Genomic DNA, 72,089 nt, shown 5'->3' on the forward strand with positions numbered 1-72,089 from the left:
AATCAACAGAAGGCGGAAGCAAGCAACCAGAAAATTTTGATGACATTTACATGAAATTACTTTATTTTGTAAAAAGCAAATTGGGTACATAAAGTTTAATTAGAAACTTTACAGCCAGGATCTTCATGGCAACAATTTCTGAAGAATGTACAGTATGAGGTTGTTACCAATAAATGTTGACCTGACCTTCACTATATTATCACCAAAACAGTGCCTTTGGATTATTAGGTGGCCTTTGTTTATGGAACATATTTTGAAATCTTGCAAGAACTTGTTTTTCCAGTCTTTTAAGAACTTCCTCAGAGGCTATTTCTTAAGAAGTTGTTTGAGGATTTTCTCAAATAAAAATCCTTATATTTTGGAAAGAGGTTTCATGGTTTTTTACCAATGAAAACTTTTTTATTCATCTCACAGAACACTCAAAAAGTCTTTAAAAATTGTCATAAATTATGTCTTTAAAAATTTACAACTAGTCAAACACAATTTCTTTATACCTGATTAATATTAAACTAAAACACTTGCTGGGAAAAAGTTTCCCCAAGAATTTTCCATACAACTTACATGATGTGATAGAAGGTTAATGTTCGACAAATAGCTTCATTAGTATCAAAAAAAGGCTTGACATAAGATTTATACTAGGGAAGTGTTGATAGAAATGTTTGCCTATTAAATCAATACCGAGATCTAAGAGATAAAACTATAGCCCTCTCTCTAAGAAATCTTTCAGGTTGAAAAGCAAGATGCTTGACCTGCCTGGCCTAGCCTTCATTACTTCTTCTTAGAAAAGAAGAATCAGAAACTGACCACAGGAGTCCATATTCTGAAACCAGCAAGCAGGATCCAAATTCAGAAATGTGTTTTTGGATCACTCCTGTAACACTAATTGACTTTAAAGCAGTCACTCGAGGCAAAAGGTGAAGACAGACTGTAACTGTAAGAAAAACTCACAGATTAAAACTACAAAAACTTAAAGCATAACTCACACTTAATTCATCAACTTCACTGCTAACCTTTAAACTCTATAAATCAATCAAAGTAAAAGACCTTAGGTAACCACATCAATACATCAAAACATTAATAGGTAATTCATCAAAATTTTCCTAATTACTATAAAAAGAAAAGACAAAATTTGAAAACCTACCTGGCGATTGAGGGTAGTAGGATCATGACGAGCCCAGAAAACATCAAGCAATGATTCATAGCTACATTCATTAGGATCATACTGAACTCTAACAACCTCAGAATGATTACTAGTACCAGAACACACATCTTCATATCTGGGATTATGCACGAAACCCTGTGAATACCCAGCTTCAGTCTTTGTAACCCCAGCCACTCTTTGATACGCCAGTTCAACGCCCCAAAAGCAACCTGCCCCAAATTGAGCAAACTGTTGTCCCGGGTCGGGTACTTCATGATCGGGTCCTTGAGGAATTTCAGAAGAAGATGAATCTATGGAAGATTCAGTTCTCGCACCGAAACCAAATTTATTGAGCCAACTATTCATCCTTGGAGAATTCATTTTTTGAGAAATTGGGAGAATTTTGATGAAGGGATGGAGAAGAGAAGGGTTGGTTATGGTGGTGATCTTAAGAATAAGCATTTCTCTGTTTCCTGTTCAAATGGGACATTCGACTGTGATTGTGACAAATATGAGAAAATTTTAATTGCCTTTATCTAAAAAAAAAACAATTTTTAATTTTGAAAATGTTGTAGAGTAATTGAATTTTAACAAAATAAATATAGATTTTAAATTCTAATTTTGTATAGTCAAGCGTCTAGGCAGGGTGTATTTGGTAGGAAGGACTCAAAATATATTTTAAATAATAAAAAGAAAATATGAAGTTGTTAAAATTAGCGGAAAGGAAAAGGGTCTGATATACCCCTCAACTTTGTCATTTGGAGCTGATATACCCCTTGTTATGAAAGTAGCTCATTTATACCCCTACTTGTAAACAAATGACTCACATATACCCTTTTCCTCTAACGTAAATGAAAAAAAAATTAATCTAAATTTTTAATATTTTTTTCTAAGAAATATAATCCCATATAAGTAAATTTAATCCTCGTCAAACATATCTTTCTGATTTTTTTTTGTTTCAATGACTAATTTATAATTATTATTTTGATAATTAAATTTATTTATGTTTCACTAATATTCTTGTAAAACTTATTGTAGATGACCAAATTTTTTCTTCGAATACGAAATTAAATATACATTGAACTTTGATAGAAGAATCGCATATACCCCTAAATAATTTTTTAAAAAAAATTAGAAGTAATAAATATAAATTTAAAACTAATTTTTTAACTTTTGTTAAATGAATGGTATATGTGAGCCATTTTGTAACGGCGGGGGATATATGTGCGCCATTTGTATAACGGTAAGGACATATATGAGCCACTTTTATAACGAAGTATATATCAGTTCCAAATAATAAAGTTGAGTGGTATATCAGACCCTTTTCCCTTAGCAGAATGATTTTCCTAATAAAAGATTATTTTATTTCTTTTTATGTTGAATCATAGAGAAAATTTTAATCTGATACCTACTTGAGCACATTCCACCCTCTTACCTCATTTTCTAGTTTATATTTGAGTATTTTTATAATATAATATTTGTATTTTTATAATAAAATATTTTTTCTTACTTATCAAATACTGAAACATAAATAAAGATTGAGAGAAAAAAGATTACTCCAAGAGGTGAGTGCGGGTCTGCGGGTAGATTTTCACTATGATGTAGCATATCGGTTGGTTCAGTTCAATTTTAAAGTTTATCAATTTAACTTATTGGTTATCGATTTATAGACATATTAAATTATTATATAATCATTTAGATATCGACTTATCGGTTATTAATGTATTGTATCGTTATTGGTTCAATTGACGATTTAACTGTTAAGATTTGACACAAAAAAATTATAAATCACTTAGAATCGAGGTGATAAACCAAATGAACCATGATAATGAGTTCAGATTGCATTTTGCTAAAAAAAACACGTTTACATTGTATTTTAATCAAGAGTTGAGACTGCCAGAAATAAAAATATGAAACTGAATTTTAAGTCAAGAATTTAACATACAAAATGAAGTATGTGTATATAATTTACTATTGAGTTATCATTTAAAGTGTTGAAAAAAAATATCTAATCATTAAGAACCAATACCCATAAAAAAAATTAAAAATCGCTAAATCAATAATAAGTAGTAATAAACCAATAAATTTTTTTGATTATTTCTATCACACAATATTCTAATACAAAATAAAGTTATAATAGTATAAAAATCATTATTCCTTGAGGCATTTATGTCCTAATCAACGGCCATACAGATAGAAGTCTTCTGATAGCAACTAAAACCACGAGTAAGAGTTGGTGAAGTTTCACCAACAAAATTTTAATTACAAGACGTGATCTTTTTATTTTATTTTATTTCAAATGCATGACTTCTTTTATGTGATTGAAAACGCCACTCTTCTGCACATAAATTGTTTTTTATTAGAGAAGTAATTAAGAACTTACACAATACATGTCATGGAGTACACGAAAAGAAACTATTAACAAATACTCTAGCGTGGAACTATAAGCTCAATAATTCAACCGTGTAGTTCTAAATTGGACTGAATCCTTTGTCAGGCTATGCTTCTCTTAAAGATATGGAGTAAGATATCGATTTCTCAACAAGATCAATTTTTTTAATTGTATAATAAAGTTTCTAAAAAAACATTAATGAGTGTCTAAACGAATAATTGTAGCCCTTAGTGCTAATGATACATATTTTATTGGGTAGAGATATTCTTATCAAGAGAAATATTCTATGATCCAAACATCACTAATATTTGGTAGGGAATAATAATAAAAGGTGAAGTTGAATTGAGCGCAAGTTGACTCAAAGACCACCTCATTAAAATGAAAATTGAAAGCATCTGGTGTCATCCTTGTCATTTTAGTATTTTACTTAGACTATTTGAAAATGTTAATAGATGTGTATTAGATTTATCAAAAATAGTACATTTTTAGAAAATTCGACACGAATATAATATCAAAAATGAAGAATTCACGCAACTAAGCACATTGTAATTACAAACAACAGACTAGGCAGAAAAATGTGTTGGTTAAAAGGCAAACTGAAGAGTCTAAAACTTAAATAAGCAATATAAAAGTAATCAAAATAAGCCACTATTTTAATAAGTAACTAAAATAAGCTTAGCGAAAGAAAAAGTTTCACTTTATTCAATTTTCTAAACGATTTTCGTTAGTGTCATAACGTGTATTTTTAATATATAACGAAATTTTTTCTTACACTTTATAAAGTGTAAGAACTTTATCTTCCACTTGGTAAAAAATTACTTTACCTTTTCACATTCTCCTTTTCCCTTTCACTTTCATGGCTTCCAAAGGGTTTTTTCACTTTAAAGATTAACATTTGATGGTCCCAATCTGACAACTGAGCGGCCCCACACTAAACAAATTAAAATTTCGGAGTAGCATAACGCGACAACATAACAATCCGACCCTACAAATTATATTAATAGATATTTCTTTACATCTAACATTTTTTTTACTTCGAGTTCATTTCATTTTCTCATCTTGTATCATTTTGCCTAGTGCTTCGGATTGCTCAGTTGTGTCTGTTGTGTAAGTAATTGTGTTTTTGTCCCATCCGTTTTCTGAAATGTTATAAAGTTCTATTTTGATCACTTTCAATTACTTAAAAGGAAATGCACTTATATATTTTTCTTTTTCTCATTCAGTTCTACTCTTTTTAGTACATATATAATCAATCTGTTAGAAAAAAAGTAGAAAAAGAAGTCTTTCATTCTATGCATTCAATTACTATATTGAGTTAGGAAAAAAATCTTTAATTCGAAAGAAACAAAAGAAATTACACTATTGGATTGGTACTGCAAAAATAATATTTGATTGAATTAGACCTTTCCATCTCATGTTTTTTAATGCTAGTTGAACACTCAAATTCACTTGTTCTTGCCGGCATTTTTTACTTTACCACGTGCAATGTGTCCAAACTACCATTTAGATCCCATCAAAGTACAAAAAATAAATAACAGTAAAGTATTATTTTTACGTACATAAAATGTGTCTAGATTCTTAAAAAATTGACAACAAATTTTCTAATATCGAATCAGTCTAATAGGATGATTAACGCCATATATATAGGCTTGTTTGTCTAAGGATTATTGATATATTGTGGTTTCACGGTATTATTAATACTTTTTCCTTAAGTTTAGTATGTCCAAAAGCCTTTTTGTGCTAATTTTTATATAAGTTTCTCTTTATTTGCAGGAAATCTGTCTAAAAGATGAATGCGAAGGTTTTTGAGCAAGAACTATAGAAAAGTACCACCTATGGAGCTTGTGACGGTTCGTCATGCTCGTGACGTTCCGTAGGTGGCATCGTAATGCAGCTGCTGAAGGAACATGGGGAAGTCTGACCAAGTGTGGGGTTATGGAGTACATGACTGACCGTCGTAGACATGACGGTCCGTCCTGTTGGTTCGTCATGAAGATCAGAGAAGTAGTCCAATACCCAAATTCCAAGAGTTCAAGTGTTTTGGAACGGAGACCCTCGATAGACCGTTGTGCCTGTGACAATCCGTCATACCTGCCGTCGAGGGTAATGAAGAGAGCAGTAGAAGAAATTGCACAAGTATGGGACGACGGAGTCCATGACGGTCCGTCGTGACCACGACGATCCATTGAGAGGTCCGTCGATCCAGCCTCTTAATTAAAAGTTTCATATATTAATTCGATACTTGATAGATACCTTTTCAAAATTGAAATTGCAAGAATGGTTATAATTATTGAGCATTGCCGGTCACTTTCATTGATAGTTTCATTAAAATCAAAATCATATCGGCTGGTAAAAATATTTTGATAATGAGTCATGTTAGGAAAATCAGTAGATTGAGTTATTGGAAATTCATCAACGCTATTACGATTTTCTAATTGGGGATTGACATCGACTGATAAATGAGAACGTTGTTGGCTAATCTTAGACTCCTTCCTAACATAGATTTCAAGTATTGTTAACTTAATTTGATCTATGTAGTCATTTGGAACCCTCAAAAAGTCGATCAACGATTCGTCCTTGTAGATAATCCACTCTCCAAAATTAACTTGTCCTTGTGATAAAAATGAAGTAGGGTATTTGTCAACTATAATCAAATTATAATCAGTACTGTTTATACCCATTCTTTTATAAATTGATGAAATGAATTTATGATATCGAACATTAATTGGATATTTAGCATTGTGTTTGGGAGGACAATTATAATAAACAGTATTTCAGTCATGTATAATTTCGCCATCCCAATAAATTGAAACTTTAACTTTATGCGTAGAAGACATTTTTTTTGAGATTGAATGAACAAATATAGAAGATTTTATGTTGTAGGTGATATCAATTATTTTAAGGACAAATTACAGAAATACACACCTTTTATTTTACTTATTTCCATTATTCCCTATTACTTTTAAATATCTCCAAAATTTCTTATTTTTTAAATGTATTTGAGCTGCAAATTAATGTATCTGAGATAGTATTTAATGTATCTGGGCTACATATTATGTATTCGTACTAGTTTTTAATGTGTCCGAGCTACATATTAATGTATCCCAGACAATATTTAAAGTATCTGAGCTACATATTAATGTAACCGAGCTATATATTAATATATCCAAACTTTAATTATTGGATATGATTTTTTTAATTTTTGAGGAATTGATGTAATTAGAAACTTATTATGGATAAATTATAATTTTATATTAAAATTATTGTAACGACCTGTTTAATCGTTTTGAGCAGCAGACTTCAATTTTGGAGAAACTGGCAGAAACGACGGACCCCACGACGGACCGTCATGGCACGACGGACCGTCGCAGGGTCTCGTTTCAAAACACTTAGAAAAACTGAAAATTGGGTACTGAAATCGACTCTCTAAACTTTGTAACGGAATGGCAAGACGGACCGTCACAGGTGTGACGGACCGTCACAGATTCTTCAGAGAAATTGAGTCTCTGAACTCTGTGACGGGCAGCAGGACGGACCGTCGCAGGCGCGACGGGCCGTCACAGACTGCGCAATCCCAGTCTGGGTCGGATTTGTTGATACGTTTTAAGGGACGTTTTTGACTATTCTTGCCTTAATTATAAAGTTAGTGGGTTAATGTTAATAAGTCTAATTACTTGGGGGTTAAAAGAGGTAACCTTAAGTTAATTAGTGGGGCATTATTGCCATCTTTATTCTTAATTATATACTAGTTAGGGTAAAAGAAAGAGGGTTGGAATAAGAAAAAGAAAAGAACAGAAAGAGAGAGAAGGGAATCGATAGAGAGAGAGACGATCGAGAAGGGGAAACACAAAGCTTTGGAGAAAATTTGCTTGCTTGATCACTAATCTTCAGTGGAGGTAGGTTATGGTTTTCATGCTATTCGTAGTAAACTCTTAATAGCGAATGATATGTGTTAGTAGTATTATGAACCTTCTATATGCTTAATTGTATGCTTGCATGAATGATGTGATTATGTAATTGTGAATAAATAAGCATGATGAAGCTATTGAATCCCAAATCTTGAAAAGAAACCCTAATCTACTTTGTTAATGATGATGTCTTGGTATAAAAGAAGGCTTGATGAATGAAAGTAGTGAGATTAGGGGATCGGGTGCCACGTTCCGGTACCAGGATAGTATATGAGGATCGGAGTGTCACGTTCTGACACCAGGATAGAATATGGATCGGGTGCCACGTTCCGGTACCAGGATAGTATATGAGGATCGGAGTGTCACGTTCCGACACCAGGATAGAATATGGATCGGGTGCCACGTTCTGGTACCAGGATAGTATATGAGGATCGGAGTGTCACGTTCCAACACCAGGATAGAATATGGATCGGGTGCCACGTTTTGGTACCAGGATAGTATATGAGGATCGGAGTGTCACGTTCCGACACCAGGATAGAATATGGATCGGGTGCCACGTTCCGGTACCAGGATAGAATATAAGGATCGGAGTGTCACGTTCCGACACCAGGATAGAATATGGATCGGGTGCCACGTTCCGGTACCAGGATAGTATATGAGGATCAGAGTGTCAAGTTCCGACACCAGGATAGAATATGGATCGGGTGCCACGTTCCGGTACCAGGATAGTATATGAGGATCGGGTGTCACGTTCCGGCACCAGGATAGAATATGGATCGGGTGCCACGTTCCGGTACCAGGATAGTATATGAGGATCGGAGTGTCACGTACCGACACAAGGGGAATAAAGATAAAGAATCTTGAAAGATGTTAATATATTCAATCTAATGAACCTAATTCCCAAATGAGTATGATGAGGAGGCGTGAGTCCTCATTGATGAGCTTGGTGTTGTAACCAAGGGTTATGGTAAATGTAAATGCTGCATGCTAAGGATATTAGTTGATTTTATGATATTATCTGATATATACTGTTTTCTATTTTGAGTTGGTCGATGATACCTACTCAGTACTTGTGTTTGTACTGGCCCCCTACTTTTATGTTTTCTTCTTTGTTATTTGTGGAGTGCAGCAAACGTGCCATCGTCTTCAACTCAACCGCAACTCTAGCCAGTCTTCATCACTCCGGATTTCAGGGTGACCTAATGCTTCTAGCTTGGACTGGATCTTCCTCTTCATGTCTTGATGCCTTGAAGTTCCGGCATGGACTAGCTTTTATGTATTTTTAGCTTCTTAGAAACTCTTAGATTTAGTAATTTGAAGTAGATGTTCTTGTGATGATGACTTCCAGATTTTAGGGATAATAATAGTTATTGATTTTATTAACGAGTTTAAGTCTTCCGCATTACTTTCTGTTGATATTATATTGAAATGTTAAGGTTTAGATTGGTTGGTTCGCTCACATATGAGGGTAAGTGTGGGTGCCAGTCGCGGCCCGGATTTGGGTCGTGACAATTATGGGATTTATATATTTTTTTAAATTTTTTTTTACATGATTTCAAGCCCAAAAGTGGCCCAAAATCGAAAATTCAAAATAAATAAGAAACCTGGGAAGTAAACAAAAAACAAAGAACTGAAAATTGGTGACGAATATGAGTTCAAAAAAAGTACGCCATTTAAATTGAAAATTCATGTTTGACATCAGATATTTTTAGTTGGAGTATAATTTTGTGATATTTTAAATATCAAACTAAACTATTTGTATCTAATGTTAAATTTATGAATCAAATCAAACAATTAAAATTCAGATTTTCGACTTCGATTTTTTATTTGTTCTGCTAAAATAATCATATGAACATATAATTAACTTGTACTCCAAATATTTTTTTAGTCGTATCAAAATATAACTATCTAAATTGTTTCTTAAGAAAATAACACAGGATATAAGGTGAGTGATGAAACTAAAATATTCGACAAAAATGATAATTAATTTGCATAAAATAAACATTGCAAATTAATATGTCACACAATAAAAAAAAGATAGTTTATAAGTACAAAATCATGCTAAAATAAGTCAAAATAAGTGTTAGTTACGAGACAAACATTAAAGATAAATTAAAATTAGATTATGTATTTTAAATTTCCAAACCAATGTAAAATTAAAAACAAATATTCAACATTATTGTCATTTTTAGTGTTGAATTAATTTTTCTGTTAGCGTTAATATTAACTTGATTCTTATTTGAGCTTTTCTAGAGCTACTAATAGTTATGAACTATAACATTTATTGAACCATTTAAAATTATGTATTCTTCATTTATAACGAGATCAAATCAAAGTAACTGCTACAAAATAAAACTTTCGATTCAGAGTGGATCTTGATTGTTTGTCTTCGGAAGATAAATGGATCTTAGATTTGATTATGTTATGGCACAACATAAAAGGTTCAAAGGGAGTATTGTAGAGAGTTTTTGTTTGCTGGTGTTCTTCTAAGGCTTTATTTGGTTACTGTATCATGGATGTGGTAGTACCAATATTACTTTGATATAATCCTTGAAATATGTGTATTCAATAAGTAGTAATCTTAATTAAGATCGAGTTGTATTTTTAGTAATGAGGTATCCACCATGAAATTTTGGTTACATGATTTTTAACAACAAGGTGACATTAATTATACGACAGATACTCTACAATCATGATTTATCCTCAATTCATGTTTTCAACTACATTTCTTATTTACATACACATAATTAAACGTATATGCTTATCATGTATTCGAGATACATGTTTTTGGATATAACTATGAATTTAGATGCACATAATTAGATGTATATGCTTACTATGTATTCGAGATACATGTTTTTGGATATAATTATGATACATGATACATCAAATCAATACTAGATACATATAAAAGATACATGAATTTAATATTAGACATGTATTAATAGATACATAAAATTAATACTAGATATATATAACAAATACATAAAATTAATATTAGATATATATAAATAGATATATAAAATTAATGCTAGATACGTATAACAAATACATGAAATTGATATTCATGTATCTAAGTGTTTAGTTTGTTAGATACATCATATATTGACAGTACATACATCAAATTAATGAAATTATTATTCTAAGAGTAATAATTTGAAATTAACCAAATTACATTACCAAGATATACATGTTTTTATCTTGTATTAATAATATTAATGAATTTACTATTTCAAAGAATAATAAAATGAAATTAATTATCTACGTATTTTGAAAATTCTCAGTTACTCCTCTAATTAAGGAAATAAGTTACAACCTATTAATTCAAATAAATAAATTTTTGTATCTCAATTTTAAAATTTGACAAATACATTTATCTCATTAAATATGAGTGATGTATCATGAGCAGGAAATATGGTAGATGATGTCGGGTTAGTTTGGTCTAATCTTGATTTTTCTTAGTTAATTTATCGAACCAACCCTAATATAATTTTTTTTTAAATCAATAACAAAATCAAGTCAAATCGATCTATTAGTCGATTTTTTTTTTACAATTTGACTCGAACTATAGTTTGATTCGATTTTCAACACGCCTAATTAGGTGTAGCAAATTTTTCCATTTATGCAAATTTGCTAAAACTCCAATCATGTAAATTGTTTGTTATTTGAATTTCAATACTGAACTCTACTTTTAAGAAAGTCTCAAATTTAAAACATAAGTTTCATATTCAATCATACATAACTAAAGAACATGTAAAAACTGTCTAAATTTCTAATCAATCGTTCATACTTGTAAACATACTAGAAAAAAAATATATGGCACATGCCTTTTCCATAGTACAAGCTATTAAAATTCACCTTTGCATTTCATCAACACTAGTTTTCTCACGCAAATTTTTGATAACTTGGTTATATGCATTTCAATTTCTCTTATTTTCTCCCAATTATCAACAAGCTTGATCTTCAATTTATTTTTCTGACATAGCTCCATCAGTTTCGTAACTGGTTGAATTCCAAGTGTTTCCGGTGTTCTTAGAGGCTGCAACATATCTTTTACCGTCTGTAAACAAAATATACATTTGTATTGCATCAATAGAAAACCCTCAAAGGATACCATAAGCTATAATATATATATATATATATATATATATATATATATATATATATATATATATATATATATATATATATATATATATATATATCGTATGAATTCTAGATTGAATAATATAATTACCTGCCAAATTGTATCATAGAGAAATTACAGTCGATATGAATTGCGCCAATTAAGGCTTCAACTATATCTGCAAGAACTTTAGGGGGATTAATGCAACCTAATGAATGCAATGGGTACTCCAATGTAGAACTTCCGAATTCTTCCACCTAAGAAAAACAACAAACATATGAATTTTTTAAGATATTCCGTTTGTTCGATTTAATTTTTCGGTGCTCAATTTAATTTGGTAAAAATTGAAAATTAATTTGATTCAATATTATTTTTTGATTTGCACTTACTATATAAAAAAAACTTAGATAGATAAGATATAAGAAGAAATAAAAGGGGGAAGAAAAGGGGGAGGGGTGGGGAGGGGTGTTGGGATGGGAGAGGTGGGGGGGGGGGGGTTAAAGAATGAAATGAGAAATTTTTTTTAAAGTGATACAACTGAAATTAGAAATTTGTATTACAAATTCTATTGTCTATGAATTCTTTTAGATATTTATGAGGAAAAAAGAGAGAGAAAAGAAATAGTAAAAAAAAATTAATCAAATGATAAATGTTTATCTTGACCTAAGAGAGTTGATTGGAGAAGAGGAGATTGGGTAGTGGGGAGAATGCAAAAGGTAAAAATTAACTTATTTTTTAATTTAAAAATAAGAAATCAAATAATTGAAAACTTAATAATATTAAATTGAATAGATTGAAAAATACAAAAAACATAGAAAAATCAATGTGGTCTGTTATTTTGATTTTAATCGAATAATGTTGGCGAAGATAGCATAAAAAAAGATTCCTTTTTAAAAAAATTCAAAAAAAAATAATTCAAAAACACTTTTTGTTAGTGTTATTAGAGTAATGGCATGGGGGGGGTGGGGGGAGGTGTAGGGGTGATATAAAAATGAAAAATAAATAAATTTAAACTATTTATTAAAAACAATTTTATTTTTAAAAAAATATGACGAGAAAATCCTGGGTGGGGGGCGGCTACGGGTGGACTATGAATGGGGTGACATAAAAATGAAATTGTTTAAATTTAAAATATTTTCAAAAATAATTTTTTTTTTTTAAAAAGAAAAATTACGGGATGGCCTGGGTGGGGGTGGAGGGATTGCGTAAAAAAAAAATTTCAAACTTGAAATATTTCCAAGAAATTATTTTTTAAAAAAATTGACGATGATGGTACTATAGGGGGTGGCCTGGGTGGGGCTGGTCTTGTAATGGTGGAGTAGGGGGCTGGTCTTATTGGGTGGAGCGGGGAGAGGGAGGAAGAGGGGGGGGGGTGAAAAACAAAAAAAAAATGAAATATTTTTCAAAAGCAATTTATTTAGGGGTAGGGGAGTAAGGATGGTAGAGCTTGGGTGAGGTAAAAAAATCTGAAAATTTCAAATATTTATGAATCTTTTTTCTTGGGGGGGGGGGGGGGGGGGGGATAGTAGTTTGGTGGAAGGGATAAAAACATATTTTAAATTTTAAAAATAAGTAATTTAAAATTTTTAATTTGTTTTCTTACTGTGGAGTGTCGGGTAAGGAGTACGGGTATATATGGTATAAACAAAAAAATTAAAGGATGAAATAAAGTTTTGGGAGATGTTTTTTCTAATTTTTGAAGAGAAGTTCTTTTCCTTAAATTTGAAGAAATGAGTTGATTTGGGAAATATTTTCCAAACATTTAAGCCAACCAAACATAAGAAAATTGAAAAATATTTCCGAAAACATATTTCTATTCGTACCAAACACACCCTAAGTGGGATTACAAAGTAGCGCATCATGGCATCAGAGTCTATAAGAATTGAGAAACAGTTTTTTTCATCCCCATAAATATAGCTCTATTTCTTTCTACCACTTATAAAATTACACCATCTATATTCATGGTAAATATTTTATCATAAAGAAAATGGAAAAGGGCCTAAAATATCATTTAAGTACCAGAAATGGTACAAAACTACCCTTCATCCACCTTTTGGCTCCAAAATATTCTTTAGGGGTAGGGGAGTAAGGATGGTAGAGCTTGGGTGAGGTAAAAAAATCTGAAAATTTCAAATATTTATGAATCTTTTTTCTTGGGGGGGGGGGGGGGGGATAGTAGTTTGGTGGAAGGGATAAAAACATATTTTAAATTTTAAAAATAAGTAATTTAAAATTTTTAATTTGTTTTCTTACTGTGGAGTGTCGGGTAAGGAGTACGGGTATATATGGTATAAACAAAAAATTAAAGGATGAAATAAAGTTTTGGGAGATGTTTTTTCTAATTTTTGAAGAGAAGTCCTTTTCCTTAAATTTGAATAAATGAGTTGATTTGGGAAATATTTTCCAAACAATTAAGCCAACCAAACATAAAAAAAATTGAAAAATATTTCCGAAAACATATTTCTATTCGTACCAAACACACCCTAAGTGGGATTACAAAGTAGCGCATCATGGCATCAGAGTCTATAAGAATTGAGAAACAGTTTTTTTATCCCCATAAATATAGCTCTATTTCTTTCTACCACTTGTAAAATTACACCATCTATATTCATGGTAAATATTTTATCATAAAGAAAATGGAAAAGGGCCTAGAATATCATTTAAGTATCAGAAATGGTAAAAAACTACCCTTCATCCACCTTTTGGCTCCAAAATATTCTTTTCATCCACATATTGGCTCCAAAATACCCTTATCATTTACCTTTGGGTTCAAAATTGACCATTTATTTAACGATTATATGTTAAACTATTTAAATTTTTTTAATATATAGCGCTCAACTATTTGTAATAATTTAATTTATAAATATAATTTATAAATCAATGTACTACCCACCCAATACTAATTAAACCAAACCCAATTAATAAACCCGCTCCATTATAATGCTACAATAAAAAGGCTATTGTCAATGAGTGTTTCCAAAAATTTAAGGCGAAAATGTTTGTAGAAGTATATTATCATACATTCAAGTCCGGAATCAAAACATATTATAATTCAAGTGTCTAAAACAAAATTACCAATAAACTTAAAAGTCTGACTATGTTCATCTTAATTATTTATTCATCTCAGTTATGTGATGTTACTTAATAGATAACTTTTTTAAAAAGAATATATTAAAGTTTTAATATTTAAAACAAATAATAAATATTTATAAAATTATATTTACAAAGTGCATGAATTAATTCAAAATGTACTACTTCTTTACTTTTAATCATAAAATTCGAATTCAAGCTTGAAAGAGAATCTTTTTGAAAGTGTCCTTCTAAATAAGTGACTCAACCTAAATTTAATTGGGGCTTCAATTCGGATTGAATAATTTTGGATGTCATTTTTCAGTAATCAGTAATTTCGTCGTGTTTTAATAGTGTTTAGGGCTATTTTGATATTAGAGTTAGTTTATTAATGTAAAATTAACATCTCACACACATTTAAGAGGATAAATATCAAGTTGTAATCATACTCTTTAAAAATAAACTACTTATAGCATATTATCATCATCTTATAGCACATCAATTAATAATATATTAATTAAAAAAATATCTAAAATAAACTATTTATAGCATATTATTATCAAGTTATAACATATTAACGAATAATATATTAATAAAAAAAATTATTTTATTATTTAACTAATAATTATTATGTTTAAATAATTAATTTCATTTAGTCACTTACTTTTTTATCAACAAAACCTTTTAAGTTATTACTGATTAATCAATTACCTTTTAAAGTTTTTAATATAAATAATAAATTATTAAATATTAATCAATTACCTTTTAATGTTTTTAATATAAATAATAAATTATTATTTATTAAATATTAATTAAACTTCATATTATATAGTTACCTTTTAAAAAACAAAATCTAAAAATTAGGGATTAGATTTTAAGTAATTTCATATTGTATGGTTACCCAATAACTACCCACCCTCATATCAACAAATACTCTTTTATCTTCCCCCAATACATTCAACATCTCCCCTATTTACACGTTTCTCTTTCTACCGTATTAAGTTTGCACGCCTTTTTTCATGTTTCTCTCTCTATTAATCAATTAAAGGCAGCACACGTTTCTCTCTCTATTAATTAATTAAAGACAACACGCCTAATTTCTCTGTCATATTAAATATGAACATTGTATGAATACTGTATGAACATTGTATGAGTAGTATATGAACATTTTATGAATGACAGTATAGTTCAATGTATATTTATAATGTATAAGCATTGTATGAATTAAAAATGTCATATTGAACTTTGACAAATGTAACAGAAACAAATGATATATATATGACAATTTTTTACGAAACCAAACTTTATAAATGTCAATGATAACAACTGCACTCAATAAAACAAAACGTGTTTCTAACAAATGTAACATTACAAAATCATTGTTTTTGCACATGATAATTTGAACATGTCTTTCTATTGTGTCCAACTTGACGGCATCTACTGCAAGTCATTTTTGTCCTTTTGAATTTCACGTCAGCAAACCCCTTCCATCTTTCAAGTTTTGGCCTACCCGCTGTACAAAATTAATGCAAAACATATATTCTGATTTCATTCGAAACATATACTGTAATTTTGAAAAAAATAAATAGACTTTCATACACAAATGATACACGTTTCTTATAATCTTCATAGACTATTAAAAAAAATTCAGACTTCAACGTTACACAATCAGTTCATATAATTAATACACATTTCATGCATAGTTAATATATCATTTATTGTCCTATACAATACCCCGATTAAACAAACACAATACATTTTCAATACAAAATTAATATAAAACATATATTATAATTTAAATAGAAATATATATTGTACGCCAAAATTTATCAGGTTACTAAAAAAAAGGATGTGAAATATGCAGCTATGAAAATATTCTTGAATTTTTAGAAAAAATGACTTATACGTTGAAAGCAATCTGAAAATAATCGTGAAATTTTTGAAAGAAGACTACTTGTAACGTTGATCCAAATATGTTTGAAAACGACAATGTGAAAAGTATTCTGAAAATCCAAAAATATTTGTTATTATCTGGTAGAGTTTTTTAAGGAATTAATTCAACAAAATAATATTATTTTAACTAACTAGAGATATTTAAGGCAATGATGATAATTTGAAAATGTTTAATATCCCTAAAAACGTGCTAATCATATATTTAACTTTAATTAAACTCCCTAAAAAGTGCAACTATTCATATTAAAAAACGTGCTACTTGCATTAAATGTAGCAATTAATAAAGAAACAAAAGTTTCATAATTTGTGTTGTCAGTGTGTTAATTATTAATATTAATTATTAATTATCCGTTATTACTTTATCCCCTTAATTTGTAATCAATTGTTAATAACAACTCTTTTTAATAAATTATAATTAACAATATGATTATTAATAAAATGCTATAGAGTGAGATATTAAATGCTACATAATGAAATTGAAACTCTAATGCCATAACTTGATAATATTACTATATAAAATGCTATATACAAAATTTACACTTTATTAATTGGGTGAGGTTCAATTAGTAATGTGTGGGTATTGAGTTGGTTAATAAATGATATTAATAAATTAAAGGGGAAACTGTATATAATAGCAAACTAATAACCTAAAATAAATGAAGTAACTAGAGTTTGATTTAATTGTGCTCCATAGCAAACGTTTGCAAAAAAATGTCAGGCGTCTCTCTCCCAAATATTTTGCTCGCCACTCTCCTCCAATCTCTCGCTCGCTTCCTCACTTTTTATACAAACACAAGAGTATAAAAATTGTATAAAGCAGAGAAAATTGTATAAATACATATATTTTTGTTCCCTCTCTCCCCTCTTTCAGATCTCGCTAGCCACTCTCCCAAATCTCGCTCGCCACCCTCGCCTTTCTCACTTATACAAACAGAAGCAAAATATATAAATTATTTTTTATTTGTGTAAAGCGTGAGAAAATTGTATATACACATGCAAGTACATATATTTTCGTCCTATACACTTATAATTATACAATAAAAATGCTCCCCTGCCCAGTTTCTTTTATCTTTCTCTTTCTCGTTTTATAGAATTTTAAAATTGTATCTAATTTCTCTCTTTCTCGTTTTATACAATTCGATTCAATTGTACATTCCTTGTCAAGTCTCTTTTGTCTTTCTCTCTTTCTCATTTTATACAAATTCAAATTGTATATAATCGTTCTACACACTTATAATAATACAATTTATTTTATACACTTCGTTTTTATACAGTTCTCTGCCCAAGTGTTTTTCTCTTTCTTGTTTTATACACTTCGTTTTATACAATTTGCTTCAACTGTATATGTATAGCGAATTATATAGTTTCTATGTTTGCTATGGAGCGCAATTATGCAAACTTTGCTATAGCATACAAATATGAATATTTTATTTGCTATATGTGAAAGTTGCCCTAAATTAAATTATATCCAATAGTTGAGCGCTAATTATTTTAGAAAAATATTTACATAGTTTAAATTTGAAACCGTTAAATATATAATCAATTTTTAACTCAAATGTGGATGACAATAGTATTTTGAAGCCAATAGGCGGGTGAAAAGGGCATTTTGGAGCCAATAGGTTGATGGAGGATAGTTTTTTTTACCATTTTCGATACTTCAAAGATATTTTAAACCCGTAAAAAGAAAACTTAAAACTCATGTCTATCCTTTTTTTTCCACTTAAAAGTGAAGAAAAATCATGAATTTCACGTTATATCCTCACGAGTTGGCAAAAGACTTAAATTTATTATTAGAATTTTATTAATTATAATTTATTTAAAGACGCATGTATTTATTTTTCTAACAAAATGTATTTATCTTTTAAAAATTAAATTTTTATAATACATTGACGATCCCTCCACTTTATTAGTAAATTTCTTTTAGACATTTGAACTATGACTTGATTTTATTAAAAAAATTATTTTTATTAGACGTTCTTGATTTAAATTTTGGGGAAAAAATTGTGTGTGTTTTTCAAATTTATATCTATAAATATAACTACTCTTGTGGCATTAAACAACACGCTATAAATCACATGACAAATTTATAATTATACAATGACAAACAAACAAATTTTTGTAATTATTAGTCTGAATTTATTTAGGTTATCTATTTTCCATCATAATAATTACCTAACATAGGATGATATTCTTATGGATGACGCTATGCCTTCCAATTTTGTATCCATTGACCCCAATTTATTAAGGAATAATCTTAACCTTAGTTATTGCAAACATGGTAAAAAAAATCGAAAATCTACTAATTTGCCATCAAGAAAATTTTAAAAATATAAGGCAAGTAGCAATTTCTTTCTTCATACGCAAGTAACACTTAAAAATGTCTTAATAATTCTTTATTTCAACAAAGTCCACGATTATCCATATAAATATATTTATCATAGATTTTTTTCCCTTTTATTTCCCCAACCTAAATTACAAATTTTCCTTACATGCATGTTTCTTTTTGATTGTGTTAACACAATTATTAATATTTTTTCCAAATATATCTTAAACCAATACTCAAATTCTTTTAAACTAGATTACAAAACTTGGATTACGGACTAAAACAAAAAGTCTGCAATTTTTTTTAACTAACTATGATAAATAAGGAGTTTTACTTAAGCAGTATCCTATAGGATTTGGTTACATGTATATATCTAATAGAATGATAATTATGAAACTCCTAAAGAAGTTTAAATAATAAAAGAACTAAAAATCTATTTATGCTAAATAGAGTACTATGTATGTAAAGAAAATAAAATAAAAAAGGTAAGGGTACAAAATATTTTTAATTAATTATTTTTTTTGTGAAAAGTCAAAGTTAATAACTTACACGGCAAATAAATCATTGGTGTAACCTATAAATATGCACTTTCTCTAGTTTTACATCCTCTTGTATTGCCAAGAATTCGAGAAAACTTCGTCTACTATACTATTTTTTTTGTAAATGAAAAAGAAAACATAAGAAAAAAATGTGAGTATGGCAAAAGATGCAAGGAAGTGTTCACATTGTGGACATAATGGACATAATTCAAGAACATGTAATTCGAAAGGAATTAAATTGTTTGGAGTTCGAATCGACGATAGTAATAATACAAATCAGCATAGGTTTGTTGATACAAAGATGAAGATGGGAGACTATGAATCTATAAGGCGGAGCAAAAGTTTGGGAAATCTAGAACATGCCGCTGCCGCCGCCGCCAATTATGATCACAACGGCGGCGTCGAGGCGGGATATCTTTCCGATGGGCCAATTATTTCTATCAGACATAGAAAAAAGGGTTAGTTAACCTTTGCAATTGAATTACGTTACTTGTTTAAAAAGAATTTACAATTGCGATTTTTGATAGTATCTCAATAAACTTAGGGCCTCATGTTAAATATCGTAGAGACACTTTTTTTTTTGTTGAGTTGATATATATTAGGGTCAAACACCTCTTGAAGCAAGTTAAAGATTTAATTTATTGTTGCTGCAACTTACAATTGACAACCCTTAATTAAATGAAAATGTTGCGTCCATCATTAAATTGAATAGTTATAACATATTCAATTAGTTAAAACATATTTCGTATATACAATGATGCTATAACATATTCAATTAGTTAAAACATATTCTGTATATACAATGATGTATATATATATATATAGGATATATGCATATATATATAGGATATATGCATATATATATAGGATATATGCGAACATGTCCCCCATTGAAGTGAATACAATGAGTGATATATGTATATAATATACAATGAGTGATATATGTATATAATATACAATGAGTGATATATGTATATAATATACAATGAGTGATATATGTATATAATATACAATGAGTGATATATGTATATAATATACAATGAGTGATATATGTATATAATATACAATGAGTGATATATGTATATAATATACAATGAGTGAGATGTTGGATCATGGAGTGATATTTGATACATTATATATAATTATATTAAAATAATATTTATTCTCACATAAAAGAAAATACTACAATTAACTAAATATTATTCCATTTTTATTATTATTACGACTAATGTGCAAGTAAAATTCTAATTGGCAATTCATTTTTTCATAGAAAAAAATATGTTAATATCGTATCGTGTTGTTATATTTGTTATATTGTAATTAATTATTCTACTTTTATGAATTAGTATTCTATATAAATAATAATATAATTTTATTTAGGAACCTCTTGGACTGAAGAGGAACATCGTTATTTCTTAATTGGATTAGAAAATCTTGGTAAAGGCGATTGGAGAGGAATTTCCAAACGTTATGTACCTTCAAGAACTCCAACACAAGTAGCTAGTCATTCTCAAAAATATTTCATTAGAATAGCATCAATTGAGAAGAAGAAACGTCGACCGAGTGTGTTTGATGTGCACTTAAAAAATCCGGTAATAATTTTTTCTTTCTTTTTGCATTACTGTTTAGTAAAATTAGTAATATAAATATATTACCTTAGATCTTATTATAAGAAAATTATTTATTAATATGAAATTTTATTAATTTAATTTAAAATTCTAAAATATTTCGATGTTTAAAATATATACTTTCTTCTTTTATCTTTTATATTTATATAAATAATAAAGATCTTGTACTTATTTTTAGAAATACCAATATTTTTTTAAACAAAATAAAACTATAATAGTATCCATTATGAAAATTGTTGCCCCCTTGAGCCACCCTTACTTTCCTATTCCTATCTTGATATTTTTTAAATTTTTTTTGCAGAATTCACATATTCCCTCCAAATCTTCATCTTATATTCCTGAAGTCTCTAAGGAGGTAAGTTTTTATTACCTTAAATAACAAATATTACCTATGATTAGCTTATTAATTTGAAATATTAACAGACAAGTTTTCCTTTGAAGCAACTATTTGACACATGTCAAATTAAAGGACAGGTAAGTGTGTATATATATATGTAAATTTTTTCACATTAATTATTGAATTTAAATTATATACACTATATTTTTGTATGTACATAAGTTAAATTCATAGTTATACCGATGCTATTTGCAGGCTAGCAAAGGCATTCCTAGTGCAACTCGAGAAAGGCCCCCACTTTCACCGTCACCAATTAGTAGACCTTTTGGAGTCCCTAACTTAGCCCACATGCCTTACGTAGTAACATATCATTTTTTTACGAAGTAAATTTTGAATACGTCACTGATCTAATATGTCACTTATTTATATATAGGTTGGAGTTCCTCAGAATATCCAAGGTGTTTCATCATCCAAAGTAGGACCAACAATCTCATGGATTCCGATAGTGAATTTCCATAATGAGAGTCGTGTTCATCTTAAAAATTCTTCACAAGGCCCCCTTCCATTTGCACCTTTTGTGGCACGACCAACTATTGGTGTATTACCTTCACAACCACCTTCTCAAGTTCAATCTCAACCAGGACATTCTACTCCAATAACAAATAAAGATGGGGTTAACATAATTATTGGAGCTCTTTGATTTTTGAAATTCGATTTTTTTGATATCTTATTCTTTATATGACAATAAATATTAGTTGGGCAATTTTTGGGTCGTTATTCTGCCTAGCTAGCTACTTTTTTTAATTTGTTGAGGTACAACGAGAGTGTGAATTTTGCAGCGATTGAATTAATTATTTGTTGAATTCATGTTCTTGATCTTTTATTTAGCATAACATATATCATATTGGTATCATTTTTTTAAAAATCTTATTATAGCTATAACGTCTAATCCAGTACAATATCAGTTCATCAATGAACTTTTCTTTATTTCACATATCATTAATTCTAACAAGGATTGAAATAGAAGGTATGATCCATTACGATGAAGAATTAGCAAAAATATTACAAAACATTATGATGATAAAAAAAAAAAACTTAAGAAGCTATGTTAGAAATTTGAAATCAAAAGAGGTTGCTTCGTAAGAAGAACATTCTAGTTATGGGTGTGACAATTGTTCAAGTTCTGCTTCTAGTTATATCGAACAAAATAAGCTATGGTCGATTTAAAACGTCTTATCTAATGTGTGTTTTGAATGGAAGAATGAAAGTCACACACTATGCTGACAATATGTTGAGAATGAGAACAACAAAGAAGAACAAAATGTGTGAACCTGGTCCTTGTACATTTTCCCTACATCATTGTTATAATGTAACTAACTTACTTCCATTAATTAGTTAAGTTGGTTACAATTAATTGTAAGTCAGTTAGAATAACCAAGTGTGATCAAGATATCACAACTACTATAAATAGGAACTTTACAATGTAACTCAATAATTTTTTTTTGGAATAACAAATATTCTTTTTCTACTCTTCTTCTTCTTCTTCTTCTTTTTCACTTTACATACAAATCTACATGGTATCATAGCCATATCAACTAGTATTCCTAATTGAATAAATCAATCACATTTCCGTTAAGATTGGTTGTAATTGTTCAAAGAATCACAATGATGAATGGTACAAATGTTGCAACAGTTCTTGGCCAAAATGCAGAATCAAATTCTGGAAATGGAGTTGGAAATTCCACATCAACAATTGATTATAATCATCCTCTCTTTCTTCACTCCTCTGATGTAAGTGAAAACCACATTAGTTCTTTTCAGCTAGTTGGGTCCGAGAATTATTCATTGTGGTATAGATCAATGAAGGTAGCCCTGTTAGGAAGAAATAAAATGGAGTTAGTGGATGGATCATGTCCAAAGGACAAATTTTCAGGATTAGAAAGTATCTGGGAGAGGATAAATGTTGTTGTACTATCTTGGATTATGAATTCTGTAGAGAAAGGTCTTCTTGGAAGCATTATGTATGCAACGTGTGCTAAAAATGTATGGGAAGATCTGTATGAAAGATTTAAAAAGTTAGATGGGTCAAGAACCTTCAATTTACATCAAGAAATCGAAACTATAGCTCAAGGAACAAGTTCTATGTCAATTTACTTCTCAAAATTAAAAGGTCTGTGGGAAGAATTTGAGGTTGTGGTGCCTACCCCTTCCTTTGAGTGTGATAGATCCAAAGAGTATGTAGTACATTTGCAAGAACTCAAGTTATTTCAATTCCTCATGGGCTTAAACAATTTATACTTACAAGCAAGGTCTCAGATCTTGTTAATGAGTCCACTTTCTTCAGTATATCAAGCATATTCTATGATCATGTCTGATGAGAGTCAAAAATCACTAGTGGCTTCAGCTGAAATATTAGGGTGTAATCCTAGTTCTAGACAACAAGCATATGTGTTAGCTATGTACTCAAGAAATAGTGGTACTCAAAAGTTCAAGAAGAATGGAAATCTGTATTGTGACTATTACAAACTGAAAAATCACACTAGAGATAAGTGCTACAAGTTAATAGGGTATCCTCAAGATTTTAAGTTCAAAGAAGGATCCTAACAATGCATATAATGCAATGATGGAAGGAGGTACAGTATCTCACGAACAGGTTCATCACAAGCATATAACTACAGGCCACTCTGCTAAACTTACTGCAAATGAACATGGGCAGTCTTCAAATGAAAGAAACAACCATCAGTTGGAACCATGTCATCTGTCAAAGGGCCAATATCAACAATTGATTCGGTTTCTAAACAAAGATCCAGAACAATTTCATTAAGCTAATGTAGTAGGTAATGAAGCAGGTATGAGTACTTGTTTCAACTCTACTGTCAATAATGGTTATACTCCTTGTTGGATTTTTGATATAGGTGCCACTAATCACATGGTGGCTAATATGAGTTCTTTAAACAAGTTCACTATTTGCAAAGTTGATAAACCAACGAAAGTGCATTTACCAAATGGTGATGTTTCCTTAGTTGAGTTTATTGGTTCAAGTGTTCTACTTAATAATGATGTATTTACTGGAGTTTTTCAAGTACCACAATTCCGATTTAATCTTTTATCAGTATCTAAACTCTCTAAGCTAGCGTTTGGCCATAAATTTTCAAATATTTTTGGCAAATATTATTTGAGTGAAAATTTGGGTGAAATTTCACCATGTGTTTGACCATAGGATTTGGGAAATATATTTCACCTTTTTAGAAAAATATGATTTATACCCATAAGTTTTAAAAACTATTAAAACTAACTATAAGTTTGTATTACAAGTTAATTGGATGTTCGTTACAACAATAACAAATAGTTTCCATCACATTAGAGCAATGTGGTAATTTGGAGCGAGTGCAACAAGTATCATTCCATACATCGTGAAGTAGACGAAGCACATGATTTTATTACCTTGAGTTAATTTTTCATCATTTTCATCAACAATCATATATTATTTAATATTCACTAAATATTTCATCACTATTTTGATGTTCACGTAAAAAAATTATGCAACATAACACAAACAACTACTATAGAGGGTTTTTTTTGTAAAAGATAAAAGTTTGGGGTAAAATTTTAATTTTCAAAAGATCCCAAATAATGAGATTTGACCCAAATACTAGAAAAAACTAGTATTTGAGAATTTGAGATATTTGCCAAATAATGACAAATTGTATGGACAAACATTATTTGCCAAAATTTTCCCCAAATATTATTTGGGAAATCTATGGCCAAACGGGTCCTAAGAAATTGCATTATTCTGCTACTTTTTTCCCTAACTTTTGTATATATCGGGATCTCTCACATGGGAGGGTGAAGATGATTGGTAAAGAAGATGGAGGACTTTATATATTGCAAGTAAATACAAGTTCAAAAGATGTGCATATTGCAGCTAGTTGTTCTGTTCCTTTACTGAAAATAGATTCTAAACTAAATATAGATTTGTGGCGTAAACGATTCGGGCATGTATCTAGTTCAGTATTAAAGAGAATGTTGTCTTCAGATTTAAGTAGTATAACTGAAACAATTAATAAATGTACTATTTGCCCTTATTCTAAGCAAACAAGGATACCTTTCACACTTAGTACTTCTAAAAGTTCTGGATGCTTTGAATTAGTTCACATGGATCTATGGGGTCCTTATAAGACCTCCACTCATGATGGGAATAAATATTTCCTTATTGTTGTAGATGACATGTCTAGATAAACATGGATATTTTTGTTGAAACTAAAATATGATGTTAGTACTATCATTCAACAGTTTCTAGTACATGTTAAAAAATAATTTTATAAAACTATTAAGTGCATAAGGTCAGACAATGGTGCACAATTTTTGAATAGTAGGTGCTCAAACATATTTAGTTCTTTAGGCATTGTACATCAAACAACATGTGCCTATACTCCACAACAAAATGTTATTATTGAGAGGAAGCATAGACACATTTTTGAACTTACAAGAGCTATTAGATTTCAAGGGAACATACCTATTAAATTTTGAGGTTTATGTGTTCAAGCTGCTGTGTATATTATAAATAGACTTCCTAGTTCTGTTATTAATAATAACACCCCATTTGCAAAATTATTTAGAAAGCAACCTACATTGTTACATCTTAGAGTGTTAGGCTGCTTGTGCTTTGATAAAAATATACAAGAACCTGATAAACAAAAAAGTAGGTCCAGAATAGCTGTTCATTTAGGCTATGAAATTACTCAAAAAAGTTACTTGCTATATAATCTAACTTCTCATGTTTCCTTTGTACACAGAGATGTAATATTCAAGGAAGATATATTTCAATTCAAATTACAAAAAAAAACATACACCTCTGTTCAGATTCACTGGTTTAAATGATGGACAATCATCACATCAATTGATTATTACTGACCAGGATCAAGGAACAGGTTCAGCTGAGGAGGTCCCTGCAGAAACAAATAATCCTTCACATAATATAAATCAGGTTCCTGAACCATGTCCACTGCTGGTACAAGAAGAAAATAGAAGATCTACGTGGGGAAAGAAGCCACCACTGTGGATGAAAGACTTTATATCTCTTGATGCTACACATGCCTCATATTCTTTAGACAAATACCTATCACATGATCAGGTAAATCATTCGTATCAATCATATCTGTCTAAGTTTTCTGCAAATACTGAACCTGCTAGCTTCAAAGAAATTGTTTCTGATCCTAAGTGGGTAGAGGCAATGCAATTTGAGATTGATGCAATTCAAAATAATCATACATGGGAGGTAGTTACTTTTCCAAAAGGAAAGGTGTTTATAGGTTGCAAATGGATCTATATGATCAAATATAAGAGCACAGGTGAAATAGAGGGGTATAAGGAAAGACTAGTAGCAAAAGGTTACAGTCAAAAGGAAGGAATTTATTATAATGACATATTCAGTCCAGTGGTGATGATGAAGAATGTCAGAACAATACTAGCTATTGCAGCTCAAAGGCAATGGCATATTCATCAAATGGATGTATTCAATGCTTTTCTACAAGAGTACCTACCTGATGAGATTTATATAGATCTTCCTCAGGGATTTAATAGTCAGGGAAAGAATAAAGTGTGTAGACTCACTAAATCCCTTTATGGACTAAAGAAAGCCCCAAGACAATGGAATGTCGTATCCAGACTAATACTAATCCAAGCCATTTCATGAATAAAATGTGACCAATTAACCAACCAACAAAACCACTTGTTACAAATAAGATCTTGTTGTTGCGTCGATAAAGATAAATGTTGACTAACCTGGCTAACATTGAACTAAACTATCTCAGGCACTACTCAAACTTGAGTTCAAACAATGTGAATCTGATCACTCCTTGTTCATAAAGAAGACAACAATAGGCATGGTTTTGATTCTTGTTTATGTGGATGACATGCTGGTCACTCTAAGTAATTTGTGTCTAATTGAAGAAACAAAGGATCATTTGAAGCAAGCTTTCAATATGAAAGACTTAGGAGAGTTAAGGTACTTTCTGGGAATTAAATTTGCAAGAACAAAGCAAGGTAAACTAATGCATCAAAGAACGTATGCACTAGAATTAATTTCTGAAACTGGTCTAAGTGTATCTAAACCAACTGCAACTCTACTTGACACCAACTCATAATTGACTACTAAACAGTATGATAAAGAGGCACAGATGACAGAACATGATCCACTAACTGATCAAGGAGCTTATCAAAGGATAGTTGGCAAATTACTATACTTAATTATGACAAGACCTGACATCTCCTATAGTGTTCAGACATAAAGTCAATTTCTACAACAACCTCAGAAGTCACATTTGACTGCATCATTAAGGATTATGAGATATGTGAAGAATCTACCAGGGCAAGGTCTACTATTGCCCAGCTACTCAAGTAATATTATCACTGCTTATTGTGATGCAGATTGGGCCTCCTGTCCCCTAACAAGAAGGTCAATAACTGGTTACTTTGTTCGGTATGGAGGATATATTCTTATGGTAGTTAAAGAAACAAAAACAATTTCTAGAAGCTCAGCTGAAGCTGAATACAGAAGCATTGCTACCACTGTTACAGAGATTATATGACTGAAAGGTTTATTTGAGGAGCTTGGCATTGAAGTTTCACTACTTATCAACATACATACTGATAGCAAATCTTCTATGCAACTTGCAGCCAATCCATTATATCATGAAAGGAAAAAACACATTGAGATTGATTGTCACTATATAAGAGAAAAAATCACACAAGGGTTAGTATCTACCAAGTACATTCCTACGCAAAATCAACCAGCTGATCTGCTTACTAAAGGACTTACAAAAGTGCAACTGCAACATCTCAGCTCCAAGCTTGGAGTTCTTAACATCTTCTCACTTTCTAGCTTGAGGGAGAGTGTTGAGAATGAAAATAACAAAGAAGAACAAATTGTATGAACCTGGTCCTTGTACATTTTTCCTACATCACTGTTATAGTGTAACTAACTTACTTCCGTTAATTAGTTAAGTTGATCACAATCAATTATAAGTCAGTTAGAATAACTAAGTGTGATCAAGATATCACAACTGCTATAAATAGGAACTTTACAATGTAACTCAATAACCTTTTTTTTTAAATAACAAATATTCTTTTTCTACTCTTCTTCTTCTTCTTCTTCTTCTTCCATATCTTCTTCTTTATCTTCTTCTTCTTTAACTTTACATACAAATCTACACAATATATCATTAAAAAGATCTGTTTAGTGTTTTTGATGCGCACTTAGAAGATCTGATAGTAAAATTTTCTTTTCTTTTTTGCCATAATTGTATAATAAAACTAGACAAGTAAAGCCAATTAGTAAAAGAACTTAAAACATTTTATACTAATATTACTGTTTATAAAATAAGGTTATCCTTATAATGGTAATAGTTAATTTATGTTATTAAGATTTTCGTCACGTATTCACTATATATTAGGTTAGATCTATTGTTATAAATTTATTTATTCATAGGAAGATTTGACTATTTTAATCTAACATTTTAAGTTATTTTTATGTTTAAAAAGGCATTCATTTTTTTCTGAAGACTTTTTTTCTACGAACATCATTATTTCTAAACAAAAATAAAATAATAATATAAAATTTGTTGGCTTGGCATAGCCTCTTTGATCTGTTGAGTTGTATTTTGATAGGATATGTGAATTTATAGAATTCAAATATTTGCTCCAAATTTTCAGCTCCAAATCTAGAAAGGCTGAACCCATCAGTAGCCCCTAAAATCTACATTAATTTTCACTTAAAAATTTCAATTAGGCTTTGTTCATTTTAGACACTTCATGTTGAGTCCCACTTTATCATTTTGACATGTTTCACAGACTTGTCATATTGTGTGTGATGCACCCATTTTGAGTGCGTGAGATTTTTTAAAAAAATATATTCTTTCTTCTTCTTCAATTTTTATCCCTACCTCTTATTTCATCTTACACCATGAAAAATCATGATAAAGAAACTTACAAAATATAAAAAATAAAATGAAATACCTATCACACTAATTTTAAAAATATTTATAAGAACAATTTTTGTAAAAAATCATCATACTAGTTTTGAAGTTTTTTTAAGAACAAGAGAAACAATTTTTTTTTTCAAAAAAATAGAAGAAGAATGTCATATATGATTTTCAAAAACATATTCACAACAAAAAAAAAGAAGGAAAAATGCACAAGTACCCCCTCAACCTGTGTCCGACATCCCAGAGACACACTTATACTATACTAAGATCCTACAACCCCCCCCCCCCCCAACTTATTTTATAAGCAATTTTCTACCCCTTTTCGGCCTACGTGGCACTAGCTTGAAAAAAAAAGTCAACCAACGTTGGGCCCACAAGATAGTGTCATGTACGCTAAAAAGGGGTAGAAAATTATTAATAAAATAAGTTCAGGGGGGTAATAGGACCTTAATATAGTATAAATGTGTCTGTGAGATTTTGGACATAGATTGAGAAGGTACTTGTGCATTATCCCAAAAAAGAAAGAAAAAACCTAAAATGTAATGATTTTTTTAATTTTTTTCAAGAAGAACAAACAAATGGTTGTAGGGTTGGGGAGGCAAAGAGACGTAAGGTAGATGGGGTAGGGGTGGACTGGGTTAGGATGATAGAAAATAGGTAATTTATTTATTTATTTTTGATGAAAATTTAATTGCTATTTAATAATTTATTTTAAAATTACAAAGTGTGTGTAATACACTTGACATGACATGATGACTAATTAAAAATTGACATATGGAATTTGAATGGGTTTAAAATGAACAAAATCTATTTGAGGTGTCTAAGTGAAAATGAATATCAATGTTAAGAAGTTGCCGATGGATTCAGTGCCACCTTAAAAAGTGATCAAAACTATAAAGAGTAATCTATTTTAAAAATATAAAATAAAATACTTATCACACTAATTTTTAAAATGTTTATAAGAACAATTTTATCATCAAACTAGTTTTGAAAAGATTATTTTAGAACAAGAGACTCAATTTTTTTTTCAAAAAAAAAAATAGAAGAAGAATGTCATATATAATTTTCAAATACAAATCACAAAAAAAAAAGAAGGAAAAACTTAAAATCTAATGAATTTTTAATTTTTTTTTAAGAAGAACCACAAAATGGTTGTAGGGTTGGGGAGGCAAAAGGACGTAAGACAGATGAGAAAGGATGGGGTGAGATGGTAGAAAATAGGTAATTTTATTTATTTATTTTTATTGAAAAATTAATTATTTTTTAATAATTAATTTTAAAATTACAAAGTGTGTGTAATACACTTGACATGATGTCATGACACAAATTCAGAAGTCGTGATGGCACCTATGTTCCCAACAAATAGGTAAGCCAACCAACATATTTTAACAAATGTAACTAACTAATGAGTGAAAAGACAACAATTAGCCAAATATCTAACACTGAGTTCCTTATAAGTACGAATGCAGGAAACTAAAAAAAAGTACTACCCAAGAATTGATGTCATAAGTACAAGAGCTTCTAAAATAAGATGTAAGTCTGAAACTAAAATGATGAATCTAACATAAGGGATATCCTATCTGAAAACTGAATAACAGAATAAGTAAAAGATAGAAGGAGGTGTGGGCCATGTATCAGCCAAGCAGCTCACCACAAACTCCAAGACACTCTAAATTCGGACTTAAATTGCTCCTCGATATGTGCTCCTACTCGAAATCGAATCTGCACCACAAAGAGTAAAACAAGTGTAGTATGAGGACGAAACCACGTGTACCCAGTATGTTTCATTGACCGACAATGAAGAAGTACTGACAGGAGTTTATATAAGAAAAATAAATTCTTTAATTAAAAAAGTATATATATATTACACTTACTATTTAAGTTTCATCAATAAGGTAATTAGACATCAAGTACTTTCCAAACACAAAACAAAACACATAATCATAAAAAATGAATGATGTGATGAAATGCAATGCAATATGATACTATGTAATGACATGTCTCAGAATATCAAGTACTCACTCAATCCTATATACATGATACTCCTCGGAAATACATCGAGAGCTTATGACCAATGGAGGACTCGCGAGGTCCATATACCGACACGGACGATCTCTACATGTTTGTGCAAACGATCTTTAAGCACTATCATAATATCAAATAATTTTCGCATAGTCGGTCTTCACGTGCCCAAATTACAATCTTAACATCTCACATCCCCAGCACGGACGATTCCACGTGCCCAACTTATACTCAATCTCATGTCAATGCATGTACAGAATATTATTTCGATATAAGGTCATGATGATGCATCTCACTCAATCAATGTTAATATAATACATAACCACCTCAATTATTACAGATATACAGGTATAATAAAGAAAACACAATCATACAATAATTTCAAGTCAATAATATATCAGATAATGCTCATATGTTTTGAAAATTCTTAAATTACAATCCGCATTTTATAGTAGTAACTTTCCGTTTTATAACACCGGTACTCGTAGAAATACCCATCACACCAATGATACATGATATACCGTGGTTTCACGGTATTATTAATACTTTTTCCTTAAGTTTAGTGTGTCCAAAAACCTTTTTGTGCTAATTTTTATATAAGTTTCTTTTTGTTTTGCAGGAAATCTGTCCAAAGCTGAATGCGGAGATTTTGAGCGAAGAAATGCAGAAGAGACCACCTACGGAGCTTATGATGGTCCGTCGTGCTTGTGACGGTCCGTAGGTGGCAGCCTAGAACAGCTGCTGAAGGAAGATGGGGAAGTCTGACTAAGTGTGGGATTAAGAATCTTGTGACGGTCCGTCGTGGCTATGACGATCCATCCTGCAGGTTCGTCGTGAAGTTTAGAGAAGTGATCCCAGTACCCAGATTCCAAAAGTTTAAGTGTTTTGCAAAGAAGACCCTCGACGGATCGTTGTTCCTGTAACGCTCCGTCATACTTGTCGTTGAGGGAAATGAAGAGAGCAGCAGAAGAAATTGCACAAGTATGGACGACGGAGTCCATGACGGTCCGTCGCGAGGTCCGTTGACCCAGCCGCGTTTTGGCAGATTTCCATCAATTAGAATCCTTGTTTAATTAGTTTTTTTATTTTTTATAAATAGTTCGAAAAATCTCGTTTTTGAGGTTGGACTCTGTTAGGTTAGACTCCGTATTGTTAGACTCTTAGATTGTTAAACTCCGTATTGGTAAACATTGTATTGTGAGATTCTTGATAATCATTAGACTTTTTGTGAAATTATTGATTACTTTGAGATTCTTGCAAGTGATTTTTGGATATTAATCAAGCAAACTTTTGGATTTTACTCTCTCTCATTGAAGTAAGTACATGAATTCTTATCTACTATATTTGAATATCGTGTTTATGGCTATGAGTAACTAAACTCCATAACTAGGGTTGTGGGAACCATAGACAAATAATGAGATAAATCCTAACTAAAATAATAATTCTAGAATAGTGTCTTGCATGTATTAATCATTCTTTCGATTAGAAGTCCTTTTAACGGATGACCAACGTTAGAACTCGCCTTAATGCTACTTGCCAGACCAAGGAGGTAGATAATAGGAAAAGAATTATTAACATAGATTTAGTGTATACTATCTAATAGGCTAGTATTGATTGGTACAAGGTAATAACTTTGTCAAATATCGAATACGATGCTTAATATGAGGTAAGGATAAGGGTTAGGATAGCAACACACGTAGCCGAACCAAGGTGCAGAGAGAGATTTTCTAGATGCCGGACCAAGGATTTAGAAATACATAACTTATCACTTTGCATGCAAGATACTAAAAAGAATTGTTATAGTTAGAATTATCAAGTTATGAACCTGTGAGGAACACGTAAACCCTAGTTACTTTAATTAATTGATTAAAATCCAACTGTCAAAGCTGTTAAGTGTTTCTTTCAAGTTCGTTATTTATTTTCACTCATTTAGAAATAGAAACCCCCTTTATTGTTTTTACTTTCCAAGGAAGTCATTGACCAAACAATAGTAATAACAGGTTGAAGTTAAGTCTAGACTATTTTTCTCGTGGGAACAATCCCAACCTCACTAGTTGGGTTATTTACTTGACAATACCGCTTTACTTCTTATTTAAGAAGTAAGTTTGAGTGTATCAAATTTTGGCGCCGTTGCCGGGAATCTAGCTTTTAGATTAACTTGAACTTATTACTATAGTTTAGTTAATATTTTCTTGATTTTATTTTATTTTATTGTTTTTGATTTCTTTTCAGAACTATCCTCCTTGTATGCCAAATACACGGAGAGGAAGAGAACCCTTGTTTCCCTACGATCACGAGTTAGAGCGTACACTGCGCAATATGAATTGAAACTTGGGAATAAATGATGAGGATCTGAACCAGAACATCCCAGCTCCAGTTGATATTCATGGTCAGATGTTACCCGATGCTCCGGGTGAACATTAACAGAGGGGACAAAATCCCGTTCCACGGCCCCAAACATACTACAGAGGGTATGATAACATAGCAGACTCGGATGGGCTACTTGTCTTTCCCCCTCTACCCATAGGCCATACCTTTGTGGTAACTAGTAGCCTGATGCAAATGCTCACTGCCAGAGGTTTGTTTTCAGGGCTACCTTCTGAGGATCCACATGCCCATATAGCTAAGGTAAGGGCAGTGTGTAAAAGTTGTGTGGGGAGGCTTGATTTGGATCTAGATGTAATAGGGCTCAGGGTGTTTCCTCTCTCACTGACGGGAGAGGCTGCTATATGGTTCACTGAGCTCCCATTCAACTCAATCTTCACTTGAAACCAATTAAGAGATGTTTTCTTAGCACGCTACTATCCGGTCTCCAAGAAACTAAACCACAAAGACAAAGTGAACAACTTTGTGGCACTACTAGGAGAGTCAGTTAGTAGTTCTTGGGATAGATTCACCTCATTCTTGAGAAGTGTTCCAAATCACCGTATAGATGATGAGTCACTGAAGGAATACTTTTATCAGGGATAGGATGATAACAATAAAGCGGTGTTGGACACTATAGTAGGTGGATCTTATGGGGAGTGTCCTTATGTTGAGATCGCTGAAAAATTAGAGAAAATATCTCGAAATAACAAAGCTTGCAGTACTAGGAAGTCTGATACAGGGAGAAACACCTTCGCAGTACAGTCCACTCACAACCTAGCCACAGATGAGACTCGTGATGAAATGGCTCAGATGATAACTGAGCTTGGGTTGGTACTAAAACATGTCACAGGGGTGCAGAAAAGATAAATGCAGTTAAATACTTGGCTAAACCACCACCTCCTAATGATGAGTGCTATTATGTGGAGGACACTTATGAAGTAAATGAGCAGACGGGGGTTTCCGACCAAGCGCGCAAGGCTCAAATCAGGATAACTGGCGCCAAGATCAAGGGAACCAAGGTCGGAACTATGGTAACTACAACCGTGAGGGTCATTATGTCCGATATGGAAACTACAACCGCGACAACAACTTTAACAGGGGTAACTATGCTAATAGAAACGATAGGAATGAGACCTATGTCCCCCCTCAAAATCGTAAAGTTACTCCCAGGGATGGTAGAGATAGTATAGCGCGAGTTGAGGATATGTTGCACAAAATGATGAGGAGGTTCGACGCTAGTGATGAGCACATTAAAGAGTTGAGGTGTGATTTAGATAGCATTGGGAAAAAAGTTGAAACACATGCAATTTCGATTGAGCAGATTGAGTTGCAAATGGCCCAATTATTTGCGACAGTGAACACACGGCAATCGGGCACCCTTCCTAGCAACACTATCCAAAATCCAAAGAATGACGCGCACTCTATGACAATCACTACTCGGGGTGGTAAGCAAACCATTGACCCACCTATGCCTCTACTGAGAAAACTGTGAGAGAGGATAATGATAATGTGGTAAAGGGTAGTGGTGAAGCAGAGGAAAGTAATGGAAAAGATGCAGAAGTACCTATCAAGGTAATTCCCATGCCTAGACCACCACCACCTTTCCCTCAGAGATTAGTGAAAAAGACTGAGGATGGTAAATATTGGCGTTTCATAACAATGTTGAAGCATCTTTCAATCAATGTCCCTATGGTAGAAGCTCTAGAACAAATGCTCGGTTATGCCAAATTTATGAAAGATCTGGCCACCAAGAAAAGATCGGTCACTTTTGAGGATGATGATAGACTGCAACATTGTAGTGCTATTGCTACAAGATCCCTCGTACAAAAGAAAGAAGATCCGGGTGCATTCACTATTCCTTGTACAATTGGGTCATTACATTTTGCGAAAGTATTATGTGATTTGGGGGCAAGCATAAATCTCATGCCCCTCTCAATTTACAAGAAGTTGGGTTTGGGGGATCGAAAACCCACTGCGATGAGGCTACTGATGGCTGATGGGACAGTGAAACGGCCTATAGGGATACTCCATAATGTGCTAGTAAAAGTGGAGTCATTAATCTTTCCGGCTAATTATGTTATTCTTGATTGTGAGGTCGATTTTGAAGTGCCTATTATTCTTGGGAGGCCATTCCTTGCTACAGGTAGAGCCTTAGTTGATATGGAGAAGCGACAGATGACATTTCGGTTGAATAATGAAGAAGCGACCTTCAACATTTGTAGGACCATGAAGCAGAGTGGTGAGCTCCAATCGGTATCTGCCATATCCCACAAAGAAAAGATGAAGAAAGAGACTGAACAGAAAAATGCAAAACAAGAGTTTATGGTTGGGGATTTGGTGCTTGTAGATAGTTCTGGGGTGCCTTGTCTTCCGGGCAAGCTCAAGCCCAAATGAACTGGCCCTTACTTGATTACCCAAGTATTCCCTCATGGAGCAGTTGAGTTAAAAGCTAAGGAGGGAGTGCGGTTTAAGAGGAATAGAGATAGAATAAAACTCTATTTTGAGCATAAAGCATCGGGGAATGAAGTTATAGAGGCATACCTTCTTGATGAAGTCTGAGTAATCAAGGGTCCCCAGTCGTGCTGCGACATTAAATCAGGCACTTGTTGGGAGGCAACCCAATAGTTATAGTCTTTTTAGTAATGGTAGTATTCTCTACTAATGGGTTTTAAATTTGCAGGCACATCACCAGGAAATTCTGTAGAAGATCACTCTGAAACAGTCACCAACGGACACATGCGACGGACCGTCGTGCTCTCGACGGTCCGTCCTGCACAACCGTGCTGGTTGTCAGAGACCCTATCCCTAAAGGTCTCTCACATTTTCTAAGGGTCCTCCAACGGACATCTACAACAGACCGTCATACTCTCGACGGTTCATCCTGCATAACCGTCATGGCGGTCAAAGACCCCTCTCTTAAGGGTCTCCAAGTTTGCTTGACCTACCACTCTTGTATTTCAATTTTTTTATGCATTGGGGACAATTGCATGTCTTTTTGTTGGGGGTGGGGTAAATGGAAAGTGAGTGCTAGGGTGAAGTCTGAGTAGCCCAATTCACTATCCTTTTTTGGGGTTTTCTTGCCTGTGTTTTTTTTCCCCAAAAGATTGATTACTTTTTCTGTTGAACCGGCATGTTTATATCTTTTGTACATAGTTTAATTCTGGAGCATGATGGCTAAAATGATATACTGATAAACTGGAAAATAATGCATGACTAGGCATAGTAACTGATAATTGTGTGGCTCTAAGCATGAAATAGAGTTACACCATTACATTACCCTAAGTCTTAAATTCGAACTAGGTGTGTGATAATCTGATATAGTGATGAGATGTCAAGTGAGTGTGAGGAAATTTGAATAGTCCACTATTGGTACTGAGCTATAACTTGCCTGGTTAGTCCTGCTAAAAGTAAGTTGTAACTGACAATTAGGAAAGGATCATAGGCCCTTATTCAATATAGCCCATTTCTAGCCTAAATAAAAGAAACCAAATGAAATTTATCCTTCTTTGATCCAAATAATTTGAGCTTAGACCTTTCTCTTTTCACCCCAACTGATCTTTTCTGGGAACAATGTGTTGGCCCTGGTCCCTCCTTGGACATGTGCACCTCAGCTTATGCCAAAAGCATAAGTTGAGGGTGGCTAGTGCAGTAAACAACCTTCATTATGGCCTTGACCCAATTTTGGGTATTGTGTACCTTGACTCATGGCAAAGCCATGAGTTGAGGGTGGCTATTATGAAGAATGCTCTGGAAAGTGGGGTTGAAAGAACAAAGAGAGAGAAAGAACAAAAGTAAAAGTGACTCAAGAATTAGTTGAAAAGAAAAGTAAATAAAAAGAAAAATACACAAGAAATACAAGCAAGAAAAGAAGAGAGTCATTTACACAAATGAAGAAACAAGAGAAAATAGCAAGGTGAAAGAATATGAGAAACTGGGCGAGATAAAATGATAGAAAGTGGAAGGTTTAGCCGATCTGTCAAGGAGGGCAAAAAGTCACTAAAGTATACCTAAATATACCTTACCTGACCCCAAGCCTATGTTACTAGCTAAAAAATGTCCTATCGTGATCCTAAGGGTTGTATAGCGAACTTAAGGCAGTGAAAATAAGGGCAAGCTTATAGTAATAGGTATGAATGAGTGTGACTTTATTCTGAGAACGAGTATTGAAAAGTAATCCTTATACTCAAAATGAAATTGAAGTGTGAAAAAGGAGGATTTTGTTTTAAAGTGAGGACACTAGTTGCAATACCAAAATTGTTAGCACCTCGGTGAGAAATTGAAGAGGATAGGTGTTAGTGCATGGTGAGTCTGTGTCATGTTCTGATCCCACAAAATTCAAGCCTAATAGTGATAGCATGCATAGATTTGATGAGATTAATCGTGATTGATAGCCAAATGATTGCAAAGGATAAAACATGGATACTATTGTACAAAGATTGTGTAGTGAGTCATAGTGCATCGCTTGAGGACAAACAACGAATTTAAGTTGAGGGTGTTGATATACCGTGGTTTCACGATATTATTAATACTTTTTCCTTAAGTTTAGTGTGTCCAAAAGCCTTTTTGTGCTAATTTTAATATAAGTTTCGCTTTGTTTTGCAGGAAATTTGTCCAAAGATGAATGCGGAGATTTTGAGCAAAGAAATACAGAAGAGACCACCAACGGAGCTTATGACGGTCCATCGTACTTGTGACGGTCAATAGGTGGCAGCGTAGTGCAGCTACTGACGGAAGATGGGGAAGTCTGACTAAGTGTGGGATTACGAAGCTTGTGATGGTCCGTCGTGGCTATGACGGTCCGTCCTGCAGGTTCATCGTGAAGTTCAGAGAAGTGATCCCAGTACCCAGATTTTAAGAGTTGAAGTGTTTTGGAACGAAGACCCTCGATGGACCGTTGTTCCTATAACGGTCCATCATACTTGCCGTTGAGGGGAATGAAGAGAGCAGCAGAAGAAATTGCACAAGTATGGGACGACGGAGTCCATGACGGTCCGTCGTGACCACGACGGTCCGTCGCGAGGTCCGTCGACCCAGCCGCGTTTTGGCAGATTTCCAGCAATTAAAATCCTTGTTTAATTAGGTTTTTTATTTTTTATAAATAGTTTGAAAAACCTCGTTTTGAGGTTGGACCCTGTTAGGTTAGTCTCCGTATTGTTAGACTCTTAGATTGTTAAACTCCATATTGGTAAACATTGTATTGTGAGATTCTTGATAATCATTAGACTTTTTGTGAGATTATTGATTACTTTGAGATTCTTGCAAGTGATTTTTGGAGATTAATCAAGCAAACTTTTGGATTTTACTCTTTCTCATTGAAGTAAGTACATGAATTCTTATCTACTATATTTGAATATTGTGTTTATGACTATGAGTAACTAAACTCCATAACTAGGGGTGTGGGAACCATAGGCAAATAATGAGATAAATCCTAACTAAAATAATAATTCTAGAATAGTGTCTTGCATGTATTAATAATTCTTTCGATTAGAAGTCCTTTTAACGGATGGCCAACGTTAGAACTCGTCTTAATGCTACTTGTCGGACCAAGGAGGTAGATAATAGGAAAATAATTATTAACATAGATTTAGTGTATACTATCTAATAGGCTAGTATTGATTGGTACGAGGCAATAACTTAGTCAAATATCGAATATACGATGTTTAATATGAGGTAAGGAAAAGGGTTAGGATAGCAACACACGTAGTCGGACCAAGGTGCGGAGAGAGATTTTCTAGATGCCGGACCAAGGATTTAGAAATACATAACTTATCACTTTGCATGCAAGATACTAAAAAGAATTGTTATAGTTAGAATTATCAAGTTATGAACCTGCGGGGAACACGTAAACCCTAGTTACTTTGATTAATTTATTAAAATCCAACTGTCAAAGCTGTTAAGTGTCTCTTTCAAGTTCGTTATTTATTTTCACTCATTTAGAAATAGAAACCCCCCTTTATTGTTTTTACTTTCCAAGGAAGTCATTGACCAAACAATAGTAATAACAGGTTGAAGTTAAGTCTAGACTATTTTCCTCGTGGGAACGATCCCAACCTTACTAGTTGAGTTATTTACTTGACACGACCGCTTTACTTCTTATTTGAGAAGTAAGTTTGAGCGTATCAATACGAAACCCCCATCTTTTTCCCTTACCCCTTTGTCTATTTTTATTTTTAATCTTTAATCAGGAAATCGTCTTTCAGCAAGTCTAAAAAGTCTTAACATACCTTAGATGCCGAACCTTGTGTCACTAATTGTTCCCAATCTACCAATTGTGCAATATTCGTAAGTAAGCAAGTTTTTAGGTACTCAATTTATTATATGTCTAACCTAAACTCCAAAACTCACTCATATCTTCAATCAAGCTCCTACTCTTGATATATTTTATATGTCAAAGATTCATATTGCTAAATTTTAAGTCAAGAATTTAACTTTAATCACTCAAACAAGGTTGAATCATATAATATACACCTAATAATTAATTATCCATCTCAATATATTAAAAACTAGTATCTTAATTTTGTAAATGAATAAAATAAGAACTAATTCCCACCCATTGATAAAATATATGAACGTGGCCATTCTTTTCCTTAAACTATTCTGCAAATTGCCAATTTTTCTTAAATATTACCACCATTTCCAATCATTGGCATATGATTGCCTAATGATTGACATCCAACTATAGTCCCTCATAATCCTAATAACTCTAGGAAACAAAATGTCCCAGTCATGCAACTATCCCAAATTCAAATCATTTTCTGACCTTAAGAAAATCTCTACTATAGTTAATATAACCTCCCTCACTCATAAATATACACATTACTACATTATTGTAACTTTATATTTTATTATTAACACTTGAATTTAATCAGTGGACAACCCTTAGAAACACAATCCCCCAAATATTTTCCCGATTTCCATAATTTACGACAACAATACTACCGATTTTCACAAGGATCAACAGTCCAAATCTCAAAAATAATTTCATAATTCTCACTCATCTATGTCGGCACTGTACTCATGAAACCAGCAATTCAAACATTCTCCACCTAATAATATAATAGCAATACTTATATACGAAGCAATATTATGTGTACCCACATGAATGAAAAATTTATTAAGATTTTCTTACCTCTAGGAGTCGACTTTCGCTATGACGCCGCCACCAAACTTTGCACGCTGATTTCTTGTTTTCTTCCTTTTCTAAACAAGAGTATATTAACCGTGAAACCCCACTAACCTATTATCTACATTACTTATTTAATAAAAGTTTCATCAACTAGGTACTCGTAGTTCTCGAATTGTTAAAAATGTCCACTTTAATTTTTCTAGAAAAGAGTCAAAATCATCCTAGTTCTCAAAATGGCCTAACGGTCGTTACATCACCTATCACTTAAATAAATGTACGTCCTTGAACGGAAAAATAAAATAACTCACCTGAACGCTCAAAAATTTGAGGATATTTACTCCTCATGTCTGACTCTGTCTCCCATGTATCTTTCTCGTCGGGACGATGCTTCCATTGAAGTCTATCTGCATAACTCTTTTGCCTACTATGAGCCATGAGAAGTCTATCTTGGATCAAATTGACCTTGTCCAAGGACTCCCTCAGCAAATTTGTATCCCATGGTCTAACCTCGAATGCCTCACACCATCCAATCGTAGATCGACATTTCCTACCATACAAAGCCTCAAACTGTGTCATCTCAATGCTCGAATGATAACTATTATTGTAAGCAAACTCCGCTAATAGCAAGAACTGATCCCAGTGACCACCAGAGTCAATCACACATGCCCGCAACATGTACTCAAGAACTTGAATAGTTAGTTCAGACTGACCATTAGTCTAAGGGTGAAAGGTTGTACTAAGATCCACTCAAGTTCCCAACTCCTTCTGCATAGAACGCCAGAAATGAGATGTAAATTGGGTGCCACGATCTGAACTAATAGATATAGGAACCCCATGCAAACGAACTATCTCTCGAATATAGATCTTGGCTAACTTCTCTGAGTTATATGTAGTCTTTACTGGTACAAAGTGTGCAAAGTTAGTCAGTCGATCCACGATGACCCATATAGCATCAAACTTACCCAAGATACGTGGCAACCCTACCACAAAGTCCATAGCAATGCGTTCCCACTTCCACTCAGGTATGGGCATCCTCTGAGTCATACCTCCAGGCTTTTAGTGTTCATACTTCACTTGCTGACAACTCCAACACCGAGATACAAAATCTACTATGTCCCTCTTTATACGACACCACCAATAATGTTGCTTCAAGTCACGATACATCTTAGTATCCCCTGGATGAATAGAGTACCTCGAACTATGAGTCTGCTCCATGATAATCTAGTCAAATCACATGTTCGAGGAATACAGATAGGACCTTTAATCCTCTAAATTGCTGCCTTGGCTTCTCCTTTCAACACCTTGTCTCTAATCTTACATAAAACACCATCATCAACTGTTGAGCCCAAATTTGTTCCAACAAGAATGACCTAGCCTGCATATAAGTCAACACCTTACCAGGTTCTGAAATATCAAGTCTCACAAAGAGATTGGCCAAGGATTGGACATCCCTAGCAAAAGGATGCTCGTCAATCTGTAACATGGCTAGACTACCCATACTTACAACCTTTCGACTCAAGGCATCTACTACAAAATTTGGCTTGCCTGGATGATAAAGAATAGTCATGTCGCTGTCCTTGAGCAACTCTAACCATCTCTGCTGCCACAAATTCAGATCCGTCTTATTGAATATAATTGGAGGCTACGATGATCTGTGAACACCTCACAATGCACACCATAAAGATAAAACCTCCAAATTTTCAATGCAAACACAACAGCCGCCAACTCTAAATCATGAATAGGATAGTTCTTCAAATGAACCTTCAACTGTCTCGAAGCATAAGCTATCACTTTTCCCTTCTGCATTAATAAACAACCAAGATTGATCCGAGAAGCATCACAATATACAACAAAAACCTCTACCTCTACAAGTAGAGTCAAAATCTGAGCAGTAGTTAATAAAGTCTTGAGCTTTTGGAAACTAACCTCTCACTCGTCATACCACTGAAAAGTCACCTCCTTCTGTGTTAATCTAGTTAATGGAGATTTAATGGATGAGAACCCTCAACAAATCGTCGATAATAACCTGCAAGGCCTAAGAAAATCTGAATCTCAGTAACTGAAGCAGGTCTGACCCAATCTATAACTGCCTTAATCTTATTAGGATCCACTATGATACCCTCCTTGGACATTATGTCCTAAGAATGCTACCGAACTAAGCTAAAACTCACACTTTGAAAACTTTTCATAAAGTTTCTTCTCCTTTAGAATCCCAAGCACGATCCTCAAATGATGTTCATATTCCTCCTTAGTGCATAAGTATATCAATATATCATCTATGAATAGTGCATGAGTATATCAATATATCATCTATGAATACAATAACAAAGGAATCCACATACGGTCTGAAAACTCCATTCATCAAGTCAATAAAAGCTGTAGGGGCATTAGTTAATCCAAAAGACATCACCAGAAACTCGTAATGGCCATAACGTGTTCGAAAAGTTGCCTTAGGGATATCCTCTGCCCTAACCTTCAGTTGATGATAGCCAGATCTCAAGTCAATCTTGGAGAAAACCGAAGCACCCTGCAACTGATCGAATAAATCATCAATACGAGATATTGGGTACTTGTTTCGATGGTTACCTTGTTCAACTTTCGATAGTCAATACACATACGCATAGATCCATCTTTCTTCTTCACAAATAACACTGGAGAACCCCAAGGAGATACACTTGGTCTAATAAAACCCTAAAACCCTTGCTCAGCAAATCCTGCAACTGCTCCTTCAACTCCTTCAATTCATTCGGTTCCATACAATAAGGAGGAATGGAAATAGGCTGAGTACCTGGCTCCATATCAATACAAAAATCAATATCACGATATGGTGGAATACCTGTCAAATCGGTCGGGAATACTTCTGAAAATTCACTCACCACCGGAATAGACTCAAGCATAGGAGACTCAACACAAGTATTCAAATGTGTGCCAAGTAAGCCAAACATCCTCTCTGTACCAATTTACGAGCCTTAAGAAATAATATCACACCCTTAGGAGGGTGACTAAGAGAACCTTCTACTATAGGAATTCCAGGCATAGCTAAAGTAATTGTCTAGGCATGGCAATTTAAAATTGCGTGGTAAGAATATAATCAATCCATACCAAGAATCACATCAAAATCTACCATATCTAAGACCTTTAAATCTGCATGAGTGTCATACCCCATCAAGGTAACAATATATAATCGATACACCCGATCTACAATAACAGAATCCCCGACAAGAATAGAAACATCTATGGGCAAATCAAGAGACTCACATAATATATCCAGACTAGGAGAAAAATAGGTGGACACATAAAAATTAGTATATCCTAGATCAAATAATACAGTAGTTGGTCGATGACAAACCGAAATAATACATGCGATAACAGCAACTGAAGCCTCAGCCTTTGGCCTAGCCGAAAAAGCATAACAGTGAGAACGTACTCCCTCAAATTGTGAATCTCTACGACCACCACCTCGACCAGAAGAAGAACCACCTCTACCTGAGTAAGAGACACCTCTGCCCCCCAGATGGAGGTTGTGCAATCCTGAAAGTCGAAGCCTGAGAACCGTAATGTAAGCCACTACGTCTGGTTCTAGGGCAGTCTCTCACATAGTATCCCGTATCACCACACTCAAAACAGCCCCTACGACGCGGGCTGATGAGAGGAACCTGAATGACTATAATTCCATCCGCGTACTACAGGTCTAGAAGATGAACCCTGTGAAGTATGCACTGAGCTCGAAGAGTTATGTGCAGCGTAACCAGCCTCAGACGCTGGTATAGCAACATGAATGGGTCTGCTGGACTGAGGGGGATAACCTCTACGCAAGTAATCTCGACTCCTAGGTAGAGCACCACCATAATTACCTGAATAACGAGTCCTCTTGCCCTCACGCTGCTCAAATCCCTCACATCGAATCATCTCCAACTCCTTAGCAGCATCTACCACTTTATAGAATGAAACACCAGAAGTAGCAACCTCAGAAACTCCTAGATGAATCAGAATAATCAACCCCTTAAAAACCCTTCTCACTCTCTCAGCCTCTATGGGAAGTATCATCGAAGCATACCTAGACAAGCCATGAAATTTACCCTCATACTCTGCGACTAACATAGCACCTTGTTGCAAACCCTCAAACTCGGCCCTCTTGCGCTCTCTTTCACTGCGTGGAACAAATTTGGATAGAAATAGCTAAGTAAACTGAGTCCAGGATAGTTGAGAGGGTCTAGCTGGCCTACTACTAATATAATCCCTCCACCACTGTTTGGCAGAGCCAGTCATCTGAAAAGTTGTATAGTCAAATCCATGAGACTCCCCCAATCCAAGATTATGCAACCTCTCATGAAAACTAACTATAAATTCATATGCATCCTCAGTTAAGTCACCAGTATAAGTAGGAGGATTCATTAGTCTGAACCTCCCAAATGTCTTTTGCTCATCAATGGTCATAGATGGTATGTTCACCAAATGTAATTTCAAATCTGGAAACTCCACACTATCCAAACAAGGTGCTACAGCAGCAGCTGGTTGAGTCCTTAGAGTCTGAGAATCTGGAGCAACTATCGGATTGGAGTCTGACCTCCGACATGGGTCTGTGAGCCATCAGAAGTGACAGGCAAAGCTCCTACCTGAGACAGCCCCTCTAGAATTCCTAACATACGAGCCAAGGTATCTTGAAGCACTGAGTGACAATAGTACTGGGTGGAGCCTGAGCTAGCCCATCCCCATCGACACGATCTTGCACATCTCCATGAATAACCTCTGCATAAGGAGATACGGTCCTATCACGACCCTGGGTAACTATTGGTACTTGACCTCCACAGGTGCTGCAATACGGCCCCTACCCTGACCTTGAGCTCGTCTCCTGCCTCTACCTCGGATAGTGTTCCCAGAAGCAGGCGCGATTCTGTTGATCCATTCAAGTAATTAACCATTGTATTTCGACCCCCACTTGCCGATGTACTAGTCCTCACCATCTGAGAAAATGAGATATAAAAATTAGAATTTCAACAAGATCAAGCATGCACGATAAGGAATAAAAGAACAAAATGTTTCCTAAATGTCCTATAGCCTCTCGAATATAGGTATGGACGTCTTCATACCGATCCACAAGACTCTACTAGACATTGCTCTTGTACTCGTGAGACCGAAGAACCTAGGATTCTGATACAAAATTTGTCACGGCACATATTCACAAGTCGTGATGGCACCTATGTTCCCAACCAATAGGTAAACCAACCAGCATATTTTAACAAACTTAAATAACTAATGAGTGAAAACACAACAATTAGCAAAACTAAGACAAAGTACTACCCTAGAATTGGTGTCATAAGTACAAGAGCTTCTAAAATAAGATGCAAGTTTGAAACTAAAATGTTGAATCTAACATAAGGGATATCCTGTCTGAATACTGAATAACAAAATAAGTAAAAGATAGAGGGAGGTGTGGGCAACGGAACATCCAAGCATCTCACCACTACTCCAAGACACTCCAAATTCGGACTCAAACTGCTCCTCGAGATGTGCTCCTACTCAAAATCGAATCTGCACCACAAAGAGTGCAACAAGTGTAGTATGAGTATGAAACCACATGTAACTAGTATGTCTAATTGACCGACAACGAAGAAGTAGTGACGGAAGTTTATATAAACAAAATAAATTCTTAAATTATAGAAGTGTATATATATATATATATAATATATATATTACACTTACTACTTAAGTTTCATCAATAAGGTAATTAGACATAAAGTACTTCCAAACACCAAACAAAAAACGCATAATCATAAAAAATGAATGATGTATTGAAATACAATGTAATATGATATCATATAATGACATGTCTCAGAATGCCCAGTACTCACTCAACCGTATATACATGATACTTTTCGAAAATACATTGAGAGCTCATGACCCATGGGGGACTCGCGAGGTCCATATACCGACACGGACGATATCCACATGTCTGTGCGGATGATCTCAATGCACTATCATAATATCAAATAATTTCTGCACGGACGGTCTCCACGTGCCCAAACTACAATCTTAACAACTCGCCATACGTAGCACGGATGAACTCCACGTGCCCAACTTATACCCAATCTCATGTCAATGCATGTACACAATATTATTTCAATATAAGGGGATGATGATGCATCTCACTCAATCAATATCAACATAATACATAACAACCTCAATTATCACAACTATACGGGTATAATAAAGAAAACACAATCACACAATAATTTCAAGTCAATAATATATCAGCGAATTCCCATATGTTTTGGAAATTCTCAAATTACAATCCTCATTCTATAGTAGTAACTTTCCATTTTATAACACTGGTACTCGTACCAATACCCATCACACCATTGATACGAGACCCCCATATTTAGCCCTTACCCATTCGTCTATTTTCATTCTTAATCTTTAATTAGCAAAACGTCCTTCAACAAGTCTAAAAAGTCTTGACATACCTTAGATGCCAAACCTCGTGTCACGAATCTTCACAACTTTTCCTTTCCCTTTTGCAAAGCTTCAGAATATTTTTCAATCAACCAATTGTGCAATATTCGTAAGTAAGCGAGTTTTTAGGTACTCAATTTATTATATGTCTAACCTAAACTTCAAAACTCACTCATATCTCCAATCAAGCTCCTACTCTTGATATATTTTATATGTCAAAAATTCATATTGCTAAATTTCAAGCCAAGAATTTAACTTTAATCCTTCCAACAAGGTTGAATCATATAATGTACACCTAATAATTAATTACCCATCTCAATATAATAAAAACTTTGTCTTAATTTTGTAAATGAATAAAATAAGAACTAATTCCCACCCATTGATAAAGCATTGGAACGTGGCCATTCTTTTCCTTAAACTATTCTGCAAATTGCCAATTTTTCTTAAATATTACCACCATTGCCAATCATTGGCATATAATTGCCTAATTATTGACATCCAACTATAGTCCCTCATTATCCTAATAACTCTAGGAAACAAAACGTTCCAGTCATGCAACTATCCCAAATTTAAATCATTTTCTGACCTTAAGAAAATCTCTACTACACTTGGTATAACCTCACTTATAAATATACATATTACTACATTAATATAACTTTATGTTTTATTATTAGCACTTATATTTAACAAGTGACGATCCTTAGAAACACAATTTTTTTTCTTCATTAATGCCCCCTCAATATGACCCCTAAATGTTTTTCTGATTTCCATAATTTACGACAACTATACTACCAATTTTCACAAGGATCAACGGTCCAAATTCCAAAAATAATTTCATAATTCTCACTCATTTATGCCGGCACTGTACTCGTGAAACCAGTAATTCAACATTTCCCACCTAATAATATAATAGCTATACTCATATACGAAGCAATTTCATGTGTACCCACATGAATGAAAAATTTATTAAAATTTTCTCACCTCTAGGAGTCGACTTTTGCTATGACGCCGCCACCAAACTTTACACGCTGATTTCTTGTTTTCATCCTTTTCTAAACAAGAGTATATTAACTGTGAAACCCCACTAACCTATTATCTACATTACTTATTTAATAAAAGTTTCATCAACTAGGTACTCGTAGTTCTCGGATAGTTAAAAATGTCCCCTTTAATTTTTTTGAAAAGAGTCAAAATAGTCCTAGTTCTCAAAATGACCTAGCGGTCGTTACACATAACATGATGACTAATTAAAAATTGACATTTGGTATTCGAGTGTGTTTGAAATGAACAAAGTCTATTTGAGGTGTCTAAGTGAAAATTAATGTCACTTTAAAAGGTTGCCGATTGGTTCAATGCCACCTAGAAAAGTGACCAAAACTCCAAAGAGTAATCTGTTCTAAAAAATAAAATAAAATACTTATCACACTAATTTTTAAAATGTTTATTAGAACAGTTTTTTTAAAAATCATCAAATTAGTTTTGAATAAAATGTGTAGGATTCTGATTTTAATGTTTGATTGATGTACATTGTATGAATTATGAATTCTGCATTAACATTGATGTGATTGTCTTTTAATTGTGTACATGGTATGAATTATTAATCTGGTACGCAAAAATTGTATAAATTGTTTAATTTCTCTAGTAGTTATATGAAATTGGACTTTTCTTATCAAGAAAGTTTTTTTTTATAATTTATCCATTACTGTATTAAAATTGTTAAATTATTTTTAGTGTATTATGAAAGTAGATTGATGAATGTCATAGTGTACAAGAAAATGTTATGATATTTGCATAAATTGGTGTGATTTTTTTAATCAATATTTATATGATTATGAGTTATTTTTTATTTAATTTATATGATATAATTGAATTATAAATATACTTAAATTGTAGTACCTGCTGGAATGAAACTTGAATACACTTCTATGAAGTATGTTATAACTTAGTATAAACAATTTTATTTTACAAGCAAGGAAGCTATACACACATGACTTTATGTTCAAACATGAATGTGTTTGTTGATTTTTTGTTTTTCATCGGGCAAGAGAGGTTTCAATAATTTATGGATCAAACACCTTTCTGTGTACTTTATGACTTGCATAATATAAAAATTCAATGTCAACTATTGCAGTATTTGACGATTCTTGAATTTGAAAATGTCATAGACGAAAATGTTAGAACCCCCTGCTGATTCATACTCAGATTTTGTAAGTGAGAAGAAGAAGAAGAAGAAGAAAAACAAAAAAAAAATCAACCAACGTCCATACAGGAAGTCTCCAAAACCATCAAAAAGAAGAGCAACAACGAAGGAGGATTCGAAAATCCCAACACCCAAAAAAGACAAACAAAAATAAAGGTTAAGTTAAATATTATATTTAATTTATTTTATAATTATTCAATTTAGTAGATATTCTTGTTAAAAATGTTATATTATGCATATTATTGGTATGATAGTTGACTTAATTTACGATTTATGAGTACGGTATGAATTTTGTTTAATGTTGACATTAATTGGTACAAAATTGGTATGATGTGTTACTTATGTTTGGTGTGAAACTTGTTTAAATCTGATATGAAGTTGGTACACAGTTTAGAGGAAAGCTAATTTTTTTCAAGTTATTCTCATTTATGTCTACTTATCTAACAAGAAACATGAATAATACTGATATGAAAATTGATTGTAGTTTGTTAAATTACTCATTTTTTATTTTATTTTTTTATAAATTATGACTAATGTTGGTATTAAATAGATATTTTTTATAATACCAATTTCTTATAATAGGAAGGTTTCCTTTTCAATTTCTCCAACTAGGTTGATAGCAATGCGGAAAAAATAAAAAACAATAATGGCGCGATCATTGAAGTAACTTGGACTGTTGCTAATAAATTTTGTGAACCTTGCATAGCAAAAGAACATGCGCCGGATATCAATAACTATCCTACCCCAAGACTACGAAGATCAAATTTGAAATAGTTGATTGCAATTTAGATTCTTTAGTATTTTATGTTGTTTTTTTTTTAACTTTTGAATGATATATATTTATTTTTGATGCAGTTTTAAGTATTGAATTATATATAGCATGCACTGTTTTTATAGATTGATTCTCATATATTAGTTATGTACAAACTATATATCAATTGGATACACATTTCTGGATAGCACAAACTACATAACAATTGAATACATAAATAGTTTAGTTTTGATATTTAATTGGAGATCAAAATGAACACCATATACTTGGTATCCAAACCGTATATAGTTGGCATCCAATTATTCATACCAACATTAATTCAAGTTTCACAAAAATTATTATGTAATATAAACAAAAAAATGATCATACAAAAAATATCAGAATTTAAATATATTATACACAAATAAAATCAGAAAATTTAGTTTTCAGTTTCATTATTCTTACTTTTTTTGTACGTTTCATTGAAATAATAAATCGCAAATACTATTAATCAGAAGGATGTCATCTACCATCATGTTAATTAATACATATTTCATTACGAAAAAAATTGAAAATTGTTGAACTAAAACTATTTGAAACTAGTCGTGAATGACGACAATTACAGAAAAATAAATTCGAGCAGAGAGGAACATTTGAAATCAACAATATAGGAGAGAGAAGCGTTTGAAATAAAAAAAATTGTCTTTTGAAACAATTCACATTTTTTTTTGAATCTCTTAAATTTATGACAATTATTAATTACCATTAATGTATTCAAATTAATTACTACAATTATATCCGTTTTTATCTTATATTACTTTTTAAAAAATCAAATTTTATTATTATTATTTTACTTTTTTTTAATAAACTATAACAACTTGAAATTTTTTATATTACAACTTGAAGCTCTACTGTTATAACTTGAAAATATTAGTTTAATATATGCCATATTAAAAATTTTCACAATTGAAAATCAAAAAAAAAAAATCATGTTCAACACTAGTCATGGTTAAACATGCTGTGAGAACTTTAAAAGTGGAAGAAACATATAAATTATCATGGAAGAATCAATTCTAATAGACCAGTATATCATGCATACAAATACAAACACATTACAATTGTTTAAAATTAAATATTCTATAATTGTAGCGGATAGAATTACCGATCAAGTAAATTAGAATTTTGATATTTCTATTATCTAATAGAATTCAAAGAATTTCTTTTCTCAAAAATATTAATTTTTCAAAAGTATTTCGTTAGAATTACACTAATAGATAAAAACGAAATGACGACCTAGTATTTTTGACGTGCACTAAAAAAATTCAATAAAAATTGGTTTTTCTTTTTTGCAATAATTATTTGATAAAATTAGTCAAAATTGAATTAAAAAAAAAAACTTAAAACATCTTATAATAATATTATCTTTTATAGTGATATTAATTTTTACAGCAATATCATTTTTATAATGGTAATAATTAATTTATCTCAATAAGATTTTTGTCATGTATTCATCATTTATTACCTTAGATCTATTTTTAAAAACCTTTATTTACTCATATGAAGATTTGATTGTTTTAATTTAAAGTATTTTATGTTTTAAAAATAGATATTCATTATCTTATGAAGATTTTGTACTCTTTTTTTTTTTTTACATACGTCGTTATATTTCTAAATAAAAATAATATTATGTTATACCTTATCAAAATTTGTTGCTTGCGATAGCCTCTTTGATCTGTTGGGTTGTATTTTGATAGGATTTGTGAATTGCAGAATTCACAACTTCACCTTCTATTAAGGAGGTAAGTTTATTATCTTTATTTCACAATATTTAATAGCATATCATTAGCTTTCTTATTATTTTTTTCGTTTACTTTTAATCACAATTTTTTTTAAAAAAATATATTTTAATTTTTATTTGTTACTTTTGACTTATTAAAAAAGGATAATAAACTTTTTCGTCTTTTATTTTCCACAATTTTTTAAAAAAAATATTTTTTTATTTTTATTTATTACTTTTGACTTATTAAAAAAGGATAATAAACCTTTTCGTCATTTATTTTCTTTCTTTATGAAGCAAAGACATGTAAAAGCTAAATAGGTAAAGTCGCAATGGGTCCTTTTAAATTTGTCAAACATTTTTCATATTGACATTTGAAAATTTTCTCTAACATTTCTCATTTTGACATTCAAAGTTGGATAGTGAATTAAATGAGAACTTGTGATATTTTGGTCGTAAAATAATTTAAAATTATAAGAAGTAAAAAGAAAAACTAATTTAAACATATTTGACTAATTCAAATGAATATTTCAACAATTAATTTTTGTTATTTACTATTTTCTAAAAAAAAAAACAGCCTCCAACCACCCAAACCTCGTCCTATTTAAAAAGTTAAATATAGGTTTAGGTTGAGAAAATTGAAGATTCCTATTAGGAAAGGTATTACAAGGATCCCTTCAAGTGAAATATAAAATGTAACAAAAACACTAGTGAGAAGCGAAAAACTTGAAAGAAATATAATTAATTGGATATTTTATAATTAATTAATATACATAATTATTAATATTAAAATTCCTCTATATCTAATTTTTACCTTTTTTTAAAAAAATATTTATTCCTTTTTACTTACTTTTAATTTATTTTTCTCATTCATTAATGTAAATGTTGAAAATTTATGGACCTTTGCAAAAAGCTATTCAATTTCAATGAGGTCTCTATAACACGTTTTCAATTTCAGTGAGATTCAAATTAGATTCAACCATACTTTACGTAATGGTGGAGCTAGAATTTGGTCTAAAGAGTGTTAAAATATTTTTAAAAAATCATATAAAAGTCAAGGAGTGTCAGAATTTAATATAAATATACATAAAAATATTTTTATTCTAACTGCACAACGTAATTTTTCGACGAAGGAATATCGATTGACACCCTTTTACTACACGTGGCTCCGCAACTGACTTCATGTCTATATAAAAGTATTATACTCAATTGAAAAGTATCTCATAAATTTTTGAATATTTATATTTTTGTGTATTCATAAAAAGATGATAAAAACATTAAATATGTCTTTCTCGAAGAAATCTCGATAACTTCATAGATTCATGAGATATTTATAAAGAGATTAAATATAATCTCCTACGTTGGAAAAATACACTTCTCGAATTATAAAAAAATCTTAAGAAATAAGAATCAAAATGACAAAATTCATACTTTTAAGGTAAACTGTCATTTTTCCTTTATCAGTTTATAATTACAGAAATCTTTTAAACTGATACAATAATATCAACGTTAATACGTTAACACATTAATCTGATACGCGAGATACATCAATCTTTCAATAAGATACGTTACATTTTATGCATGATACACTAATTTGATGTGTAAGATACATTAATCTGATGCGTTGATACACTAATATGATGCACGAGATACATTAATTTGATACGTAAAAAAAAATTAAAAATTTATAAAACTAATAAATAATAATGGTAATAAGAGAACTTATTTATGGCATTTTCCATTATTTTATTCATGAAGTCATGTTTCCGTCCTTCTATATATTTGCAAACTACTAACTTTTTATCTCAGCACTTTAAGTTATTTTATAAAAATAAACAGTAATTAAAAGAATTAAAAGCAGAAAAGAAAATTCAAAACGGTAAAAGAACTTCTACAAAAAAATTGCAAGATTGTCGCACCCAGAAAATTTCATTTAACAAAATAATGCGTCAACTTCAAAGACTCCTATATATAACTTTAAGTTATAAGAGTTGTTATCCACAAATCAGAGAACTATCCAAGTTTCTGTATGGTTTATAATATTATTTTAAGTTACTAATTGTTATAATTTATAATAATTTTTACATCAATAATACTCCCTCCTTTTCTATTTATGTACTATCCTCCAAATTTTCTAGTTATGTGTCCTTCAAATATTTTAAGCTGTTTAGCCTCTAAAATAAATTGCACCCTGTCTAATAAATAAATAAATAAAACAAACTTCACAGTTAATAGAACATTTTCTAATCGGTTGTGTTCATAAAATTAACACGTAATGCAGACAAAAGAGAAAAAAAATTTAACACGTAATGCAGACAAACGAAATGACCGCCCTACTTCAGATAAACATTTAATTAGTCCACCCCTTCCATATATTAGATGAGCGCTTCTAATTTAAGAAGATAATTAAAAAACTATTAATAAATGTGGCAAACGTTTAACTGGACATTGAGTCCCAAAAAATAAATGAAAATTTTGATATGTTGATCAAATTAACCTTAAAAGAAAAATCAAAAGTATTACAGACTTTTCTCTCCTCATAAATATATTGAAATATTATGAGGAGTCAGGGAGTAGCAATATAATTTAACTCTACTATTTTATCATTGCAATATTTATGATAATTGATTATTAGTAAGAGATTAGTAAGTAAGATGCGAGACAAATATTTTTGGTAAGATGCATAATCTAAATTGGGACAATTAGGAATATGAAAGTTTCTTAAATATACAACTTATTAAGTACAACATCAGCTCCATTTATTTCAATATTTCAGATACAAAATATTAATGCCAGACTCAATCATGAAGACGAGCCTCGTAGCAACAGTAGTAAAAACACAAAAATTAACAAAACGCAAAAAAAGCTGAAAGAAGTTACAAACAAAAAACATACACAAACGCATTGAACAAACAAATCTAGAAGTAGAGAGTAGCGCTAGCTCAAGTCTGATGGGTTCCAGTGATGTGCTGCTGCCCAAACTCCTGAGCCTTATCTTTCATCTCCCCAGCTTTAGTAGCCAACTTATGCCTTGCTTGCTCCAACTGATCTGCACCGGGGGGTCGTTTCCCGGTCACGTATCGATAAATCCACGATAACACGCTTACCGCCGCTACGCCAAATCCGCCTGAAGCCAAAAACCCTGAGAACAACAAAAAGAGAGTAATAACAGCAGGTACAATCACCGGGCTAAAAATCACCAGCACAGGAGTCGCTATAGTGAGCGCAATGACGGTAGCGGCTAAAGTTAAGCCAGAAAGAAGAAGAAGCGATCCACCGGCGGTAACGGCGGTAGCTGCCTTGACCATCTGGTGAGAACGAGGCTGCTGTCCTCCATGGAAGAACTGGTGCTGAGTATGTTGGGGTTGCCCATAGTAATCAGCCATAATTGATGAGTATGAATTGAATTGAGTGGATTTGGGGAAATTGATTATATAGAAGGGTGGAAGGGGGCACGTGTTATAAAAGCTCAACAGGCGGCCATTGCATGCAATGAGAATGCCTCATTTTGGGACACGTATAATTGTTGATCTACTGTAACCGTAGGGGAATTCGACAAAAACAACTTTAATTTGTATGTAAAGTAATTATAGTATGCTTTTTGGACTTCTTTTTTGAGTTTAATATCGAATATTACGGAAAAATTTAAAATTTTTGATGTTATGATTTGGATATACTTTTTTACTCCGCTATATTTATTATACAAATGAAAGAATTTAGTGGTGATAATATAATAATTGTTATGATTATTTTTAGTGATATTAATAAATATGATTGCGTGAATTTTAATAACCACACCGCATCTGTTAAAAACTTCAACATCTAATGACATCAATAAAATTATCATTAGATATTACTATTATAATTATACTAGGGAACATGTCCGCGCTTCGTGCGCGGATTAATTAATGTAATAGGAAATTTTTTCTTGTAGATGCATTATATGATTATATTATTTAAGCATATCATTTTGTTTTCATTTGAAATGATGATATATGATGAAACTTATGAACTTTAGTATCTATTTAATGAGAATAATACATTGTTAATGATTAAATTTTAGAATATATACTCTGTTAAAAAATTTATTTGTTTTGATTGCTAAAATATCTATAGATTTACATCAAGTACGGCATATCATTATTTATTAGATTGATGGTTAGAGAATATATTTTCTGATCATGATTTATATTGATTATTTGGGGGCAATCCTTATTTGTCTTATCTATTGTAGTACTTCTGTATAAGTTTCAGGAATTGAAAGAAGGTTAATGTTGAACGGTGATGTTTTTTACCTTAGGAACTAAAATAAATAAATTTTAAAAAACACAAAAATCCCCAAATTGCCAAAATCATTGAAATTACTTTGACTCCTCTCATTTTTTCATTGAAATAAATGAGAGCAAGTACTGCAATTAGTGGCACACTTAATGCAGTAATCACATTAGCAAATAATGCAGATACTTTCATATCAAACTTAGTAAACCAATTGTGTATATCTGCCAAGCTAATGCATTCCACACTAATGTCATTACATATGACACTCTTCCAAGCTTATACTCATTCATCTCTCTTTTCATCCATCTCCATTCGGCGCTCGCGAATAGTCCAATCAGAATAGCACACGGGGGAAAAAACGACTGTCAAATCACTACGTTCATCACCTCTTTCAATGTGTGTTTTTTCATTATGTTTCTGAAAATTCAGTCTGTTGCTGATAACATCAACGCGTACCCTGCTGAACCGAAGAGAGTGCAGATGAATCCGATTTAAACGTAGCCTTTACCTTTGGATAAACCGGTTGATGAGGAAGCATATATAGTGATTTATATATTTTAAAGGAATGAATCTATCGAAAACAATTTTTTTTAACTCAAAAAAAGAGGCAAAGTATGTCTATATTATTATTTTTTCAGACTTTACTTATAAGATTGCGATGGATCGATATACTATTACTATATATATATATATATATATATATATACATACATACATACATACATATATAATGTTTAATGGATAAATGATCATGTATATATATATCGTTTCAGATATCCATATTGCTTTAGTGTTGCAATGTTTCTGAGAGCCGAGAGCGAGATCTGTCTAGACAGCTCTTTCCTTGTTTCTTGAACCACATTAATCCATTCGTCTTTCTCTGCTTTGTCCTCTGGCTTCTTTGGTTTCCCATCTTTAGTCGTTGAGCTGGAAGGTTGGTAGATTTCATCCTTACAGCTCATGAACTGCAGGAAACATTACATAACCATGATTCAGCAAGGCCGTTCTTCGTAGCAATGGTTTTAGACATTCCACAATCATTAGTTATTTGGGATAGTGTTTGCATTATTTGTATTGGCGTTTAACCTTGGTATTTGATTTTTTGGACTCTTTATAATGGATGCTTACAAGAGGTTGCAAACTTTGAACAGGAATAGAGTATTGGTTTTTGTTTTATACAAGAAGGAAGCATCTTGTGTAGAAATGATGCTACAGAAAAGGTAATTCTATTGCTCTTCTGTTTAGTTGTGAAACATTAGATTCCTATATCGAGCTTCTAATTACTTGCTGATAATAGTATATACATGTTCCAACTAATTTGACCCTGGCAACATTGGTGCACCATGCTCATTGTATTGTGTATCATATCAGGTTTACATTTTGTGATGTTTAAAGTATCTTTGCCTCAGGGGTTGGAAAGTTGTCTCTATTAGTGGTGACAAGCAACAACATGCTCGTACTAAGGCCCTGTCACTCTTCAAGGATGGAAGTTGTCCTCTACTGGTACACACTGTTTTCCTATTATCATATCATACTGCGTTTTCGCTCTTCATGATATGGCGTACTCAGAGGTATGGGTAGTTAATTATTTTATAATTATGCTGGTACTATGCCAATCTTTTGATACTTTGCAAATGATCAGATGATCCAAGCCTGGTAGAGTTGACATAATCCTGAGGACAATGAGCAGGCATGCCTGGGAATAGCAAGCCTATCACTCTCATGAATAAAAGAAGCCCGCCTTCCTGATACTTTTGTCCGTGTACACATGGTAGAATACAGCTTCTGATCAGCTCCCAAGCCGCGTTTAAACTCAAGCTTACCTCATTATCAACACCTGCTTTAGGAAGAGCAGCAATAGGAAGTTGAAGCTTGCCGCTTTGCATCTTATGCCTTTCTTATTCTAAAAGAGCCTATAATGCAGAAAACATTGCATAACAAAAGAAGGTATAGAAAGTTAAAGTAAGGATGAATAGGTATTCCAGATAATAGAACTATGAGAAGAAAAACAACCAAATATGCAGAGCATAAGGTGTTGTTAAATCAGGCTTTAAAATCTGAATTTGGTTTAAATTGGCTAGACAGTAGAATGGTGATATGCTAGCTAGTGATTAAATTGCAAGTAACTTCTCATCTTGTTTGAGTATCGAAACAGTTTCTGGTCATTGTCACCTCATTTTATCCTTATTAGCTCTCAGTCTTCTTTTTGGAGACATCAGACTTTCCGGGTCTAACTACATGGCATTCTTACATAGTAACACCCCAATATCTCTAATTGTTGAGAACCAATACATGTTTACCAAATATTAGACTTCAAGACGGATATCGATCAGGTGATACTGAAGAGGCACATATACAGAGTTGTTGTTCTCTTGATTAGACCACACCTTTTTGTTGACAGCGACATCATATGCAAACAATGAAATAGATTAATAATATAAGTTGTCTAAGGTTGGATAAAACCATACAAGTATGAAAATCATCACTATGGACAACATGGAGCTACTTATTAAACTAACTTAAAATGGTAAAAGGACGAAATAATTAACTAAAGTGTAAGTTATAATAGGACGAAACAACTAAACTTAGCTAAAAAAAACAGAAAACGATCAGAAGCAACAACTATAACTCTACTTCTTCAACTAATTTGTGTGATGCACACTTATTCCTCGTCATTTATGACCAACAATAATCCCTTTACTTCTTGAACTTATTTGTGTCTTGAACGCTTAATTCCTCATCATCTATGATTAGATTTCTTCGTTTTCTATTCTTAGCAGAATTAGTTACATGTGCTTCATCCTCATAATCTTCCAAGTCAGTCAACAACTCATCAACAGATACCTGATTGTTCTTCAAAAAGTAAATTTATCAACATATTTATTAACCATGTTAATCCTTAAAATGATTTGAATTTTTATATTAAAACATTAAATGTAATTACCATCTGTTTGGTCAATCCGTTGGTTCCCTGATCTTTTGGGTCAGTTTCATTTTTGGATAAGTTCTTCCCCTGGAAGAAGAACAGTATGAAAAATAAATTACAAAGTAAACGTAATTGTAAATTACAAACTCAGTCTATATTGCATTACCTTTTCTTCTTTCCTTAGTTTGTATTGTACTTCCAAATTATCATCTGGAATCCAAAGCTTTGATATTGTAAAATTCTCAAGACCTTCTTTCAAATTTTAGTGATTTAATCTCAATTTAAAAACAAATTCTTTCCCGCAAAGGCTTTGTACTTGGACAGACACATCATTGTTAGCTGTAGTAAGCTTGTTGAACAACTTGTGAGCTGATGTATCAAGGAGTTTCTCAGCCACCGCATTAAATAAGATAAAAGTAGTGTCTCCGGTCCTATCTGTCACTTTTAGGTGTATCTTGTACCTATGTTTACATAATAAGTTAGATTCATTCACAACATATACAAACCTAATTCACAGTCCTTCGTAAATGGTTACCTGACCAAAGGAAATTTGCAATCTTTGTTGCAATTGTGGCATCGATAAATACTATTTGTTGGTTCAATCTTCTTCGAGCACACATTGCATGAAATGTAGTACCAACCAAAATAGTTATGTATTTCTATTATCTTGCTCTTCACTGTAACAATGTATTCCTGCAATTTTAATTAAATATCATGAAATAGTGTAATGATCATGTTTAAATGGTAAACCAATTATATGAGAAGCGTAATAAGAAAAGAACCTGTAGTTCAGAGCTCCACTCAGCCTCCAACAACTCCTTAATGTCCATACGGTTCAAAAACATCTCTTCCTCACGAGGAAGACTGTTAACATTAGAGCTTTTTATAATTTGAACTTCATTGGACATGGTGGAAAATTTTGGAGCCAAAGATCTTATGTAATCTATATCAAAATTCACATATATTTTGCTTGCGTAGGTGGTGGAGAAGTTAACCTCACCTATTAGGTAAAGATGAAAGCATGTCATTTCTTTAAAACGCTTGGAGTTAAATTGCTAGTAAGTACAACTAAATTTGTAACAATTACCACGAAATTCCTTCACTGTTGTAGAAGTCACTATCACATATATGGGCCAGCATCATTGTTATACAAATAAGGACAAAACTTCTCCCCAAATTCTTCCCATAAGGTAATTTTTGCTTTAGCCAAACTATGCATAGAAACCATAAATCAATGATCAAATAATTTTATGGTAAGGAGATAACAAAGTAAAACAACTTAAAATGAGATGAGTGACTTACTAATCAGTAAGAATGTGGATATCCCTCTTCTTCCATTTTGAACCTACACTCTCGATATCACCAATTTCATATAAACAACCAACAACATCTACGAAAATTGAAGAGGAAGATTCATATGCAAGTGTTCTATTTGAATAGTTTAGGCAATTATTTAGCATTTACATTAAATGTAATCGGTAAGACTTTAAGTATAAATATAGACCTGATAAGACAATGTTGTTGTTCACCCTTGAGTCAATGACATCTGGATTAATAAATTCAAAACCGTTTACTGGAATTTCAACAATATCTTCAGAAAAATTCTTGATTGCAGTTGTGGGAAAGAAAATGATTTTTAATGAGTTTTGAATAGGTCTATATCCCCCAATGCTTTCAACAACTTTGAAGTTCTTGATGATAAATACAGAACCTTCATTCAACTTGTCTTTGAACCTGTTAACCTGATTTTTTCTAATTATACCATGCATCAAATTACCCTGATAGAAGAAGTAATTAGTAAGTAATTTGATAAATTGAAACTACCCCAAAAAAAATATTTGGTAAATGAATCAATCAGAAATGTACCTTTTTTCATCGATAAATATCATATCCATACTGATAAGCTCACCATTTTTCTTGAGATTAATGGCGTTCCACATTCTACAAATTCTTACTCTTATTGCAAAATCATCTGTACCAGTAACCAATTCTGAAAGAAAAGAAATCGTCATTGTTAAAACTCAATTAAAAGAAACAGAGACAATGTAAATTTGAATATGGGAATGATTCACTACCCATGTATATATACTACAAGAATTATGGTTATGAAAGGGGAGAGTAAATCACTAAAGTAATTAGCAGAGCAATTATCACAGATTAATACACAATTAATTAGCAGAGCAATTATCACAGATTAATACACAATTTAATACATTGGAGTTACAAATAAGGAAGATGAAACAATGAGTTTTATGGAAACCTGTCTCTTAGATTCTTGGGAGGTAGAAGGTTGAGAGTAGATATGGTTCTTTGAGAGGGAGAAGCTCAGCAAGAATTGGATAGGATCTGTATCTAAAACAATACACTCATCTATATCTGCATGTTCATTCACTTCAACAAACATTTACTTCGTTATCTTTAGTCAAAGTGCCTCTCTCCAACAGAGTGAACACAACAGACGACCAAGTCTAAATTCAGAAACAGTGAAAGAGTGACCCTCCGAATTTTATTTTATTCGAAAACACCAAAGTTCTCACACTTTTGGATCAAGTTAATTTCCCCTACAATTCTCCAGTTTATGTTTTAGATGTGTACATATGCTGAATTTAATTGTATTGGCAACTCTATACTCAAGAAAATTTCATCCTTAAAGTCTATCTACTAAGGAAGTATTATGTGGCACCTAACATTATCCAACACCCATTGTTAGTGACACAATGATAGTTTAGAGATTAAGGACGTAATGATTCCTTGGTATTCAAAAAGAGAATCTAAAGAGAGATATAAAGAATAATTACCCGAAGGCATAAAATCTAATGACTAACCTCATCATCACTGTCAAATAGACAACGTTTCAACAGCACAAATATGGGAGGCTGCAGCATATTAAAGAAACAGTTTTAAAGTGAAAATGCAACATTCAGTCATGACACAAACTGAAACCAGAACAATTCTACCTTTAATAAATCAACCAAGGCACCAAACTTTGCTAAGGTGATCACTGCACTGGCCCGAACTCAATTTGTTTGCTTGCTGCAGAATCATTATGAAGTTACCAGTGCAAAAGAGATTGATAAAACAAAATTGGAAATGCTTTAGAAAATTACAAAAGCATACTGATCCAACCCCAGAAGCTCCACCAAACTCATTACAGAAACCAATTTGTGATTTCCATAGATCTGTCAACTTTGTGGAATTGGACTTGACAGAAGGAGCAAAAGGAGAACTTATGATAGACACATTTTGACATGTAGTCCATACTTCAGAGCAAAAGTCATTCTTAGTTTGGCTACTTTTGTTTGAATTTTCTGAAGTTTTGGAGTTGCACAAGATAGGAAGTCGTCGAGGAACAGAATCAGTTCTGAACAGCTCTGTTGAAAATTTATCAAACTTCTGCAAAAGGTGAGAAAAATGGATATCAAAAGTTAGTGAACTATGGTCAGTTGAACATCTTTAGTCCGAAAATCAATACATACAGATGAAAAACTACTGTCATTGGAAAAACCTCCAAACATCGTTCATTTTAATATGCCTCTTCGAATGCATTTCACCTCACTTATCTAACAAATTGTTCATGTTCAACTGCAGAAAATGAAGCAAGTGGTTCAACAGCCTGCAATAAAACTGAATGAAGCAATCTGTGGAGTTAAAGGATCAGTTCCTGTGATGAAGAAACACATCACAGACGTTGAAGGATTACTTTTATGCTCTTTAGAGCAAATTCAAGACTGTTTATCAGTTTCTTGAATCGTTAGTGGATCAAACAACAGGTTTGTAGGTTCAACAGAACTCGATATTTAGCCTTATATATATGTAAAAATTATAGTAAATGTAGGTGAATTTAGATCTCAACTTAGAATTCACAACGTCTAAATTGTAGATTCTAGTATCTAAACACATGATCACTATACATGTCGTATATATATCTTATTCCAAATTTCTCATGAGTTTGTACTATTTGATACAATAGGTGCTTCTGTGTGTACTTAATTTCTACGTTGCTCGATTTCTTTTTCAAACTTCTTTGATGTGCATTACTTAAGTCGAGGTTTTTCAAAAATAATCTTTCTACCTTTCACAATGCTATATACGTGTTACTTGAGTCGAGTGTCATTGATAGTAAAGTCTGACGTACACTCGTTTTGGAAGAATATAGTGTATGCAAACCTTTACTTACCCTACTACCCGACAAATTATTTTCGAAATGAAAAAGGAAATATAGCAGTTAAGAAAACACAACAAACTAATAGGTATAAGTAGTACATAGCATTCAGAAAGAACAACAATAACAACAACAAAGTAGTGCGATAACCAAAACACAACAAACAACGATTGTTGTTAACATATATATCGAAACAAAAAAAACTACAAAATAATTCGAATTTCTTAATACAAAACAAAAATATTCTAACCTTTGATTAGATTCAGTATTTAAATAAAGACCTACCATGAAGCAGATTATTAAAAGTAAATAGATCATTTTGAGCTTCACAAACAAGAAAGAGTTAAAAGGGGCATGACAGAGTTTTGGTTTAATCCAATAAAGGTTGCTGAAATACTTAGAAGTGGACTAATTGTTGTGATAATATAGGTTCTTTATACAAAAATGATTAGAGTTAAACCTCATAGTTACATCTTCGTATAGCAAGAAAACAAAAACAGAAAATAAATTTGTTCAAAACTCAAGTGTTCTCATTTTGGTAAGATATTTATAAGGAATCACAAAGATTATCCTTTTACCGCATAGAACAACATGCTCAGTGTGATTCTACAGGTGGATCTAAGGAGGGTAGTGTGTACGTAGAACTTACTCCTACCTTCGGAGATGAAGAGACTGTTTCCAATAGACCTGCGACTCAAGAAAATAATAGGACTCAAAAAAACCAAGGCAATATACTCAATATGGCATTAAAAAACATTCCGAAAAAGAAACAGTAACTACAACAAAATACTAATACGATAATCAAAGTACAAGTATCAATAAATAGGAGTAACAGAAACCGAAAGAGCAAGAAACTATAAGAGTATCTTCTTACCGCACAGATGACAGATTTTACAAGAGAAGCACATCTAGAATCAGAAATGTTCATAGCATTGAACTGAGTTTGAAGTTGTTTATCATCAGTGGAGTTGCAGCATGAGGTTCCATTGTAAGAACGGAATGCTAGAGGAGTCTTTTGCTGAAAAGGAGCCCTTGTAACACATGAAGTAGCACCAATTAAATTAAAAAAACAGAATAGACAAGAGTTAATGGTCAAAAACACATATCAAGTATTCCTTTTTCCGAGTTCCCAACCTGAACTATCACCAAATGTTTATCGAAACATACCTCAACTATCAGTTGTTCCCTTTCCCAACCTAGAATATCACCATCATTCAGGTAGGAAAAGAGAACAACTGATAGTTGAGGTGTGTATGTCGATAAACATTTAGTGATAGTTCAGATATAAAATTTGAAAAACCGGATACATTCACTCAATAGATTAACTGCAAATAAGAAGTTCTTCAAGATAGAACTTCTAATGGACTGAATGAAACTTACTTGAAGCAGTACACAAGGGAAGTGAAAAAGAAGGATCAAGAAGCTACAGTAAGTTCAAAAGAATGGTGAATATGACAAAATGACTCCTTCCCATTGCTAAAAGAAGAATTAATATTGCAGTTACATCAGAGTTCCTAATAGGAAACAGAGCGACTGAAGAGACAAAAAGTAAGATTTATCTATAAAATGTTTTTAACTTTTTGTGCTTCAAACTTTTGAACACACCTACCAACTTGTGTGTTATTGGTCCATATCTTACCATCAATTCATTTGCAAATATTTAAATATTTATTTCTCTTCCATATCAATCTGTCATTTTCTCTTAACCACAAGGGTCATTTGACAAAATGTGCACATAGAGATGAGAGACCCCATTACCAAGTAGATTTGAATAAAGTATGGAGGAACTTACCAAACAGTTCATGTCAACACGTCAATGTCATCATTCCGGTACTGATTATCAATATGCAACTCTATATATTCTCCTGTTATCATTATAATTTAAAGATAATCTACCAGCCGGGAAGAATAAACTCATGTACGTCCTCAATTTTATTTAAGTGTATGCTTCTATCCGCTATTTTTTTTGTGTTTTACCACTTTGAGGAAAAAAAAACAATTTATGTCGTACATATAAAATAACATTAGTAAAAAAAAAAAGAAAATAAGTATCTAAATTACAAATATACTCATGACATTAAAAAGTTTGGTGTGTAGAAAGTTTTATGTGGTCAAAAAGTGTATATATAAAGGGGATTTGGGTACAAACTTAGGGAAGTTGAATAATCTTTGTACAATTGGTAATATGATTTAATTTTAATAATAATTTAGGTAATCGTAAGGAAATTTTGTGTAATGAAAAATTTAAGTCTGAATTGGCAACTAACAAAATAGAAGAATGTGAGGACCTTAAATTAAAAATTATGGATGAAGAATATCAGAGAATTCTTAATTAAGCGCTTCAGAGACATACTAAATGACGAGAAAGATTAAATGAATAACTGTATTGACTGACAGATGCAGCAAGAACAATAATTTTCAACATTCAGCAAAGCAGAAATCGTCAACTGAAGATTCTTAGTCAACCTAGGGAGGTGGGGGACTATTGAATACAACAGAGGAGGAGGAAAAGAGGACACCCTGAATACCTTCAGAGAGCCAACTGTTGCAGTTTGAGGAACCTCTATGTAAAGCTCAGGCACCTTGAAAGACTTGATGCTAAATTTAACTGAAAGGATATATTGGACTCAAGTTAGAAGTTCTATAGAAGATAAAAATGCATGGTGTCAGAGGGAAAATTTAACAAACAGATGAAATCCAAAATCCCTTACCATTAGGGTCCTTCTTGTGATGATTGTTAACTGAAGATAATGACTTCCATGTTTCAGGCAAACAACCTTTTTATAATTAAGAGAGCTGGACATAAAGCTTTCATTCATCTAACATCAAGCTTTAACTTAATAATTAGGTACCAAGTACCAACACGTTATTTTTCAATTTTCCTCAAATTATATAAGATAAAGTAGCAAAGGCGCTGAAAGAGAAAAACATTGTTAAGGCAACAGAACAGAAAGCCACTAACAACAATCAAAGGGAAAATTTCACTCACGTGCCTCTGCCATTACCTTTGGGTAATCAACAACCAGTAGAGAATCAGAAATTGATCAATTCAGCTCCTATTATTGAAGTGCCATTAAGACGAGAGACCTGAGCAAGAGCAAATAAAAGCACCAGAAATTGACATAGAGGAAGCTTACTTTTTGAAGATCCTAATGAAATTCCTTGCCTTAACTGCAGAGTTCACAAATTCTCATTTCTTCACAGGATTAGTTAAAAAATTTCTGTTTATGGTACCATAAGCCAACTTCGAAAGGCACTAATAAGCGATTGTTAGCACAATTAGAAGTTATACACAAAAGGGATATTTGGGTAAAGTATGGAGGAACTTACCAAACAGTTCATGTCAACGCGTCAATGTCGTCATTTCGGTACTGATTATCAATATGCAGCTCTATATATTCTCCTGTTACCATTATAATTTAAAGATAATCTCCTAGCCGGGAAGAATAAACTCATGTACGTCCTCAAATACTCATATTATTCCCTTCTTTTCCTACAAATCTTAGTAAGATGTAGGCACATATTTTTAATTTCTGCTACCAATCATTACCACTTTAATTTATTGTCTCAGTTCACCCAAGAGTTTCTGTGTCATCCTGGCTATGGGCGACATCCAGACATCAGAAGCCATTACTGAGTTGATTCATCTTGTGAAAGTCATTGATCATTAAGGTCCTGAGGAATGTTAAAATGGTTAATGTTGAACGATGATATTTTTTTACCTTAGCAACTAAAATAAATAAATCAAATAAAACACTTGTTTTTGCGAAGGTGAGTACTCTAACTTCTGAGACGGACCAAATTATTAAGAATCGCTGATAAAATCATGCTTAGTTACAGCATTAATCTTCAAGTATACCTATTTGTTCCAAAACATAACACTGTTAGTTGAACAGTTATGAATTTGCATAATAAAATAAAAATATGGGATGAAATAAGGAAATACCTCATTTCTATTTCAGCTTTAAGGCCATATATTTTGAAATACTTCTTTGTAAATGATAATCTTCCATGTCGTCGTCAACATTTAGAATAGTTAATCCTTGTCTTTTTGTTACTCGGGATAGTGCTACATATAATTGGCCATGAGTGAATACTTGTTTAGGAAGATATAATCCAACACGGTTGAGAGACTGTCCTTGACTTTTATTAATTGTCATAGCGAAACATGGTGTTACAGGAAGTTGACGTATGTTTAACTTGAATGGCCACTTTGAATCATTAGGAGACATAATAATTCTTGGTATTGTTACTTTCGAGCCAATGTTTTTTCCGGAGATGATATTTGCACTAATAGACCAGTTACCAAGATGTGTGACAATCAATCTTGTTCCGTTGCATAGTCCTTCACTTTGATTTAGATTCCTCAGAAGCATAACTGGAGTTCCTACTTTTAATTGTACTTCATGATTAGGAATTCCAGGAAATCTTAAGCTATTTAAAAATTCCGTTGGGTACAATAGATCTTCATCATTAGTGTTCACACTTGATTTACACACATTGTCAGAGCTAAAATATGTTCTTCCTTCACCTTGAATCATTTTCATAATTGTATCATTCAATTCATGGACCATTTCATTTTTAGGAGTAAGTATTTCTCTTTCTTGCAAATATGTTGGGTCATTGTACTTTTGCAAGAGGGACGGGTAAACTGCGTCGACGATTGATCCAATTGGATCATTGGATGGCATTATACATATATCAGTAGGCACTTTAATAAGGTCATTGTCAACATCACTATAAAAGGATCCATCCCCAATTTGTAACAACCATTTGTCGAAAGTAGTAACTTCAGCGGCTTCAGAATCAGATACTTTTCCACAACAAAGTCGCATATTTTGTTTCAGCTCATAAATTTTAAAGAATGGCCACAAATATGAAGAGTTGAGTGATGCATCTAAAATACAGCTCGTGTTCCTTTTGGAATCACCGGTAGTATTTGACGAAAATCACCACCAAATACCATTGTTAGGCCTCCAAATGGTTTGTCTGCGGTATTTTCATATTTTAATCGAAGGATATCTCGCAAGGTCCTATCTAAGGCTTCAAAATAAAATTTATTTGCCATTGGCGCTTCATCCCAAATGATTAAAGATGTTTTCAAAAGTAGTTCGGCTAACTGGCTTCCTTGTCTTATTTCACAAGTTGATTTTGCACTAATGTCCAAAGGAATATGGAATCGTGAATGTGCTGTCCTGCCATTTGGTAATAACAAAGCGGCTATTCCAGAAGTAGAAACTAGAAGAACTATTTTTGATTCTGATCTCAGCCTGGAAATTATTGTATTCCATAAAAATGTCTTCCCGGTACCACCATGCCCATTTATAAAAAAATAAGCGTCCTTCTTCATTAACAACTGATTTTATTACTGCTTCATAAGCTATGTTTTGATAATCATTTAAAAGAGCGAATGATTTATCATGTACTTCCTTTAAGAAACCTTTGTCATATTCTAGTTCCTCATTGATAAGGCGATTACCTGTGTCATTCATCAAAGTGGAATCTGGAAGTGGCATTCCATGTATGTCTTTCAAACTTTTTCCTATCTTCAGAAGTATGGTTTCTATCTCAAACAACGTATATGATTCAAGTTGTTTTTCATTTAACTTTAAATCTTCCAATTGAAATCTCTTTAGTTGTAATGATGTTATATCTTCTGATAAAATTTCATAGTTGCTCCTCCAAAGTTTGGACGAATCAGACACTTGACAGTGAATTAGTATCGTCACAAACAGATTTCTCAACTCATTTCCTGATGCCCAACATGCAGCTTCAGCCAAGCAGTCATTCCATTCTTTATCATCCTCCAATAATCCCAATGCGTAGCATGCCTCCTTATAAGTATCATACCGGACTCCATTAATTGTTCTGATGCTTTCAAAATAAGTGCTTCCTTTGACAAAATTAAGTAGCATTCTCATGTAAAATCTTTCCCCGCTTGCAGGATGTGCGAAGTAAATTCTACCAACTGACTTCCCCTTTTTTCTTCTAGTCCATCTTTTGCATGTTGCATCCCAGACCCAACGTGTAGGAAAATTTGAATATGTTAGCTCTCGCGCATCCTCATATTCTTTGTTTGCCTCAAACCATTCCGTGAATTTTGTTTTTACTATATCGGGTCTGTTTAGTATGCTTTCAGGACACCTTTCTTCTTGGAATACTATGGTGTTTTCTCCTTGTAAATGGAATGGCAAACGCTCAACTGCTGGCTGTCTATGATGTATGTCAAACGAAAAGATCCTCCAGCAAGCTTCTGTAGCTGATATGCATCTACAATCTAGATATCTTTTGATCTCATCACGTACTGTGGGAGTATCTGAGCGTTCTATACCAATTGTTGCTTTATCAGATCCCTTATTCACATATTTAAATAGGTACTTCACTGATCTCGAGTAACTGCACAACTCAACATTTATATGTGCATCAAATTTGACAATCAAATTTCTGTTATAAGGGACGACATATCTGTTATCTAAAAAGACATTATTTTTATTGACTTCAGTACCTGTGTTTCTTCTCCTATAAATTGGGAACCCATCTGCATCAAAAGTTTTTTGATTATTGAACTTCTTTGGAAAACGCTTGGTGCATTTTCCTTGCTTCATACATGGGCATCCTGGATTGAGGTCTCCACAAGGTCCATGCATCATGTAGTTCTTTACAGCTTTATAATCATCCGGGTCTACTTCCATATTGGGTATTTCAGCTGTTATCATTGTGTTGATATGATCTATAGATGGACTTTTTAATGTAGGATGCAGGAAGAGTAGTATATGTGCATGAGGTAGTCCTCTTTTCTGAAACTCAATTGTATATAAACCTGCAGAGTTAAAGGTATAATGTGTTTGTTAGGTTGACGGTAAAGTAATCATTTGTTTTTTTAGAAAAATGTAAACGCTTGAATTAATAACTGGTGTATTCTGTTAGTATGTTGAAGTTTGAACTTACATGCAATTATTTTTCCAAAAGGTTGTTGCTTTTTCAGATCTTGCATTAATTGGAATAACTTGATTTGGAAGACTCTGCATATAATGTCCACCCTGTTATCATCACCAGATTGTTCTATTAAGCGAAGCATTTCATTTATTTCGGGCCACTTTGGATTGCATGTGAAAGTGAGGAACAAATCTGGATATCCAGCCCACCTGCAAATTGCCATTGCATCTTGATAATTTTGTGCCCGATAGCGAGGTCCTCCGGTGTGAGATGAAGGTAAGATAACTGTTTTTCCTACCAAAGAACAATCTGAATCACCACGAAGAATGGCATCCATTAAGCCAGAGTAAAGATCAGCTCTGAGTTTTGATTGATTATTCCGAATATAACGAAATCTTTCTTCCTCGATTGCCATGTAACCGTCAACATTGTATTGTTGTAATAGTCTACCGGCAAGCAAGAGAGTCTTACCCTCGTTAAGTCTTTGTTGTATTCTAAAGCAATAGAAGTCTCTCATTGTTAATTTTTGTCGCTTGTAAGTCTTGTTGATGACATCTCCCAAATTTATTCCAACTCTATATCCATCTTCACCATAAGGGTGTATTAGTGGATATGTCATAGACATAAAACTTGGATGTAGATCAGAGATTCTTTGAAGTCCATTTTTCCTATGCTCTACAATAATATCTCGCTGGAAGTTTTCTTCCGTAAGACCACCCACTATTAATCCAGCTACTTCAGAAGTTGTGGGTAAATTATATTGTCGACCATCCGTTGTCCTATTAGATAGGAGACGTAGGCGAAATTCACATTCATGATGCTCTTTATATCTATCTCTAGCCATTCGAAATGTTTTAACCAATATATTATGCTCCTCCAACATTACTGATAAGCCCTGAACAATTTCAGGATCAATGTCTCCTTCTAGCAGACAATTCATTCTGTTGTTTATCTCATTTTCAGTATCATATATATATAGCTGAGCAAACTGGGGTCTTTTACCAATTTCAGGCAATAAAGATTCTATACGATGATAATTCTGACCACACATCCTGAAAACGTATGGCTCCTTTGAGTGATTGATAGATCCATCAACTCGGCCACCCATGGATGTAAATGCAAACATTGAGTTATAAGCTCTAATATTTTTTCGAAAAATTAATACCTAGTTGCCCTGATTCTTTACCCAAAAGATACTTCAGATAAGGTGGTGGTTCCCTCAATAAAGGAAGTTGTACACGACCTCCTCCCATACAACAAAATGAGAATATCGGTCTTGTTGTTTGTTTTGTTTTTGTTGTTCGTTCTTCATACCATAAAAGAGCTCCACAATATTGGCATGTGTACTTTGGGGGGCCAAAATTCCAAGTTGTTGTGTAATGGCCTGTCAATTTGAACAATTAAATATAAACATAATCATATAGTTAGCTAATGATTTAGTCATTCAGTTTCTCATATGAACAATCAGTCAAATTTTGACATTTAGATAATAGATAAATGAGGATGCATATTACCATACCATTTTGATGAATGGGAACATGTCTGCTTGAAAAGTTTGTCAACTTCGCCAACTTTGTGAATCTGTTAACAAAACGTATTAGCTGTACTATTAGTCTTTTTGGATGATTCTTGTATTATTTTTTCAATAAAAGCAACTTTTCGCTTCAATCTGGAATACTTCCATCTGCTG

The 72,089-nt window shown here is 32.5% G+C and overlaps 6 protein-coding genes across 10 annotated transcripts in view; 1 reads left to right on the forward strand and 5 right to left on the reverse strand.

Moving 5' to 3' along the window:
• The window catches only part of MSRA3 (methionine sulfoxide reductase A3), a 4,064-nt gene extending 2,428 nt beyond the window's left edge, over nt 1-1,636 (reverse strand). Inside the window, exon 1 of the mRNA NM_001320370.1 lies at nt 1,142-1,636. Coding sequence (NP_001307299.1) covers nt 1,142-1,603 — 462 coding nt within the window. The 5' untranslated portion in view covers nt 1,604-1,636. The remainder of the gene's footprint in view (nt 1-1,141) is intronic.
• Nucleotides 1,637-19,539: 17,903 nt separating this feature from the next.
• LOC101251190 (probable transcription factor At5g61620) lies at nt 19,540-22,283 on the forward strand. Of its 5 annotated transcripts, none has more exons than XM_010323710.4 (6): nt 19,540-19,909; nt 20,832-21,043; nt 21,381-21,434; nt 21,503-21,553; nt 21,672-21,776; nt 21,850-22,283. In XM_010323710.4, exons 1-6 carry the CDS (start codon nt 19,609-19,611, stop codon nt 22,114-22,116), a joined length of 990 nt encoding a protein of 329 aa, XP_010322012.2. In that variant the 5' UTR covers nt 19,540-19,608; the 3' UTR covers nt 22,117-22,283. The 5 variants fall into 5 exon arrangements, with proteins under 5 accessions (XP_010322012.2, XP_004240766.3, XP_019069781.1 ...); XM_004240718.5 differs by having other exon boundaries at nt 21,672-21,773; XM_019214236.3 differs by having other exon boundaries at nt 21,521-21,553.
• Nucleotides 22,284-41,663: 19,380 nt separating this feature from the next.
• On the reverse strand, nt 41,664-45,838 carry LOC138349296 (uncharacterized). Its single transcript, XM_069299616.1, has 10 exons — nt 45,755-45,838; nt 45,603-45,696; nt 45,163-45,496; nt 44,573-45,066; nt 44,277-44,447; nt 43,615-43,752; nt 43,237-43,502; nt 42,579-42,716; nt 42,235-42,516; nt 41,664-41,951 (listed from the first exon to the last, which is right to left on the reverse strand). The coding sequence occupies exons 1-10, from the start codon at nt 45,836-45,838 to the stop codon at nt 41,664-41,666; spliced, it is 2,289 nt and encodes a 762-aa protein (XP_069155717.1).
• An 8,968-nt stretch (nt 45,839-54,806) lies between these two features.
• Nucleotides 54,807-55,626, reverse strand: LOC101250895 (oleosin L). Its single transcript, XM_004240717.5, has one exon. It carries the CDS (start codon nt 55,481-55,483, stop codon nt 55,040-55,042), a length of 444 nt encoding a protein of 147 aa, XP_004240765.1. The 5' UTR covers nt 55,484-55,626; the 3' UTR covers nt 54,807-55,039.
• Nucleotides 55,627-66,496: 10,870 nt separating this feature from the next.
• LOC104647900 (uncharacterized) lies at nt 66,497-68,298 on the reverse strand. Its single transcript, XM_010323751.1, has 2 exons — nt 67,561-68,298; nt 66,497-66,550 (listed from the first exon to the last, which is right to left on the reverse strand). The coding sequence occupies exons 1-2, from the start codon at nt 68,296-68,298 to the stop codon at nt 66,497-66,499; spliced, it is 792 nt and encodes a 263-aa protein (XP_010322053.1).
• Nucleotides 68,299-68,619: 321 nt separating this feature from the next.
• Nucleotides 68,620-71,507, reverse strand: LOC112941712 (uncharacterized). The gene is made up of 2 exons (XM_026031706.2): nt 70,412-71,507; nt 68,620-70,283 (listed from the first exon to the last, which is right to left on the reverse strand). Exons 1-2 carry the CDS (start codon nt 71,505-71,507, stop codon nt 68,620-68,622), a joined length of 2,760 nt encoding a protein of 919 aa, XP_025887491.2.
• Between the last annotated feature and the right edge of the window lie 582 nt (nt 71,508-72,089).

This window comes from Solanum lycopersicum, chromosome 6, assembly GCF_036512215.1.
Source record: "Solanum lycopersicum chromosome 6, SLM_r2.1".
NCBI classification, from domain to species: Eukaryota; Viridiplantae; Streptophyta; class Magnoliopsida; order Solanales; family Solanaceae; genus Solanum; species Solanum lycopersicum.

Excerpts from the sequence above, each read along its gene's own strand:
- LOC138349296 (XM_069299616.1), bottom strand. The coding sequence starts at position 45,838 with ATGGTTAATTACTTGAATGGATCAACAGAATCGCGCCTGCTTCTGGGA. Across the intron at positions 45,497-45,602 it reads GCTAGCTCAGGCTCCACCCA|ACCCATGTCGGAGGTCAGAC; the intron begins GTACTATTGTCA and ends GATGGCTCACAG. Across the intron at positions 45,067-45,162 it reads ACTGGCTCTGCCAAACAGTG|TGAAAGAGAGCGCAAGAGGG; the intron begins GTGGAGGGATTA and ends TGTTCCACGCAG.
- LOC101250895 (XM_004240717.5), bottom strand. The coding sequence starts at position 55,483 with ATGGCTGATTACTATGGGCAACCCCAACATACTCAGCACCAGTTCTTC.
- LOC104647900 (XM_010323751.1), bottom strand. The coding sequence starts at position 68,298 with ATGCGACTTTGTTGTGGAAAAGTATCTGATTCTGAAGCCGCTGAAGTT. Across the intron at positions 66,551-67,560 it reads GATTATATCTTCCTAAACAA|GTCTCTCGTCTTAATGGCAC; the intron begins GTATTCACTCAT and ends GCTCTTGCTCAG.
- LOC112941712 (XM_026031706.2), bottom strand. The coding sequence starts at position 71,507 with ATGGGTGGCCGAGTTGATGGATCTATCAATCACTCAAAGGAGCCATAC. Across the intron at positions 70,284-70,411 it reads TTTTGGAAAAATAATTGCAT|GTTTATATACAATTGAGTTT; the intron begins GTAAGTTCAAAC and ends TTAACTCTGCAG.
- LOC101251190 (XM_010323710.4), top strand. The coding sequence starts at position 19,609 with ATGGCAAAAGATGCAAGGAAGTGTTCACATTGTGGACATAATGGACAT. Across the intron at positions 21,435-21,502 it reads TTCCTGAAGTCTCTAAGGAG|ACAAGTTTTCCTTTGAAGCA; the intron begins GTAAGTTTTTAT and ends AAATATTAACAG. Across the intron at positions 21,554-21,671 it reads CATGTCAAATTAAAGGACAG|GCTAGCAAAGGCATTCCTAG; the intron begins GTAAGTGTGTAT and ends TGCTATTTGCAG.